The 68,528-nt window shown below is 35.4% G+C and overlaps 6 protein-coding genes across 10 annotated transcripts; 3 read left to right on the top strand and 3 right to left on the bottom strand.

The window, feature by feature from the left end:
• The first annotated feature begins 1,220 nt into the window (after positions 1-1,220).
• LOC109147707 (beta-galactosidase-like) lies at positions 1,221-5,603 on the top strand. Its single transcript, XM_019295348.1, has 18 exons — positions 1,221-1,408; positions 1,813-1,908; positions 2,287-2,399; positions 2,498-2,564; positions 2,661-2,753; positions 2,858-3,001; positions 3,090-3,178; positions 3,259-3,364; positions 3,444-3,531; positions 3,616-3,734; positions 3,807-3,971; positions 4,070-4,245; positions 4,339-4,448; positions 4,535-4,644; positions 4,726-4,836; positions 4,916-5,026; positions 5,110-5,318; positions 5,409-5,603. Exons 1-18 carry the CDS (start codon positions 1,235-1,237, stop codon positions 5,518-5,520), a joined length of 2,193 nt encoding a protein of 730 aa, XP_019150893.1. The 5' UTR covers positions 1,221-1,234; the 3' UTR covers positions 5,521-5,603.
• A 19,645-nt stretch (positions 5,604-25,248) lies between these two features.
• LOC109148083 (probable polyamine oxidase 5) lies at positions 25,249-27,291 on the top strand. The gene has a single exon (XM_019295853.1). The coding sequence runs from the start codon at positions 25,568-25,570 to the stop codon at positions 27,107-27,109; it is 1,542 nt and encodes a 513-aa protein (XP_019151398.1). The 5' UTR covers positions 25,249-25,567; the 3' UTR covers positions 27,110-27,291.
• Positions 27,292-36,855: 9,564 nt separating this feature from the next.
• LOC109147871 lies at positions 36,856-37,431 on the bottom strand. Its single transcript, XM_019295530.1, has one exon. It carries the CDS (start codon positions 37,429-37,431, stop codon positions 36,856-36,858), a length of 576 nt encoding a protein of 191 aa, XP_019151075.1.
• Positions 37,432-39,481: 2,050 nt separating this feature from the next.
• LOC109148084 (transmembrane protein 258-like) lies at positions 39,482-41,355 on the bottom strand. The gene is made up of 4 exons (XM_019295854.1): positions 41,224-41,355; positions 41,010-41,116; positions 40,002-40,080; positions 39,482-39,918 (listed from the first exon to the last, which is right to left on the bottom strand). The coding sequence occupies exons 1-4, from the start codon at positions 41,224-41,226 to the stop codon at positions 39,871-39,873; spliced, it is 237 nt and encodes a 78-aa protein (XP_019151399.1). The 5' UTR covers positions 41,227-41,355; the 3' UTR covers positions 39,482-39,870.
• Positions 41,356-45,274: 3,919 nt separating this feature from the next.
• Positions 45,275-51,523, bottom strand: LOC109148082 (receptor-like serine/threonine-protein kinase ALE2). 5 transcript variants are annotated; one of them, XM_019295848.1, is made up of 18 exons: positions 50,965-51,522; positions 50,083-50,349; positions 49,901-50,011; positions 49,658-49,792; positions 49,454-49,564; positions 49,232-49,354; positions 48,989-49,123; positions 48,821-48,910; positions 48,610-48,741; positions 48,348-48,497; positions 48,174-48,263; positions 48,006-48,071; positions 47,769-47,876; positions 47,317-47,688; positions 46,946-47,236; positions 46,416-46,796; positions 46,087-46,330; positions 45,275-46,009 (listed from the first exon to the last, which is right to left on the bottom strand). In XM_019295848.1, exons 1-18 carry the CDS (start codon positions 51,047-51,049, stop codon positions 45,322-45,324), a joined length of 3,579 nt encoding a protein of 1,192 aa, XP_019151393.1. In that variant the 5' UTR covers positions 51,050-51,522; the 3' UTR covers positions 45,275-45,321. The 5 variants fall into 5 exon arrangements, with proteins under 5 accessions (XP_019151393.1, XP_019151394.1, XP_019151395.1 ...); XM_019295849.1 differs by having other exon boundaries at positions 49,901-50,008; XM_019295850.1 differs by lacking the exon at positions 48,006-48,071.
• A 10,472-nt stretch (positions 51,524-61,995) lies between these two features.
• LOC109147870 (protein FAR1-RELATED SEQUENCE 5-like) lies at positions 61,996-65,743 on the top strand. Its single transcript, XM_019295529.1, has 3 exons — positions 61,996-62,014; positions 63,168-64,002; positions 64,348-65,743. Exons 1-3 carry the CDS (start codon positions 61,996-61,998, stop codon positions 65,741-65,743), a joined length of 2,250 nt encoding a protein of 749 aa, XP_019151074.1.
• Positions 65,744-68,528: the final 2,785 nt, after the last annotated feature.

Here is a 68,528-nt window from a genome sequence, read left to right as displayed (position 1 = left end):
CTAAATATATCTAACCTGCCACACCTTTGTAAACGAGAGATGATGTGGCTTGAATTGGTTGGTTAGTGGGCATGTTGTTATGCAAAATGTCACAGGTTTAACCCCTGGTTGCACCGGCCTCCTTATGACATTTTGGTTCTCCCTCCTTTCATGTGTACGGGTTTAGTCGGTTCGACGAGACTCTCGGTGGCCAATCATCTCTTTCTTGGGCCGATATGTCCTCCTTTTGTTCAAGACCTTGTCAATAAAAATAGGCCCTGAGCCCCATGGCCCCATTACTCTCTAATGTTCGGGTCAAAGACTCTAATAGGACAAAAATACGACACTTTTAAAAGTTGGACGAAAATAGGAAAAAGTACTTTGGCAAATGCGTTTCTTGTCAGATAATTTTATTTTTGTTTTTTTTTTTTTTTGTTGTCAAACAAACACGCACTTGCGTGTCTCGTATTGTATACGAGATACGCAAGTCCCACTTGCGTATCTCGTGTATATATATATATATATATATATATATATATTATTTTTTTTAACTTGGTCTACGACGACCAAACTGGTAAACTGGAGAAGGCGACCAGTTTGGTCGCCGACTTCTCCAACGAAGGAGAAGCCAGCAACCACAAAAATTTAAAAATACGAGATAGGTAAGTGGGACGTGCGTATCTTGTATACAATACGAGGCACGCAAATCCCACTTGCGTGTCTGTGGGAAAAAAAATAAAAACAAAATAAAATTATTTGACAAGAAAGGCATTTGTCAAAATACTTTTTTCTATTTTTGTCTAATTTTTAAAACTGTCATTTTTGTTTACTCTTGTTATTTTTGTCCTATTAGAGTCTTTGACCCCTGATATTTCTCCCTGGCTCCTCCCCACCTTTTTTTTTTAAAAAAAATTTATTTATTTAAGAAAATGATTTATAAAAGATTCACATGAATATGTGGGTGAGTGGAGTAGGCAAAATGCAAATCCTTTATAAAGCAGTTGAAGCTGAGTTCCTTTCCCTCCACCATAAGTTATATCAAGAACGCAAACCAAAACCTCAACTTTGATACTACTTCTACACCAACCAATATACTCCATACCCATTGACATGTGCATTCTTAGAAGAATAGATAAGAGAAGACGAAGAAGACAAGAAAACTTATTAAAAATTGCCATTTTTCCCCATAGAAAACATATTAAAGATACCTAGGAAACAAGAGTGGCACAAATTCCATTTTTGTTTGTTCATTTCAATGTATAGAATGAGGAATATGCTGGGGACCATGGGAACAATGGTGGTGCTGTTCTTATTTGTGTATTGTCCAGTGAGGGCAACAGTTACTTATGATGGCAAAGGTTTCATCATCAATGGGGTGAGGAGGATTCTCATCTCTGGCTCTATTCACTATCCAAGAAGCTCCCCGGAGGTACTTCATTTAATCATCCCCATTTTAGAGTCAGCTTAATCAAATTTGGATTTTTGAATTCCTCATAATTGATAAATGTCTATTTTAAATAAAGTTTCAAACTTTTCAAGAAATATCATTCGTTTTCCGGTAGAGTGCAAGAAGAGTGTAACTCTTGACTGAAATAATGAATTTCTGGGTAATACATTTTTCCCCATAGTCTCATGCATTTCTGGGGAATGGGTATTTCTTGGTTTACAGTAATTTTTGTTTAATGTACCTTTTTTTGTTCTTTTTCTTATAGTTATGTTTGTATACAAATTTATACATGGGTACTTTACATTATGTTGTATTTCTGTTTTCTAAACTTTTTTTTCACCATAAATACTTGTTCTTTTTGTTTTTTGGGTGTGTATTGGTTGCAGATGTGGCCTGATCTTTTACAGAAGGCTAAAGATGGAGGGTTGGATGTTATACAGACTTACGTTTTTTGGAATGGACATGAACCCTCTCCTGGAAAGGTAATTATTATTCTTGTTATTATTATTAATGTTTTTTTTTTCACTGCACACTCACGGGGTCACGGATGGATACTGTACACCATGTGTGTGTGTTTTTTTGGGGGTGATGAGGGAAACCGCTACCTGGTGTTTATTAGGTAAATCCTGTCTTGTGAGTAAAGGATCATAAAGAGGTAAACTAGTTTAGGTTGTCAAAATATCTTGACCGGCTCAAATCAAGAAATGCCAATAGACTGCCCATGTTGGAGTTGAACTTAATTGTAACCTCAAGTCAACAACCTGGCTAACTTGACTTTGGCTGTCTCCACCATGTGTTTTTATTATCGTGATTCATGGCATCCCTTTTTTAATACTAAAGAAAATTTGTGTATTTTTCAGTATAATTTTGAGGGGAGATATGATTTGGTAAAGTTCATTAAACTGGTGCAACAAGCAGGCCTCTTTGTTCATCTCCGGATTGGCCCCTACATTTGTGCAGAATGGAACTTTGGGTATTGATCAATATGAACATATTAACACAGTTTGTGATTTAATGATTGTTTTGTTTATAAAGTGGTGATCAATATGACTTGTTGCCTTTGTGGTGCAGGGGATTCCCTGTCTGGCTAAAATACATTCCAGGAATGGAATTTAGAACAGATAATCAACCTTTTAAGGTTGGCTTCTTTACATTTAATTTGTTCATCACCTATACCAAACTGTAACTGCTTGAGTGTGTTTCTTACATGTTTCTGTCTGGTTATGATATCAAGGTGGCTATGCAAGGCTTTGTTGAATTAATCGTGGATCTGCTGAAGTCAGAAAATCTGTTTGAGCCTCAGGGTGGACCAATTATCATGAGTCAGGTTGGAAGATATACTAGCTCATGGCCTAACACTTCTTTTTTTGCAAAAAAAAAAAAAAAAAAAAAAAAAAAAAGTAAATAAATGTTGTGGATTCTTTGATATAGATTGAAAATGAGTTTGGTCCTGTGGAGTGGGAAATTGGTGATCCTGGTAAAGCATATACGAAATGGGTGGCGCAAATGGCTATAGGACTAAACACCGGTGTTCCCTGGATCATGTGTAAACAAGACGATGCTCCTGATCCTATTGTGAGGATATATATCTCAGTTTACTGTCTTTATAATTTCTGCAAATTTTTTTGGAAAGAAGACTATAGTTTCCATATTAAAATTGCAGATAGATACTTGCAATGGATTCTACTGCGAGAATTTCCATCCAAACAAACCTTATAAGCCCAAAATGTTTACAGAAGTCTGGACTGGGTGGTGAAGTCTTGAGAACACTGTTTGGTTGGAACTTATTTCTCTTTCGTTCTCTCTTAGGCATTGGAGTTCTCCTTTTCCAGGTATACACAGTTCGGTGGACCAGTTCCTCGGAGGCCTGCAGAAGACTTGGCATTTGCAGTTACTCGGTTCGTTCAGAATAATGGCTCGTTTTTCAACTATTACATGGTTAGTCAAATCTTCGTTTTCTTAAAAGAGTTTTAGGTAATTTCTTCCATGGAAATCGTAATCGTTTATGTGGATCTAGTACCATGGCGGGACAAATTTTGGAAGGACAGGTGCCGGTCTTTTTGTTGCTACTAGCTATGACTATGATGCTCCACTAGATGAATATGGTATGAACTTTATTTGGCCACCAAAAACATATTATATGTCCATTCTTAGCTTGTTATGATGGTTTAATGAATACGGTGAACTAGGTCTAGTGAACGAACCAAAATACGGGCATTTAAGAGACCTGCATCGAGCAATAAAGCTAGCTGAACCAGCTTTAGTTTCATCGTATCCTATCGTTACCTGGTTTGGCAAAAACCAAGAGGTTGGTTTCATAGATCAAGTACTTCAATTATCTTCTTAATTACACTTGAGTTTTTCTGATTATGATTGCCAGGTTCATGTCTTTAGATCAGAAACCGGGGCTTGTGTTGCGTTTCTTTCCAATTATGACCCCCAATTTTCTGCAAAAGTAACGTTTTCGAATCTGCAATATGATCTGCCCCCTTGGTCAATTAGTATTTTACCTGACTGCAAGAATGTTGTTTACAACACAGCAACTGTAAGCCAAAAAAAGGACTAGCTATTTCGTGTTTATAATTCCAGTGTTTTTGAACTCGAAAGTTGGAATAATTTATTGCATTTGATACTCTACTGTAGGTTAGGTCTCCGAGCTTACAGACGAAGATGATACCAGTCGGGAATGGATTCTCGTGGCAATCATACACCGAAGAGATTGCATCTTCTGATGACGGGGACACAGTTGCAGCTGATGGAATGTGGGAGCAAATAAACGTCACTCGAGATTCATCAGACTATCTGTGGTACATGACAGAGTATGTTCAATTCGATCGTCTTCTAGACTTTTTTCCAAAGGAATTTTCAGCTATGCATACTAGATCACGGCTTTTCTCGATTGCTTGCTCCAGGGTGAACATTGCACCAGATGAAGAGTTCCTGAGGAACGGGAAGGACCCTGTCGTTACTGTCATGTCTGCTGGCCACGCTATGCACGTTTTCATCAACAGTGAATTATCAGGTACTCGGGCTACAACGCTTTTAAAAACACAATTCTCTTGTCTGCCATCGTGTTCGAAATTTAATTTTCAGCCCTTATTGTAATAGGAACTGTTTATGGTGGACTGGCATTTCCAAAGTTAACATACACTAACAGTGTAAAACTCAGAGCTGGAATTAACAAGATTTCTCTGCTTAGTGTTGCTGTTGGTCTCCCGGTTAGTCTTAAACTTTCTGCTAGTAAAGTTCCCCCGAGTTTTAGAGAATCAGTGATGTTATTATTATCTAAGCTGTTTCAGAATGTTGGCCTGCATTTCGAGAAGTGGAACGCTGGAGTTCTCGGGCCAGTCTCATTGAGCGGGCTCAACGAGGGCACGAGAGACTTGACAAACCAGACATGGTTTTATAAGGTTTAATTTGCTCAGATCAGTAGTCAGTACTGCATTCATTCTTTCTAGAATTGCTCCACGATTTCTTGCTTGTTCACAGCTTGGTATGAAAGGCGAATCGTTAAGTCTTAACACTGTAACTGGAAGCTCCTCGGTAGAATGGGAAGACGGTCCACTTCTGGCTTCCAACCAACCCTTAACCTGGTACAAGGTAACTTCAATTCAAGAACGAAGAAAAACGTACACGATCCAGTGCTTTTATGTACTGTTCCATTAGCTTTATCGTTCTTCTAGGCCACGTTTGATGCACCCGAAGGAAACGATCCCCTAGCGCTAGACATGAGCAGTATGGGGAAAGGCGAAATATGGGTAAATGGCGAAGGAGTGGGGCGCCACTGGCCTGGATACACAGCACAGGGCAGCTGCAGTTCTGAGTGTAACTATGCTGGTACTTACAACCAGAAGAAATGCCAGCTCAACTGTGGGCAACCTTCTCAGAGATGGTAAGCACTAAACACATTCTTGCTCTGATCTTATCCAGGAAGAAAAATTAGGCAATAATGTTTGATGAAACTGATTATATTGAATCCCAGGTATCATGTCCCGCGATCATGGCTGAAACCAAGTGGGAATTTCTTGGTTGTGTTTGAAGAATGGGGTGGTGATCCAGACAGGATTTCTATGGTTAGAAGAACTAACAACTAATTCATTTGCCTCTCTGCAATCTTGAATCTCAGAATGAGATCACACAAAGGCTGCTGAATCATATGAATATGTTGTGGCTCTAATGTGTACCATGTTATGTTTCATAAGTTGATACAATGTTTATTCTTTAAATATAAAATAACTAAATAAGTTGTGTCTACTTAAAAAAAAAAAAACAAAAGCTTGTATATACTTGTAATATTTATAAAAATGACCCCGCTCATTTTTTACTCCATTTCCCATCCATCAAAGATCTTACAGATGAATGGGTTGGATTAGTCAACAAGTTTTCACCTAGAAGTAGTTCATATGATTAGGACTCTCTCTCTCTCTCTCTCTCTCTCTCTATATATATATATATATATATATATATATATATATATAGAAGAGCGCTCATATGTGGTCATGTCATTAGGTGTGGTCGTGTGGTCGTATCTGTGTCGTTGAATCAGTTTAATCTAACGGCAGTGATAATTTTGAGGATTTTCGCGCGTTTTGGTAAGTGGGGGTGTTATGGTAATTACAGTGGCCATTTATAGCGGGCGGGTTCCAGAATACACCAACAGTGTTGACAACATACACCAATAGTGTAATAAAACACACCACAGTGAAGCACACCAATGGTGTATTCCCGTGTTATGGTAATTACAATGGCTATTTATAGCAGCCGAGTTCCAGAATACACCAACAGTGTTGACAACATGCACCAATAGTGTAATAAAACACACAACAAAATCTTGATTAATATTTCGGTGTTATATGACGAGTTTACCCTTGCAGTTCGCTGGGTAGGAGAATGTGCGCGAAAATACTAAAAAAATCTTAATTAATATGATTCATTGGATCTATCTAATCTAATGGCCTATAATTGACCATATGACCACACCTAACAACATGGCCACATGTGATCACTCCTATATATATATATATATATATATATATATATATAAGATTAAATGAGAACATGGCCTTCCTGTAAAAAAGTGATGATTGAATTCTGCCACATGCATCCGTGTTTATTAATGGCGGAGGGTTTTAGTAAAAAAAAAAAAAAAGGAGGGTCAATTTTATAATTATTAAAAATTTATAAGAGGATAATTTATTTTATAATTATTACAAATTTTTGAAAAAAAAATATCAAATAAACCTTTAATTTTATTTAAAAAGTCAATTAAACTTTTAAACTTTCAAAATTTTTGAGATCCTAGCTATACACACACATATAGTCACCTCTCAAATCCCATCATTTTCATTTCAAGAGTCATATTTAGTTGTCTAATCATACCATATTATATAGATAATTCATGTGTACCATCAATACAAGATGCATCATTGAGCATCAATAAAAAGTAATCAAATTAGGTCACTTTTAACCCCAATGGAAAGGAATTAGGATAAAATACAAAATAAAAATATTTAAAAAATTTAAAAAGAAAAAAAACTGTGAGTTGGTTGTAATTAACTGCCAACTTAATTGTTTTTTGACTCCGCATTTTACATGACAATATCATATCAATTCTAATATACAGTGTATCTATAAAACTTTAAAAATTATACGGAGTATTACTTGTTTATAAAGATTACTTGGTCCAATATTTATTTACATAGCATACAAAATTTAAATTAAAATTAAAATTTGTATGGTTAATATAGTTATAATTATATACATATTTAAATAAATTTAGAAGAAATTTACATAATTAAATTAGTTTATTCCTAATTATATTTCACAAATATTATAATTTCAATAATATGAATATATAATAACTAAGATAATCAAATTTAGAAATAAAAAAATATAAATTTTAAATTTTGTATGAGTAAATTTAAACTCAAATATGATGTATTTTCCTATATTATTGTATAGTACATTATATATGCACATAATATTTATTAATATGTATTTAAGCTAATTTTATAATATAATTTCTCTAATTATAATTTATATTGTTAGATTTATAATTAAGATAATTATATTTAAAAATTAAAAAAAATTAATATTTTAATTTTGTATAATTAATATAGTGCATAAGTATAGTATATAAATATATTTAAGTAAATTCTTAATATTTATAAATACACATTTAATTAATTTTATAATTTCATTTCCTTAATTATATTTAAGTAAAGATTATGCATTAACGCATAATGATTAGTATGGGGAAAGGGATAGGTTGCAAGTTGGAAGCTAGGGGGAATGGATAAGAAGCACAATTATATCTGGAGGCCACAAAACTTGAGTAATAATAATAATAGTGATTAGTGAAGTGTTAACTATTTGTTATTTAATTTAACAAAATTATTCACTTTATATCAACACCATCTCGAATAATGACTACATGTTTCTCTTGTCATATATAAAATAATAATAATAATAATAATTTATTAGCCTTGTTATTTGATCGATTTTGGCTTATTTGACCACTAGTTGTGTTTGACTTGGTTAAACAACGAATATAATTGTTTGGTTAATTATCTTTTTGTAATAGCTTATTGCTCCAAAACGCTAAAATTCTAAAAATTGCTCAAAGTAGTTTTTTCGATCAGCTTTTTGAGAAAGTCATTTTTCATGTAATCAGCTATCAACTAACAATCAATTTACCAAACATCTTTTTATAATCAGCTAATGTAATCAACTAGTCAAACACATTAACTCACAGGTAACAACTACTTACCAAACACCGCATTCACTTTAATTTACAATATAATGGGTTTTATTTTTTAAACACCCCATTCACTTTAATTTACAATATAATGGGTTTTATTTTTTTGTGGTGGGGATTTGATTAGTTATGAAATGCACGTGACTCATCCTTTGCCCTTTGAAGTTTTAATTTTTTAAAGGATTATTTTGTCTTATGTGCTAATAAAAAACCCCCTTAGATTATTATTATTATTATTATTATTATTATTATTATTATTATTATTATTATTATTATATGTGATTTAAATTTGAGATAATATGCCAACTACTATGTATTATTGACGTATTGTGATGATACATTTGATTTGTTGTCATTCTAAATAAGTGGTCATCACATGATTCAGAGTATAGAACATATATTATTTTGTACATAGAAATTTAATTTATGTAATTAATTTGTAATAGAGTAAGTTAATTTACGGATAATTAATAAATATAAAAGGTTATGTGAATTATAATAAGTTATTTTATACGTACATGCAATTTTTGTTTTGTTTTGTTTTTGTTTTTTTTTTTTTTTTGGTTACAACATTGACATTTGCTCAACTTTTAAATCATAGGTCAACCAGGCAGTAGCGTTATTAGCTTGTAGATTTACACTTTTGTTGATTAATTTTAGAGTCACATACGAGTCAGGTTGAGCTATAATAATACTAGTTTGGTATAAAATTCTGTTTGAGATTAACAAGAACAAGAAATAATAATAGTAATGATAGGGAAGTAAAATGCAAGATTTACATGGTTTGACAATGTGCTTACGTTTACGGTAGTGGAACTATTCTTTTATTAATAGTGATAGTGGTGGTTGTGGTGATTCCACACCTAGGAATACAATCAATCTATTTATAGACATATATCCCTATACCATAGGTCCGACCCAATTTGTTCCACTCTTATTGACAGATTTGTATTTCTAATCTCTATATGAGACAAATAAACAAACAATCTCTAAAATAATAATAATGACATAATGCATACGTGGTTCGACAATGTGTCTACGTCAACGGGAGTGAAACTATTCTTTTATTAATAGTGATGGTAATGGAGGGTGATTGTGGTGATACAACACCTAGAAATAGTGATGGTAATGGATGGTGATTGTGGTGATACAACACCTAAAAATACTACCAATGTATTTATAGACATCTGATACATGTACAATGAGCTTAACCCAATTCGCTCCACTCATATTTCGACAACGTTGTTTCCAGTCAAGCTCAACAACAATTTAATACAAGACTTGTCATCTTATCTGTTACTAATCCTAACACGACGTCTACTTTCATAAAGTGTGACTTTTTGCTCTAAAAAAAGATTTAATTGTTAATTAATTTAATTAATTTCACTATGAAAGTGCTGAACCCTTATATTATTTTCATCACTATGAATCCACTAATTAAAATGAAGATGTCTTTTCGCTCTAAGAAGGGAAAAAGTTGCAGGTTATGATTAAGGGGGTATAGTAATTAGGGTTTCTGAGAAAACAATATAAGCTAAGCCCTACCAAAAAGTGAATTAGTCATCACCTTCTATGTCACATCTAATCTTATTGTACTGTCTGTCCATGCCTTTAATTTTTTTTTTTCCTCATATCATATTAATATATTATATTTATTATATATAGATACACAAATATTTAAATTTGGGTTTACTTTAAATTTTTTTAAATGTTATTTTTTCCTTTTAATTGGCATGGATCACAAATATCCGTTACATTAAAAGTTTAACTTAAAAAAGAAAAATTTATAAATTTATATTTAATAACTTATATGCTTACCACTGAATTGATTGATCTCATAATTAAGTTAATTATATAAGAAAAAATATAGAAAGATAAGTATATGCAACAATTAAAGCCTAAAACAAATTGTGATAACACGTAAAGATGTGAAAATAAAGAAGTAACTTTGGAGAAGGATGCAACAAGGTTTTAAAAAAAAATCATGATTTACTATTTATTAGAGTATTAGTTTTTTACGCGCATTGCGCGATTGGGATAATGCCTAATATTTTTTTTAAATAAGTACTTTAAAGTATATCAAGGCAAGATTAAATTAGAATTGTTCATGCATAGATAATTGAATGTTGAATTTGCGTATTTAAATAGGTAATTCTAAGTTTACAAATGCAAGATAATATAGTCAAGATTGATTATAATTGTCAATAAAATAATTGTATATGTATGGTTGAAACCAAATACGGGGTATAAGGAAGAACAAAAAAAAATTAGGGCATAAAATATTAAATATATACTAATATTGAAGAGCTAACGACTGATTACCAAACAAGGACATTGCGATGTAGTTTCTCACTTCAATTTGTTGTGTGATTTGAATACTCTTTTTGTCAATAAATCCCCCAAATAGTTAATATGATTGGCTTAATTATATTTTTTATTTTTTATTTTTGTAAAACAATTATTATTATTAGTATTATTATTATTATTATTATTATTATTATTATTATTATTATTATTATTATTATTATTATTATTATTATTATTATTATTATTATTATTATTATTATTATATGTATACCCTTAGGTAATTTTACATGTTAATCTAAACAGCTAATTTTTTCAAATATCTTTTTACCAACCGTTGATATAATTCGCTGGTCAAATTCGCTAATCGCTAATCGCTAACTGCTAATTGTCAAACAAGGACATTGCGAGATAGTTCTCACTTTAATTTATTGTGTGATTTGAATACTCTCTTTGTCAACAAATCACGGCCTCAAGTAGTACAGTTAATATGATTGACTTTATTAATTATATTATTTTTTTCATGGTATTAATAAAATACTTGGTAAATAAATATATAGCATTATTTCGTATTATAATTTTGATATTTAATTTAAAAAATAGTGCACAAAAAAAAGATAATAGACAATGTAGTGAATATAATCAATTGATGAATTTGAATGTAAAGAATTTTTACATCGGAGAAAAATAAAGACAATATAACTAATAAAATTACTTCACTTAATTAATTTATTTATTGATAATGAATAATTTTTTTTAATAAAGACATTGTAGGGACAATATAGCGAATATAATCAATTGATGAATTTGAATGTAAAGAATTTTTATATTAGAGAAAAATAAAGATAATATATATAACTAATGAAATTATTTCTCTTATTTAATTTATTGATAATGAATAATTTTTTTTTTTTTTGAATAAAGACATTGTAGACACATAATAATTCTAAATTAAAGAAATGCATATGTATTATTTTTTGTTGTAGCTACTAAATTATTATTTAATTTAATAAGAGTAAAATAGAGTACTAATTATGCCAACTTTGATTGGTATGGGGTTCGAACCTAAGATTTTTTTTTATTGAAATCAATAAGTTAACGGTGAACTAACAGAAATTAACGGAAAAGATAATATTTAACGGAAAAGTTAACGGATAATCATATTCATTAAGGATAAATTAAGAAATCTTAAGGAAAAAATAAAATCTGATCAATCTGAGCCATTCATTAAAAAATTTGACCGCCATTTTTTCTACCCATTATAGGCCTAACTCTCTTGGGCTCTTATTAGTATAGTAGATATAGTAGAAATACCAGCCAAGGTCTCTCGAGTTTGGTGGTTTCACCACCTATAGTCCCTAACTTTCGTAATTATCATCTGTGGTCCTCCGAGTTGCGAAATCTGACATGTTGCCATCCTTCCGTTAGTTCCTTCCGTCTAAGTCGTCAAAAATAGGGGTAAATGTGTCATTTTTCGTACTGATCCCTTGTAGTGCCACAAGTGATGGTGCTCCGGCTGAGCTACACAATCGGAAGTGGAGGTTCCACCGTATAGGGAGAAATTAGCCGGAATCGTATATACCCACTTGAATGATTACTAAAACCATTGTTTTCAGCTGTGGCTTCAACCTTCAATTGCATCCCTGTCACGAATTACATCCTCCGATCGTCCATCGTCGGAATTGCACCCAGCAACAAGGACTGGACGCGATGCGAGAGTTTGCAGATGGACTCCGATCGCTAAATTGATGGTGGCGATCATCATGCTAGGACCAGGCGACTGCTCTAGAGGATCTCGATCGACCATAGGAGTTGTGACCGACTGACCGTAGGTGAAGTACAGCGCAGTCAAATTGACGAAAAGTCAAAATTGCAAGATTTCTCGCAAATCGCCAGAGCGTTCTCCTTGGGTGCGCGCAACGCTCTCGTCACCAGGTCCACTAACAATAATATGAGCACCATCTTCTGCAAGAATCTCTCCCACTTCACCGCCGTCTTGGACGGTTTCTTCACCAACTTGTTGTCGAAATTTCTTTCTTGATTTCCCAGAAGGCGGAGACAGAAGTGGGTGGGTGGGGGTTCTTGATTTCCCAGAAATGGAGCTAACGATTTTGTGATTTTTAATTTCTGAAACCCAACAATTCTAAGCCTTGATCTTGAAAACCCCAACAATTAATCAATTTTGAAAGCCATATGTGGAAAGATGCGTGTGTAGATTTTTATCATGATGAAATCGAAGAGAAGGGGGTAAAGGCTGACAATTGGAACAAGGAAGAGTTGTAACAGACATGCCAAGCAGACCTATTTTTCGTGAAATTGAGAATCATAGTTGAATCAATAAGTTGAATTTGGAGATGAGAGTTCGCCGGAAACACCCGCCACCACGCCGGCAGCCACTGCTCCGCCGCGACCATCGTCAACCGTCGCCGGATCTGCTCGCCTCGCGTCAACTTTTCGCCGGAAAGAAACAAAGGTCGTCGTTCGTCGTTGTTTTTTTGCCGCTGGGCCATCTTTTCCGTCGACTAAGAGAGAGAGAGAGAGATCAGTCGCCGAAAACAGAGGGTGTCGGTGTCGATCTGCTTGGTTGCTGTCGTGCCCTGCTCGCCGGGAAGAACAGAGGTCGCCGGAGAAGATGAGAGCGTCGCTAGATCCACTGGTTCTCGTCTTCTGCTTGCCGGCTGAGGGAGGAAAATGACAAGGAGATAATAAAATACGTAAAAAAGAAATATATATGCCAAATGACATTTTTACCCTTGCTTTTGACGGCTTAGATGGTAGGAAATAACGGTAGGATGATAGCAAGTCAGTTTTTGCAACTCGGAGGATCACGAATGGTAATTACGAAAGTTAGGGACTATAGGTGGTGAAACCACCAAACTCGATGGGACCTTAGCCGGTATTTACTCCTATTTATTACATAGCACTAATATTGTGTAAGATGTATAATACTTTTTAGTGAAAAGGTAATATATAGCTTTCTAAATACAACATAGAGTAATAAAAACTACTATACAAGAAGCGGCATGATAAAAGGCACCCCAATAATGTCCTCAAAATGGAAGTGTTTGACCTCCCTCAAAGGGGACTAAAAATAATGGAAGCTGAGATGTTGTGTTTCAAGCTGAGGCGCCATTCAACGTGCACATCTATTTTCCTCCAGATAAAAGTGTATATGTGCATAAGTCTTCGAATTATAGAGCAATTATATTTTTAAAATGAGGCGATCTTTTTTAACAAATAAAAGAATAAAGAATTAATCGTGAGACCTTAGCTTGTATTTTAACTTCAATTCAACAAATTACTTTATATTAGAAATAACTAATAATTCGATACGAAGTTATAACTTTTTATTTTTAAAAGGGATATATATATATATATATATATATATATATATATATATATATATATATATATATATATATATATATATATATGAATTTTTACCCGCTTCTCATAAGTTGTGTCATTTTTATTAAGGTATGTAGCTGTATTAGTGAATTGTATTACTATCATTTCCAACCCCCAAAAAGATATTAAAAATCTAGCCTGAAGATATTTATTAAAAATTAATTAAATTCTTTGCAAAAGACAAAATTATTTGTTGTTAAAAAAGAAGGAAATTAAAGAAAACGATTGGTGTTTATTGAATTATGAGATAGATTTTGGGTACGTACATATATGGTGTGCAAGATGTGGCTTATGGCTCAAATGATTATCTACTATCTACTATACTAATAAGAGCCCAAGAGAGTTAGGTTTATAATGGGTAGAAAAAATAGCGGTCAAATTTTTTAATCAAATGATGAATGGCTCAAATTAATCAGATTTTAATTTTTCCTTAAGATTTCTTAATTTATCCTTAATGAATATGATTATCCGTTAACTTTTTCGTTAAATATTATCTTTTTCGTTAATTTCTGTTAGTTCACAATTAACTTACTCATTGATTTCAATAAGAAAGGTCTTAGGTTCGAATCTCATCTCAATCAAAATTGACATAATTAATACTCTATTTTACTCTTATTAAATTAAATAATAATTTAGTAGCTACAACCAAAAAGCTTTTGCAAAATCACACCGTTTTGATTTGACAAATTAAATAGTTTACTCCATTATTATTATTTTTTTTCTCACTATTGAAGATTAGCATCTACCTAATAATGCTTTAAACCAATAATTTATAATTACTTGGTGACAAAAGTTTCCACTAAAATAATAGAATAAGAGATTTTTAAAATACTCTTCTAGTTTTTAATTCATCCATCAAATAGAGAATTGCGATATAAGCCTATGAAAGAACTCAATTGCAACATGTGCACGTTTGATTAAAAGTTCAAATTCAAGCATATATATATATATATATATATATATATATATATATATATATCAGTGTCTTTTTAAAAAGAAATTAATAAATAAGATTTGATCGGAGTTCAAATCCTATTTTATGAATGACAAAATATGGAGGAAAAATAAGTAAAGAAAAAACTCAATTGTGACACTTCCTATTTCAAAATCCACTGACCAATGGAGAGTCATGAAATAACTCAATTGTGACATTTATGATTATAATAATAATAACTATTGTTTGCATTATATAATCATAGGTAATAATTACTACATTTGATGATCATAAGCTTTAATAGTGGGGCCTCTATATTAAGGAAGAAACAAAGATTTTCATCATTACAATTTCACTTGCATTCATCAACAGTACACATTGGAATGGTGAAGATGAGTTTGTTTTCATAACAATAATTACACACTTACACCCCTTTTTATACCAGCTGATGTAACTTGTATTGATTGACTAAAAATAAATGCAAGATTTAAACTTTCTTTTTAATTTTTCTAAATGCTTGCTCCATCTCATTTTATATGTCTGGTTCGGTTAATGATACTTGACTGAAGTTATTTTTAATCAAAATTTTCATATATAATACTAAGTTTTGTATTAGTATACAAAATTTATATATTTAGAAACTACACTAAAAGTACTATTAAACACGAAAAATCAAATTCAAAATAAGTAAAAAATACTAAAGAAAATAAACAAAGAAGAAAGAGTTGATTTGACCAATGAATGATAAGTATGACAGATAAAATTGAACAAAGGGAGTAACATTTATCAAAATATGTAACAAAGAAATATTATATCAGAGAGTTGATAATAATTTTTTTGTTTTTAATTCGGTATATAAGGGAATGCAAATACAACAAATTACAAAATTTTGGGTATAGCCACATCCACAACATTACCAAAAAGAATATGGTCTAAACCTTTTACTTCTCAAAGATTTATAAGCTTGCAGGATTAATCTTGGTGTGTGGGGTCTTAGTATATCTTGATTGGGGAAACATGTAGTCCGACAAAAAAAAAAAAAGATTTATAAATTTACCCCAAAAGAAGTGATTGAGTTGATAAAACTTAATATAATTCTCGTATTTAGAGGTGATCATGAATTCAATTCTTGTTAATACTCTGATCTTTTAGTTAAATCTGTAACATATTGGGGCCGGGTGTTTGGTAAATAGTTGTTAGCTGATTGTGTTAGTAGGTTTGAATAGTTGATACCATTATCTTTATTGTAGAAGGATGTTTGGTAAATAGTTGTTAGCTGATTGTGTTAGTAGGTTTGAATAGTTGATAACATTATCTTTATTGTAGAAAGATGTTTGGTAAATTAGTTGTTAGCTGATAGCTGATTACAAGCTGTTTTGAATAGCTTTTTGAATTGTAATGTTTTGGAACAATAAGTTGTTAAACTTAATTAATTAAATACTCATATTAGTTATTTAACCAAGTTAAATACTGCTGATGGGGTGTGAACCCCATGGGCTCGGGGCCCAAGAAGAAAGTAGATAAAGCCCAGACGAAGAAGAGAAGCCCAAGAAGAAAATGGAGCAAACCCAAAAGATATATGGGTCAAACCGAGGAGTCGGCTAGACCCAGGAGTCGGGTCGACCCAGGAGTCGGGTCGACCCGGAGGTCGGCACGGGTAGGGGGTCGGTCTAACTAGCCGTTATTCCTACATTATCACCCATGAAACCTATTTACTACCCTATTATTACCTAATCATTACCCTACTTACTAACTAGCCGTTAGACACTTTATCAACCAACTTAATACCCATAACCCCCTAATTATCACCCATCAATACCCTACTAATGGTCCAACGGACACTTTTGGGGATGGGCTAGCTATAAAAAGAGGAAGAAGAACACAAGGGAGGATCCATTCATTCACCTACACACATGGGAGGACTCTCCCAAATATTATCCTCCCACTCACCATCCTTTCTCTCATAGAATACTACGCCACTCTCCCAAGAGAAGGCATTTCACATACACAACAAGAAGGTTATCAAGAAGACTCCATTCTACCAAAAGAAGCATACTCCATCTCTATATACAAAATAGCCATACAACATGTACAAAGACACCTACAAAATACATAGTGGAATTAGGCTTGGCACCGCCCAAAAAGGCCCGTGGTTTTCACCTTTCGGTTTCCACGTAAAAAATCATCGAGTCATATTTCTTCTATTTTAGTAGCCTTATTATGAAAGGTGAATCCACCAACCACAGGTTGTGTTGGACCTCCTTGGGCCCGAAAACCCAAAAACCAACACTGGCGCCGTCTGTTGGGATCGTGACAAAAGGTCACGTTTGCCTTATTATCTGAGCAATTTCGGAGAGCGTCCGGTCACTACGGACGGAAGATTGAGAAGGTTCACGGAGAGCCGTGAACCAAGAAGAGGACTAGAAGAGAAAAATCAAGCACAAATATTACACGTTGAGGTCAGCAGGAGGTAACCATTGTTATGTAAATTTTATGTAATATTTAAATTAAAGCTGTTTCCAAAGAGTAGTCGGTCTATCACACTGAGGGACTCGGCCGGGGGAATCAAGAGGTCGGGATGCCGAATAAATGATTCCTCCACTACGACCTTAACGGTAGACACCGTGGTCACAGTTATTTCCTCAGTTTCTCTCTTGATTATGTTGAGCTAGACAAGCAATATGTTGTTAAAATGGGGCTTGTGAAGGGACTCTCCAGTATAAATTCTAACTGGATGACTCCAGTATATATTCTAACGGGTTAACTCCAACTCCAAGAAATGGAATTTCTTAAACTAATATCAGCCTCCAAAGTTGTATGTTACGGCCAAGGAAAATCAAGCATGACAACTTGATACAAATTGGCTCCAAGCTGGCAGTTGATACACAGGGACGCAGAACAGACATGGCATATATGCCTACTGAGGGTGGCAATTAAGCATGTGTTATTAAAAAGCCGCATGCGGTGAGAGAGAATGGAAATAAAAGCATAGTAGCAAAAAAAAAAAAAAAGAAAAAAAAAAGGAAATTTTAAGAAAAAATGAAGGAAATTAGAGACTTGCAATCTCAAAGCAGTCTGGGGTCATCTAAAGGCATGTGAGGCTATTTGGGTGGCAACAAATAAGAGAACTCCGAGCACATGTCGAGAGGTGTGTGACACGTGAAAAGTCGGGATCGGCAGCCGAGTTCGTGAGCAGTGGGGTGAAAAATTCTGCAATCAACAAGAAGCACTCGGCATAACAATCTTACCAGCCGCCGACCGTTCATTCTGCACCAATGAACTCCTCGCCGACTCCTCTAGTCGACTGAAGCCTCAGTCGTTGTTAAACAGCGAGATAATCCGATAATAGGCTCGGACTCGGACGGTTTCCATTCTCGCTTCATAACAAGGAATTTTGGGAGAAACCTGTGGACGACTGGTCATTCATCGTTAACCGCCCACTTCCGGGCTGCCACCATCACCAGCGCCGGCAAAGATCGAAGAACACCGTCAACCACCGCCCCTCACGCCATTATACAGATACAGCCACCAAGCAAGCAGGATGTTGCTCTCCTCAAGGAGTCGGAGTTAGAGTCGAAGCTGATTAGGCGGCACGGCGCAGGAGGGCAGAGGTTCTGCACCCACTCGGCCATTGCAGCAGAGGTCGAAGCTGACGCTACGGCAGCTACACGGTGCTCAACTATGGCAGGCATCCACGAGGAACTACCCACCACGTATCTCACTCCGCCGCCGGTGGACTCGATGATGTCTTTCGCGTTTTGGAAAATGCGATCCAAACTAACGGGCTCCGTAGAAACGCCCAGTCAGTAGGAACCAGTCGGGTGTTCTCGCCTGTGAAGGATGGGGATGTTCGCCGAGTCCACGCGGCTTTCATCTCATTCGGTGATCACAAAGGACAAGGTCGAGATTTGTGGAGTCGGAGGTAGAAATCAACTAAATGCGAAAAAGCTCTACCAACTACAGTGATCTGTTGGAAAGGCGGACGATTAAAAATGGGGACAGTCGGCTAACTATGTTCCAAGGAGTCGGAGTCGACATCAGTGGCAATTAAATTCAGAGTAAAGCAATGGTGGCCGAACCCCTCTGGACTCCAAGTCTGAGTCGTTGGTCGTCCGAATCCACCGTCCCCGACTCCCAATGAGAAGATCGGGTCTGCCGACTCCATCTTCCCTCTAGGCGTAATAGAAACTCTCTCCCACTGCAAAAATGGTGGACTCGGCACAAGCAATCTGATCGGAGAATCGGCGACTGCATGTCCTACGATAGCAGCTATCAGCTTCCGACTCCTTGGGGATTGTTGTTAGCAACCATCGACAACCCAACTCCTCTGGTGTTCGCCGAGCGACCGCCGGCCATGGACAGCCCTGTCACAACCGATGAACTCCTCTGGTGTTCATTTTGAAATCAGTAACAACAGGCTCCAGAACCTGTTAAAGAAAGAATGCCTACATGGCGATCAAGGGAAATCGGAAAATTATGCTTCTAACGTCGAAGTCAGCCGCTCTTTTGCGATCAAAAATCATACAGAGAGAGTTTGAAGTTAACTTGTCTAATGAAGAAAAGTATACGGAAGGAGGAGTAACGTGCGGCATACTTGCAAAAAAAAGAAGAATAACGTACATAGCATATTTAAAGAAAGGGAGAAGAATGAGCAATTTCGTCAACTTACCATTCCCATACACAGTCGTATATGGAATAATTTCCTACTTGCATGCTGTACTGAAAATGATGAAAGGACATATGGCGGAAGGAAGGCAACTTACCATGTCAAGACAGATTGGCGGACTCCGTAGTCGAGGACTCGGCCATCGTACGGCACTGCCGCCACATGCAACCAGACCGCGAGCTAAAGTCGCCACGGAGCTAAAATCCGTCGGGTCTACCCATGTTGTTGTTGCATACTTCCAGGACTGACACCAAGCGCCATAAAGCTCCTTTCAACGGTAGGCTCCCCAACAGGGCATAAATCGCTCCTGTTTATGTTGTATTCGCGCAAACAGAGGAACGAAGAAAATGGGCAGGCCAGTCCCGCCGTCGACTGCATGCGATCGACCATCCCCGTCACCATCTGCATTCAGTCGACTATGCCAGGCTTCAATCTCTGCTCTCAAATCTCACTCTCCTCTGTTACGGCATTCGCGCTTGCTCCCTAAAATTGGGCTCGGTGCTCTCTACTGCTTTGACCTTTCATCTCTGCTTGGAGTGACTTGAGTATGGCAGATACGGGTGATAATACGCTCGATAGTGCAAAAACTGAGATCCACTCTGACGACTCGACTCGGACTGGGATGATGAGAATAAAGCTTCAAAGATTCAAAATGACCCTACGCACAGGCCGCTGTCGCCATTACTGCCGGACGCGCTCCGCTGCAGGAGGGACCATGGTCACTGGTCGAGATGCTCTATCTCCACCAGCAAAACTCTCATTCTTCAGAAACTACCCGGAAGTCCACGGGAAGTCGGCGGATGGATGCAGTCGGTAAGCAACAAAGGCGCAGTTAGCAAAAAAGGAGCATGCAGACTTCCGCTCCTTTTTCATCGTGATACTCGACTCGTTTAGAGAGCTTGGTGCAGACAGAAATCAAGATAAGTGTTTCTCATATTTTTCTTTCCGGTGAGAAATGGGGATGGGAAGAAGCAAATTGAGAGAGAAGAAGCTGTTGGAGAAGCTCTTGTGCAAGGTCTCGCCAAATGCCCCTGTACCGTTTCAAGGCGTATTCTCAGAATAGGGCATGCATGCTAACTGATGATGAGGATCTCGAAGCTGGAATTATTTAGTGGGCAAATCCAAAAGTGTGACACATCTTGAAACATGCCCCCGGCTGTCCCAACGCACCATCTTGAAATATGTTATGTTCAATGCCGTGAAAATGCAACAAATTCAATTGCGTAGGATTGGTGAAAGCCATGGAAGGAAATAAGGAGGTCAGGGCTCGACTCCTCTTGTCCCAACATTAGTATTTTTTCTCATGAAAACATGGCTATGAAATTCTTGCAGCTCGGTGGGGCATACTAAGGCGCTTCAAAAGCACATGTGCCGCACAACCCAAGGAAAACTTTTCCAAAATTTACTTGCTCATAAAATTCCTCATCTACAAAGGGCTATATGAAAGGGAAGAAAAAGTAAAGCTACTACCGAGAGTCACTCGAGTTAGTAAAAAAAAAAAAAAAAAAAAAAAACTAAGAAGTCCAAGAGGTTTACTCAGAGAAGAAGAATCATAGCAAGGAGTCGCCTCGAGCAGGGACTCGGCGAGAGAAAAAGAAAGGAAACAAGGGCACTGACCCTTAGACGTTTCCGAGAAAAAGCCCACAGGAGTCGCCTCGACTGAGGGACTCGGCGAGTATTGAGAGAAACGACGGGGCACTGACCCTAAACTGTTTCTGAGATAGAAAAAGCCTAATGGGTCGCCTCGACCGAGGGACTCGGCAAGAAAAGATAGGAAACAAGGGCCCAGACCCTTAGACGTTTCCGAGAAAAAGCCTACAGGAGTCTCCTCGACTGAGGGACTCGGCAAGTATTGAGAGAAACGACGGGGCACTGACCCTAAACTGTTTCTGAGATAGAAAAAGCCTAATGGGTCGCCTCGACCGAGGGACTCGGCAAGGAAAGATAGGAAACAAGGGCCCAGACCCTTAGTCGTTTCCGAGAAAAAGCCAAAAGGAGTCACCTCGACTGAGGGACTCGGCGAGTATATAAAGAAACAAAGGGGCACTGACCCTAAACTGTTTCTGAGATAGAAAAAGCCTAATGGGTCACCTCGACCGAGGGACTCGGCAAGAAAAGATAGGAAACAAGGGCACTGACCCTTAGACGTTTCCGAGAAAAAGCCTACAGGGGTCGCCTCGACTGAGGGACTCGGCGAGTATTGAGAGAAACGACGGGGCACTGACCCTAAACTGTTTCTAAGATAGAAAAAGCCTAATGGGTCGCCTCGACCGAGGGACTCGGCAAGGAAAGATAGGAAACAAGGGCCCAGACCCTTAGTCGTTTCCGAGAAAAAGCCAAAAGGAGTCACCTCGACTGAGGGACTCGGCGAGTATATAAAGAAACAAAGGGGCACTGACCCTAAACTGTTTCTGAGATAGAAAAAGCCTAATGGGTCGCCTCGACCGAGGGACTCGGCAAGAAAAGATAGGAAACAAGGGCACTGACCCTTAGACGTTTCCGAGAAAAAGCCTACAGGGGTCGCCTCGACTGAGGGACTCGGCGAGTATTGAGAGAAACGACGGGGCACTGACTCTAAACTGTTTCTGAGATAGAAAAAGCCTAATGGGTCGCCTCGACCGAGGGACTCGGCAAGAAAAGATAGGAAACAAGGGCACTAACCCTTAGACGTTTCCGAGAAAAAGCCTACAGGGGTCGCCTCGACTGAGGGACTCGGCGAGTATTGAGAGAAACGACGGGGCACTGACCCTAAACTGTTTCTGAGATAGAAAAATCCTAAAGAGTCGCCTCGACTGAGGGACTCGGCGAGAAAAGATAGGAAACAAGGGCACCGACCCTTAGACGTTTCCGAGAAAAGCCTACAGGAGTCGCCTCGACTGAGGGACTCGGCGAGAAAAGGAGAAAAGAAACAAGGGTTCCGACCCTAGTCATTTTATTAAAAGGAAAAGAAGATATCACCGAAGAGTCGCCTCAACTGAGGGACTCGGCGAATAAAGAAGGAATCGAGGGTCCAAACCCTTAGAAGTTTATTAGAGAAAGAAAAAGTTACAGCCAAGATTCACTTCGACGGCTAAAGAAAAAAGGGGCTCAAAGTCAGAGGGTCACATCTACTGAAGCAGTCGGTCATATGGCAAACAGAGAGAAGTCATGAGGATGGAGTCGTTTGGAATCTTGAATAAGGAGTCGGCAAAAATCGAGGCGGCTAATAAAAGGGAAATTTTGAGGCAAGACAATATACTTTTCCATGCCCTGCTGAGTACGAGACATAGAAAAGTGAGGGACTAGTTGATGGGGTGTGAACCCCATGGGCTCGGGGCCCAAGAAGAAAGTAGATAAAGCCCAGACGAAGAAGAGAAGCCCAAGAAGAAAATGGAGCAAACCCAAAAGATATATGGGTCAAACCGAGGAGTCGGCTAGACCCAGGAGTCGGGTCGACCCAGGAGTCGGGTCGACCCGGAGGTCGGCACGGGTAGGGGGTCGGTCTAACTAGCCGTTATTCCTACATTATCACCCATGAAACCTATTTACTACCCTATTATTACCTAATCATTACCCTACTTACTAACTAGCCGTTAGACACTTTATCAACCAACTTAATACCCATAACCCCCTAATTATCACCCATCAATACCCTACTAATGGTCCAACGGACACTTTTGGGGATGGGCTAGCTATAAAAAGAGGAAGAAGAACACAAGGGAGGATCCATTCATTCACCTACACACATGGGAGGACTCTCCCAAATATTATCCTCCCACTCACCATCCTTTCTCTCATAGAATACTACGCCACTCTCCCAAGAGAAGGCATTTCACATACACAACAAGAAGGTTATCAAGAAGACTCCATTCTACCAAAAGAAGCATACTCCATCTCTATATACAAAATAGCCATACAACATGTACAAAGACACCTACAAAATACATAGTGGAATTAGGCTTGGCACCGCCCAAAAAGGCCCGTGGTTTTCACCTTTCGGTTTCCACGTAAAAAATCATCGAGTCATATTTCTTCTATTTTAGTAGCCTTATTATGAAAGGTGAATCCACCAACCACAGGTTGTGTTGGACCTCCTTGGGCCCGAAAACCCAAAAACCAACAACTGCAATTAATAATAGTCAAACAAGTCAAAATTAAGTGATAGGTTAACTATTTTACCAAAGCGAGCCAATATGTTGCAAATACAATATTAACCATTTTCCATTTTGATAATGGTGTTGAAACATTTTGGGGAAGGGGAAATGGATTGACTAATGAGGACCATTGAAAGTGTTTGAGTTGGTGGGGCAAAGGTCTCTTGATTCACATGTGAAGGTTGGTGAAAGGCATCATCAACATATTATTGTTGCCATTATTCCTACCTCTCTCTCTCCCTACGTTAATTCATAGCTAGCTTCCCGGCCTCACTTTTCCCATATTCAGCCCCATACAAACATGTGTATACCCACGTAAGTGTATCATTTTGTCACTGAACCAAAAAAGGACAATTATTATTAATTTATTACACACACACTCACTCACTCACTCTTCCCTTTTAATTTCTAACATTATATTTCAGGTTTTAACTATCGGCCGACATTTTAAATTAACTAAATTCATTCTATAAGATATGGATCATCAAAATTAGTGTACAAAAAATTGTGAGATTTGGTAAAAGTATTATTGTTATTTGTTGCGGACCTTCTTGTCAACATTGTCCTCCATGCACGTTCACAGTACAGTTGTTAGAACGAGTTGGATGACCACCCTATGATGCGGACTACAAAGTGCAATGAGGCCTAGGAGATAAAGATATCTTGTGAAAAGATTTTGGGGTGTTTAGTAAATAGTTGTTAGTTGATTGGGTTAATGAGTTTGACTTATTGATAGCATTAGTTGATTGTAGAAAGATATTTGGTAAATTAATTGTTAGCTGAGTTGATTATATACAAAATGATTTTTTCAAAAAATAAATCGAAAAAACTGCTTTGAGCATCTTTTTGAATTTTAGCGTTTAGGAGTAATAAGTTGTTGCAAAAACTAATCAATCAGAAAATTATATTGGTTGCTTTCAAAAAAAAAAAAAAGACAATTATATTGATTATTTAACCAAGTCAAACAGTTAATAGTGATCAAATAAACTAAAATTGACTAATAAGCTACTATGTTACCAAACTGGGCGTTTGAGTTGTTGTCCTCATGATCCCCTCCCTTTGATCCAACAAACCAAAAAAAAAAAAATAAATAAATAAATAAATTAATCAAAGTGATAGTTGAAGGCTACAAGTAAAAGAATCAATATAATAGGTGGATAAAAATAACATTATCATGATTTTATTTTTAATTTTAGCTATGTAGTGTGCCATTACAAATAGCAAATGAACAATTGAGATCATTTGTATGGGCAAGAGTGGATTGAAAATTTATTTATAAGTTAAAATGAGCGAAAAGTACATTGAATTACATATCATTTGTGGGAGGACAATTATATATGATATACATGCCATGAATTTATAATAAACAAATATTGCCCGTATGGATAGTTCAACTAGTCATAGAGGTGAAAGTTCAGAAAAATGACCAGGGATTAGTCTCACCAACAAAAATGAAGGGGGCTCCTTGAGCAAAGATCTATTGAGTCACCAATTTTTATACCTACTTTATTCTATCTTATTCTTTTTTCACTGAATTACAATTTTTTTTTTCTCCTAATTCCTTCATTCCAATCAAACATTTGTCGGCTGAGGCAATTAACCTTCACCAAGTCTTTAGAATAGGAGTAGGAAATTTCAAGATTAGAGTGCAATGTTTTGAATAGAGAAATACAAGTTGGGGAAGGGATCAAGAAAAGTATAGGCATGTCTTTATTAGAGTGATAAACAATGTAGAATAAGATGGGGAAAAAATTGAATTCGTTTAAGGCAAAGGCAGGATGTTACTCCTTATATATTTGAAAACTTGTTGAGTAAATCAAACTCACCTCACCTCTCCTCATAAATTTGTTTCTCTTTTTTCTGTCTTGTACGTGTTCTGTCATTTGTCTGAGTGAAACTCACAAGAGAGCCAAAAAGAAAGAAAAGAGGAAAGAAGAAGATGGTGAGCAAGAAACCAAAAGTTGTGATAATTGGAGCAGGAATGGCTGGGCTCACAGCAGCAAACAAGCTCTACACAGCTGCAGGCTCAAAAGAGGTGTTTGAGGTGTGTGTGTTGGAGGCAGGGAACAGGATTGGTGGGAGGATTAACACCTCAGAGTTTGGTGGTGATAGGATTGAGATGGGTGCTACTTGGATCCATGGAATTGGGGGCAGCCCAGTTTACAGGATTGCTCAAGAAATCAATTCTCTCAAGTCTGAACAGCCATGGGAGTGTATGGATGGGTCTTCAGAGGAGGCAGTGACCATTGCAGAAGGTGGATATGAGCTTAGCTCATCTATGGTTGAGCCCATATACACCCTTTTCACAAAGCTCATGAATTTTGCTCAGGGTAAAGCCATGGAAGCTGAAAAGTCTTCAAATGGGTGGTGTATAAAGAATGGTGGCTGCCATGAAAGTGTGAGTGTTGGTTCTTTTCTTAGAAAAGGGCTTGCTGCATATTGGGAATCAAGGAAAGAGGAAGATATGGTGAGGCTGGGGTTTGGAGGGTGGACCAGAAAATCACTAGAAGAAGCCATTTTTGCAATGTTTGAGAACACCCAAAGGACTTACACCTCAGCTGATGATTTGCAGAATCTTGATTTCAATGCAGAGAGTGAGTACAGGATGTTCCCAGGGGAAGAAATCACCATTGCCAAAGGCTACTTGAGCATAATTGAGTCCTTGGCATCTGTATTGCCATCTGGTTTGATCCAATTAGGCAGGAAAGTTGCCAGAATTGGATGGAGCCCTGATGGTGGTAGGCCAGTGAAGCTGCATTTTGTGGATGGATCAATCATGTATGCTGATCATGTGATTATCACAGTCTCATTGGGAGTTCTGAAACAAGGAATTCGCGAAGACCCCGGTTTGTTTGATCCTCCACTTCCCAGCTTCAAAGCTGAAGCAATTTCAAGACTTGGTTTTGGGGTTGTGAACAAGCTGTTCTTGCAACTTGGGCAAAACCCCACAAACTTCCCAAACCTGCAAATGGCATTCCACCAATCAGACCCCCCAAAGTTAAGGCAGCCATGGTGGATGAGGAGAATAGCCACTCTGCGCCCAATTTACACCAATTCAAGTGTCATCTTGTTGTGGTTTGCTGGCAAAGAAGCCCTGCAACTTGAATCTCTCAGTGATGAAGACATCATTGATGGGGTCTCAACCACAATCTCAAACTTCTTACCAGATTCCTTCATGACTGGACACACAGATTCCTCTGCAGAAACCTCAAATTGTTTCAAGTTTGTCAAGGTTTTGAAGACCAAATGGGGGAGTGATCCACTCTTCTTGGGATCATATAGCTATGTAGCTGTTGGGTCAAGTGGAGATGATTTGGACACCATGGCTGAGCCATTGCCAGCCAAAGGTAACAATCCTCTTCAAATTCTATTTGCAGGGGAAGCAACACACAGAACCCATTATTCAACAACCCATGGTGCTTATTTTAGTGGCATTAGGGAAGCCAATAGGCTTCTCCAACACTACTGCATTGGTGTATGAAACTAAAACAAAAAAAAAAAAAAAAAAAAAAAAGTTTGCTTAATGCTTATGTTATTGCACTATATAAGATAATAATTAGGTTATTTTTTCCATATTTAATTTTCTACAATTCATTTAGAAAGATGGTCCTTTTCCCATTCCCTAATGTACTGATGAATGAATTAAACAAGTTTCTTCCAATTCCTGTATTGCTCTTGCCTTTGTCCTCGCCACAATCTATCACACAGGAACCAACTGATCTGCCAATTTTTGTTTATTGCATCTCCTTTGCTAGTATATTCAATATTGTGGAAGTGCAGACATAAATCAGCATATTTTATACACCAATAATCAATATTTGAATAAATCATGGGGTATTTAGCATGCATAAATCTTGTTCTTTTGTGAGGTGAGACAAAGGGGGCTTTTGGCTTTTCAAGGCTATGGTGATATGGACTATGGATGGGTGGCTGGCTATATAATTCATGGTTTTCTGTATTTTTCATTATCTGATACAGTGGGGGGATCTTGGGCTTTTCAAGGATGTCACAATCTGCAGATATATATATATGCATTTATATTTTCTTTTGAAATTGATTTTGGACTGTGAACTATTCATTGAAAATTGAGTGGTCAAATCAGTAAAGCTGTTCATTCAGGACTCCATTTGCAAATTGCCAAGGTTCTTCCCCAGAAAAGCTGGAATGGACATCTGATGTGTCTTTTTACCACTCTTCTGGGGTTTCAATAATCTCCCATTAATCAATCTGAATTTCACACTAATCACACCTCTTCAAGTCTCTAATACCCCCTTTCAAAGCGAGTTGGATTGCATATTTATGTTTATACATTATATGTTTGTACGATCCGGTTACTTTTGATGAGTTTCAAGCAACACATTGATCATAGTCTCCTTTTGTTATAAGATTGACTTTTATATCAAATTTGAAGCATGTGCTTCAGTTGAATTGTACATTTATATTTATATATTATATGTTGAGCAGTGAGATTCAAACATTTTACCCAAATTATCATCATAATCATCTCAATTAATAGCAGTGCTAGCTTCTTTTCTGGGATTAACTCTCCACTACTTATTACTCTCTGGTACTGAGCCATAATTAATAGGTTTATAACTGTCCTATTACGGTGGTCAGCCGCCAGATTTGACAATAATCATTATGTTAATTGTTTGGCAGAAAAAAATAAATAAATAAATAAATAAATTATGAGTATATCCAAGCATAAAATGGGTTGTTGGAGAATGGAACAAGAACAACCCGCAAGAAGAGATAATAAAGAAAGTAGAAACTTGACAATAACAATATTACTAAACTTCATCAAGTTTCATACCAATGTACAAAAGATACAGGAAATATAAATTGCATTAAAAAGATTTTGTATAACAGACTCGACTAAAAGGTATTTAATTAACTTAGTGTTACACTATACTTACTTCCTAGGAGGTCTCTCATCCTGTAAATGCTAGTTATTTGGCTATTTGGTTGTCATATCATACTTAAAACCAGTGTGATAAGGTAGGTGGACATTAACCATTAACCATATCCCTCTATGGTAAACCACAGCGCTACGTCTCGAATCGAGCAAGAACTGAACACCGTCGACACCTAACAATATATATTGACGAGTTTTAATTTTTTCGACAAGTGAATGATACTTTACTCACTCGGCATAAGTCTGTTATTCCTTGTTCATGAACAGTTGTGTCAAAGCTGCAACCCCATTAAAATAAGCCATAATTTTAATTACTTGAAGTGGTGTCCTACCTTTTTATTTATTTATTGTTACCAAATCATAATAACTTTTCCATTTTGGACCAATTGGCAATCAAAATTGAGGAGAATATTTGAACAAGTAATTAACTATATTATCTCATTGGTATCAAACCTTACTTTATGTTAAAGCAGTCCATTATAAAAGGTATCCCTCCAACTAATTAAACTGGAAAATAAAGAAACTTATAGGTTAAGGTAATCTAGTGAATAGGATCTTTTCATTATTTTAAAAGTATCTAATAATTATATTGAATTTTTGTTCATTTGAAATTGAATTATTACTGAAATCTCGTTTAGGAGAACTCTAAGAATAAACGTTTTATTTACAATATTTGAATTTAAAATTTTAATATGATATTTAGATGGAAAAGATTATTGTTCACTAATTTTTTTTAAAAGAAAATTTATGATTTGCCCTCATAATAGGGCTCTGTGTGTTTCAGTTCATCATGCACTGTCATCTGCTGATCATACCCATTCTGTCTTCTGCCTGTACGAGACTGCTACTCAATTATTTTACTTTTATGTTATTTTATTTTAGTTTTCTTGAATCAAATAATAAATAAATTTATTTTGAAAAGAAAAAGTTTAAATTAAAAAATACTGGGTGTCGGGCATCAGTCGGGTTGGCCGAGTTCAGTCTTTACTCGATTCAAGATGTGGCACTGTGGCTTACTATAGGGGATGTTGTTAAATGGTTAATGTCAACGTACATATCACCAATGTGTTTTAAGTAAGATATGACAACTAGATAGTCAAAGAAATTTGTAGTTAAGCATGCTTGACTTACAACAATTATTGATCCAGTAGGAAGTAAGCATAGTGCAATGTTAAGATCCAACAATGGGTATCAGAGTCTAGGTCACGGGCTCGAATCGATAGCGAGGGAAAAGTCGAGTCCAGTCCTAGATGAGATATGGGCGCAGGTTGGGCAAAGTCCAATCCCAGGGTGGGGATGACGGGTGCAAAGGCTAAAGACCGAGTCAGCATGCTGCGCACTTGGGCTTGGTGTTCAAAGGTTGCGACAGGTGCTGAGAGGGAATTGTTGGGCGTCGGTCGGGTTGGATGTGTTCAGTCCCTGCTCGATTCGAGACGTGGTGTGGAGGAATGTGGTTAAATGGTTAATGTCCACCTACTTATCACCAATTAGTTTTAAGTAAGATATAATTCAACTCTGTGGTTAAACGTGTTTAACTTACAACAGGAGTGAATAAGCATAGTGCAATGTACATCACATGCTTGTCCATACACATTTATATATAACCATTTTCAACACCGTGACAAGATATGAAAGGAAAGGCCTAGATGATGAAATAGGTGGTAAAAGATTTTATTCCAAAGAAAATGAATTTTAACCTTTGTGTGAATAAAGGAAGCTTGGGAAAACAATAAGTGTTGGCTGTGAGGTCATTATCAGTAAATCCATAATTGAAAGTATTTGGACATCCCAAATCTTGTGTGTTTGTAATTGTTAGAATGGAGGTTGGACACCAGACCCCACTGTTACCAATCTTTATACTCTTGTTTTGGCATCAATCCCAGACCACACAGTACAACACTTTGTGTTTCATATCATCCAGGGAATCCTTTTCTCTCTCACTTTTTTTTTTTTATAACAAAAAAAAAAAAAGGAAAATAATTGACTAAAAATATTTACATATTATTGGCTTTTTAATTTTTTTTTTTTTTTATGATTTTACTTTTAAAATAATTTTACATACTCCGCAATATTTTGTTGTCAAGAAAGAGTGAAATGGGCCAAATTCCAATACTTCACTCATTTTAGAGTTTTTGATCCATATGGATCAATCCCAAAAGTATGTCCACATAAAAATGAAATTGGGCTATTCTTATTGGGTTGGGCTTCATGAAACTGGATTGTGATTTGTGAATTAGAATTAATGGATCTGTGGGATTCCGTGCTCGGTCAATGTCGTCAATTTATATCCTACACCACGGCACGTGTTGCATGCAAAACGACGTCGTTTCAATTTTATTTTTTTAAAAAAAAAAATTCGCTACCCAGTGTTTGACAATTAATTTTCCTTTAAAAAAATCGCATGTACATAATGTTATACTAGAATACACATAATTGTATACATGAATGTACATAATTATATAACAAAATACACATACTCTTTTTTAAAAAATAATACACATAATCTAACATAATACATAATAAACATAAATTTTAACATAATACACATCAACTCTTAACATAATACACAAAAATTTCCTGATACGGATGTACATAATTGTATAAAAAAATGTACATAATTGTATAAAAAATGTACATAATAAAAAATATACATAATTGTATAAACAAATATACATAATCATGTCAACTTCCTACCCCCGCGCCTCCCAAAACGACGTCGTTTTGGGAGGCGCGGGGCGCACAGTGTGGTGCAGGGTATAACGATTTGTCAATGTCATGTCAAGTTGAATGTTGGAATGAAGTAAGAAATGTTATTCACTCCGTCCCATTTTATGTGTCTGATTCAATTAACAAGGTTTGACTGAAGTTATTTTTAATTCAATTTTTCATAATATTAAGTTTAGTATTAGTATATGAAATTTATATATTTAAAAATTACACTAAAAGTATTATTAAATACAAAAAATTAAATTTAAAAATAAGTAAAAATACTAAAGAAAATAAACAAATAAAAAAGAATTGGTTTGACCAATAAATAGTAAGTATGATAGATAAAATGGGACAGAGTGAGTATAAGGAACGAATTTCCCTCGAAATAATGTTATCTTATAAGGGAAAATGTAATACTTTTGATAAAAAAAAAAAATACTTTTACAATTTTACATCAAAATATAAAAGTATTACATTTGCCCTCAAAAGTATTATGTTTTCTTTTATAAGTAACAAACATTTTATTCATAATTTAATATTATATTTTCTAGTATTATATTTGCATATTGACTCGACCCAAGCGACACTTTATCCCTGAGACGGCCTTCCACAAGTGTGCTACGTTTTAATAGTGTTTGACCAAGATTTATGTCACTATTTTCACAAAACACGTTATCTTTTTTTTTTTTTAGTACATCATCTTAATTCTTAAAACAAACTTCCTTAATTTCAACTACGAAAAAATAAACATGTGTGGTCTCTTAATTTTGTATGATTAAACATATGATTAAAAGTTATAAAATATACATTGAACTTTGTAACATTGTAGCAATTTTGATTATTCACGAAATAAATAATGTAAGATGGTGTTAGAATTCATATACTTCCATTCATACACTTAAATTTTCGTTCACCACTGAATTTATTGATAATGTTGAAAATATGTTTTATAAATTTTGATGATAAAATATCAAAAGCATGAATAGCAAGTCTTAGACTATCGTGGTTGACGGAGTCACCCACTTTAGGTTCCATTTACTTGAATAGGTCTACTCCTTAGTGGTATTCAAACATGTTAGCTGTATATAATTTGTCCTGCGTGCTATTATTATCTCTGCATTATCTGTTGTATGGCATGTTCTACAGGGCAGTCAATAGCGCTCCGGGAGGTGTTACAATTGTGGTGCAGCCCGGCTAGGCGGCATTATGGTGTGTAGCCGCTGTAGTGCAACTGGCTGGGAGGGGCCACGTGTGTAACACGCGAGGCATCTATCCTTGCTACTTGAGCCTTCGGAGTACATGATTGGAGCAGCACCTCAGTCTACTTGAGTTGGGTTATATTCGCATTCCTATTTCATCGGGCGTTTATTTTGTGACTTTCCTTTCATCATAGTCTTTGGTCTAGTGTTAGTCATCTAGCATGGGACCTGGGGCATGTATGGTATAGCCCCGGGGGCCTCGTTATGTAATCTCGTTTTTATTTTCTAGCTTAGTGTTAGTTAGTGGGTTTTGGTCGTCTGTGGCCTAACCCCTTGGACTTTGTATTGGCTTCGGCCTTTTATTAATAAAGCATGATTTACTTAAAAAAAAATAAAAAAATAAAAAAAAAAACAAAAAAAAAAACAAAAAAAAAACATGTTCATATATATCACAATTTATTATGCAATTAATCGTATAATTAAGTGATATATGTGTCGGTACAGGCTTAGTTCATTGGTTCAATAGTTAGTATTTAGGAGAAGAGATTAATGTTCAAACCTCGATAGCAACAGTGTGTGAATTATGTCTAATTCTCATATCAAAAGATCATGAATTTAATTTTTTTATCTTAACATTCTCTTAGACAAACTCGAACGTATAAAGTCTTTCTAGTCGATTCACATATCCTATATAATTTACTGTTGAAAAAAATAGCTTAAAATGACATAAAATGGCATGTTAAGTGGCTATTTTGTGGTACAATTATCAGTGGGGTCCACTTCCGATTTGGGTCGGGTCAAAGTGGATTCGGATTCTTCGTAGTGAGACGAAGAGATTGATATATTGTACGCTCAAAACGGATAATGGGTGAATGAGATATTGATTCTCAAAGTAGACCCATTGAGTTCAAAAAATGAAGGGAAAAAGTGAGTTTTTGTCCCACATTGGCTTGAAAAGAGGATTTGCCCCCCTATTTATACAAGAGCTTTTTTAAAGCTTATAAAATTGTATAGCATAGAGGCACTCATGGGGGGTGGGGGCTCTTTGCTTCTACCCCTTTCTTAAGCCTACTGTGTTCATAATCTTGTAATCCCTTGTTTGGGTGTAAACATTGAATCACAGCAAGTTTTATCTCGCTCCTAGCACTTTTGGGAGGTAGGAAAGAGTGATCGTTCTTTTCCAGAAAAAATAATAATCTTATTTTATTGGATTATTATTTATTTTTCACCAACGGATTACATTGTAGTATCTGTTCATATACTTTCTCAACCTACTGAAACACAAAGAACCAATAACGCCTCCACTAAGGCTCAAACACATAATCTTCCAAATGAAAGTTCAACCCGGGTACCATTAGACCACATAGTCCTGGTAGTGAAATTTATTTAGTACACCAAAAATAAATAAATAAAATTTTGACCAATCTTGGCCGTATTGAACGTATTGTCCACAAAATGCACATAAGCACCTACCATTGAAAATTATTCAAGATTGGCTAGAACGCCTAGAAGGCTTTAAACATAGCTTTCAACAATTTATATTTATTGCAACTATCATCCACTTATTTATTGAATGGCTTTTGCATTCCAAATTTCCAATTTGTATGATATATGACAAAGAGAAAATTACAATGTTGGTCCTTTGAATTTGATGAAGGATCACAATAGCACTTCTGATAAGTTGAAAGGGTAACACTGTAATTTCATTTATAATTTCGTTGTAATCGCTTGTCAACCGCTTCTCCCTCCATAATATAAGAGGGAGTTGCGCTCTGCTTGTTCGAGTTCATTCATTCTGTACTTCTAACGTCTTCCATCCATCAATGCAAAGCTTACGTTTCTCTCTTCATCAGAATTATAGAGTAATAGTATATTTAACCTTTATATTATAGACATCATGAAACACTCTTGGTCTTTCTCTAAATAATTATCTTAAAATTTTTCATTACATTTTAAAAATTTTAGTTGATAGAGGTTAATAATGAATTTTTCATTTTCTTCCATCGAGCCACTCTTTAACTCCACAATTTAGTGACAAAAACACATAAACATAGATTACTTATATCCATTTTATTGATAAACAATGAAAGCAAAATTCATAAAAGTTGTTTGTTAGCCGCCGCGTACAAGATTTAAATACAACCAATGAACAAAAACAAAAGGGAAATATGAGTTTAGTTTTGTTGTGGATGCCAGTAAACGTTCATTTGGAGGACTGTCAGCTAGTTGAAGCACATTATGCGATTCCCTTCATCTATCAGTCTCCTAGGATAAGAGTAGTACCTTTAAGTTTGAAGTTTTTTTTTTTTTTTTTTGAATGCTACTAGCTCTATTACATTGTAGTATCTGTTCATATACTTTCTCAACCTACTAAAACACAAAGAGCTAATAACGCATCCACTGAGGCTCGAACTCACAACCTTCCAAATGAAAAAAAAAAAATGGTAAATTAAACCTGAATTTTAAATAAAAAATTACTTAATACAATAAATGGTAAATTTTAACAAACTCGTTAAACGATAAGTCAAAAGCACACTTTACTCATTGATAATTCAAGGAATAAAAGCTGTTATGCTTAAGCATAGGGATTAGTTTTTGTTGAAGATAACCCTAATCAATTTGGTTTGATAGTTGACTTAGTAAGTACAAGTTTGACTCCTTGTAGGAGATTGTGTTTGGTTTTAATTTGTGCAATTTACCTGATAAACACTTTTTTTTTTTTTTGCCATTGAAGTGTAGTTAAAATTTCAAAATTATTTTGGTTTCTAAGTTTACTAAATACTGCTAGTTGAAATAAATATTACAAATTTAAGTACGTTGTTGTTTTTATATATGTCAATAAATTTGATTGAGTCTTCAATATATAAGCACTTTCAATTCATATGTCATTTCCATTTTCAAAATATAAATAAATAAAGAGAGCAATGGTTATACTAATATCATATTTTTAATTTTTCATTTACAACAAGACATCACAAAAGACAAGCATATTAAATCATTGACAGATATTAACAAAATTTTATGAAATAGTTTGCTCAAATAAAGAAATGTTAATATGAAAAACTAATATGAATATACATATACAAATCAATAAGTGTTATTTGAACATCCATTTTGCTTAAATGCTCTTCAAGAATATATGTAAGAAACAAAAACATAATAAATAAAATATATTAGCAATATATTACGCACATATAAATATGAAACAATGCATATAAATATCACCTTTATTATTTAGAAAAAGATAAATTTATTTTTTGACTAGTAAATTGACATTTAGCTTTGAAACTAAAGATAAGTATATACATGTTTATAAATTTTTAAAATGTAGCAATTCTTCATTACAAATGAAGAAAATCGGTATATATAAAGATTTAGTTAAAGAAATTTGAGAAAAATCTATAAAATGATTAATATGTCCTTCAATAATTTGAGAATTTGAAGTGCAATGTTGTTATTATTATTATTATTATTATTATTATTATTATTATTATTATTATTTGAAAGCTACTAACTCAATTACATCCCATATGAAAGAGGTCACTACATGCCATCTGAGCACAAGGTGCTTGGCAAGTGCATTGATAATTTTAATAGAATTTGTTAGTAATGGATTAAAACTGTCACTTTACACATTAATCAAAGGTGAAAATATGCATATAATAATAAATCGTGAATTGAGTCTACAATATAGGTATAATTAAGTAATAGTAAATATACTTCTCACTTTCTACTGAATTGTCATCCTTTGATTGATTTAAACAACAAAGTGAGCCACTATTTTTATTCATTCACTTTTATTAATCCAATAAAATAAAATTTGTACACACGACGAGAATTATACTCCATGAAAATACATATATCATTTTCTGGTATCACAATTTTCCATATTTCTTTTCTTTTACTATTTTTAAATGCATTATTTAATTTCTTTTTTTTTTAATATACATTTTTCGATTAATAAACACATTCATACATTCTTCAATCAAGCATGAAATTTACCACTAAAAATGTTGGAAGAGTGAAAGACAAAGCACAAATCTTGAATGACATTTATATGTCCATTGAAACTTCTGTTTACTAGGCTTGTCATTCATCATTTCACCTTTTCTTTTTGTAAAGAAAAAGGGGGAAAAACGAACCAAAATATTAGAAGAAGAAAAAAAGAATTCTTATGAAAATGCCAAAAGGACAAAACGAGTAATCTTCACTTCATTCACTTTGCCTCTCTAGTCCCTAATCTACAACTTTTTTTTTTCTTCAATTTCAAGATCACTGGTTCTAGAACAGTAGAACCCCCGCAAAATCCACAAAATCCCCGAGGAGGGTTTCCGATTTGGTCCTTATACTTTCAGATAATTACAGATGACCCCACGCTGTGTAAAAAGAAATACGGAGCACTTTTCACATGTCACCCAGAAAGTTAGTCCAAATAGAATCGTCAGTATGATCGCCATCGTCGATCCAACGGTTAGACCAATCACAGCCGTACGTGTCGTTGACAAGAAGTCTTTCCGTTTCCAAAGCATCGTTCTCGACCATCCACCCACGCGCCTCGTCAGCGTCGGGCCCCCACGCGCAGCCTTTCTCCTTCTTAGACCACCCTCCGAGCACCCCCGTGACGCCGCCCATGTCGATGCTGGCCATCATGGAGGAATCCAAGTCGGAAAACGACGAACCGCAGGACTCCTCGTTGCCGTTGATGGTAATGTAAGCCGCCGAGGACTGGAAAATCACCGGCGGCGAATACGGGTCCTCGATGAACCTCACTCTGCAACCCTGCTGCTGCGACGACGTCTCCGAGTCCAAAAGCTCAGATAACTCCGTCATTGCCTCGTCGTCCAGCGTTAACCACGCCATCATATCTTCCCCGTCCTCCGCCGCCTCACCGACGTCACAAATCGCCGCCATTTTCGGCCGCTTGACGGCGTCGCCGGCCTCACTCCCTTGCCTCTTCACATTCACCTCCTTCTTCTCCATTCCTCCAGAGAGATAACTTTTAGAATTCCTATGAAATCGAGAGCTCAGTGCAATGACTGAGAAATCTCCGACACATTATAGAGAGAGAAAGAGAGATTTACACGAGGCCGTTTTAGAGAGAGAAACTTCGCGGCAAGCAACTGACAGCGGAGTAGAGAGTAGAGAGTAGAGAAGGTCCATTATGCGTGTAACCACTCCACACGTTATATTTATAGTGCGTTTACGGGCCACGTGTAAGGGATTTGACTGGGTAGATGACGTGGTGGTAGATGAGGCGATTGCTGCTTATTAAAACACGATTAATTCTATTTCCTTTTTTTAATTAATCTCATTATTCAAATGAAACGTGAGGTGAATCATCTCTAACAGGGCGTTTGGTTGGAGGGATTTTAAATTCTCTGCCCACTTAATTCCCACCTAATTCCAAAGGCCATTAAATTTCGTAGTTTGGTTGGAGGAAGGAATTGCAATTCCCCCATTTTCATGGAATTAAAATCCCATGTCCCCCCTGGTATTTTAATTCCTGGGAAAAAAAGATAGTGATGAGTCAAAATTATCCCTTACTTTTTTAACCTAAAATTAATGTCTAACAACAATAATGGACATTTTTTACTTTATACTACTTATTCCCTTTCAATTCCCATGCATACCAAACATTGGAATTGAAATTCCCAGTAATTCTATTCCTATCAACCAAACACTGGAATTTAAATTCTCACTTTATTCCCAGTAATTCAACTCCCATGGAATTACAATTCTTTTCTCACATAATTCCCCCCCTCCAACCAAACGCCCTGTAAATTCGGACCCATTTGAAACTTAATTTGATTAGTTTTATGTATTTATTTATGGAAATGATTAACAACGAAGGCTAAAACCAAATCTTTTCAATTCACAAAATTATTTCCAAATTTAAAATAAAAAAACATTATTTTTCAATTTAATACACAAAAATAATTGCACATATTACTATCATCGCCATACTTGTATGCTTTTACTATATACGGAGTATATTTTTATTTACGAGAAAATCTGCCGACCAATTTGATTGATTGCGGTTGCCTATCACCTATGTAATCCTACACCATGCTTACCTACCTTGTTTGTCACTAGATATTTACCATCCTATTTCATAAGAGAGGTAAATTATATCGCACTAAGAATACTCAAATTTGATGTAATAGATTTGATGATTAAAGTGTTAGCAAGAATCGAATACTAGAATCATGTTTCATAGGACATAATGTATGCTCTTACAAATGCAAATAGTATTTCCATCATATTATAAACATCACATTCTAACTATGTGTCCATGTCAATGGAGGGAATAATTTTGTGGCCCGCGTAAATGCATAGCTTTAAATTCGGATATTCATTATTTTCAAAAGGTTGAATCTTCAATTTCAAAAGTCTTCACCTCCCGACCTGACAGAGAATTTCAAGAATCTTCACGTCCCGATCAGATAGAGCATCTGGAGAATGTTCTAAGCATTGTTCATAGTTGTAACCCAACATACAGAGTAAGCTGTAAGGCTGTAAGCGCAGATGAGGGGGAAAATAGGTAAAATAATAAGAATGGGGAAATGGGCATGGAGACACGGGGGGAAGGAAGGCGGTGACGTGGTGGAAAAGGTGGCGGTGCTGTCAGCCTTAATGGGACGACAAAAAGTGTGTTTGTTTGGTAGTGCCACCTTTTTCTCCTGGAAAACATACACACATCACACATACATCTGCCACCCATGACATCATTCCCATGTTTTTATTTCTTCTTTTCTGGTGTTATGTTTTAAATAATTATTTGAGTATGTGGAAAATTGGGAAGAAATAATAATTAAACAATGGAAAATGGATAACAGTTTCTAATTTTTCTTTCAACTATGTAAAGCTGGTCAATATTTTGAAAAAAAATCACACTCTAACAATGAAAAACGTGGATGAACAGTATTGCTTTTTTCAGTATAATCTGTTTTTCCCCTCCGATCCATGTTTTCTGCATAATGAAAATGGAAATTGGAAAATATAATAAAATTTTGAGACATAGCTTTTCATGTTGGAAAATATAATAAAAAATTGAGATGCTTCCCATTTCCTAGAATGGTATTATGGTTCAAGTCAGGTAGGAACGGTCTATTAACTATGACAACCTAGGCTGTCTTACCTCCTAGTGATATTTTTCAACTAGGATCACAAGGCAAGCTTTACCCAGAATGCACATACGGGTTACAATTGTGACTTTCTCCTAAATAAAAAATATAGAATTGTATTATGGGATCAATGTCTGACCCTAAGTTCATATTAAGTCCATATACTAGGGAAAGTATGTAACAGAGATGGAATTCTATAGAGGCTATCCTCAAACTCTATCATATCAAATGAAGTTCTAAAGAAAATTTTTAGAAACTCGAAAAACAAGACTCTGCCCAGCTCCATTCCAAGCTATCAAACAAAAACTCCCGAGGCAAGTAGTAAGAACAACGATCCAAAACCCTACACGGAGAAAAAAGAAAGTTGAGGATGAGCAGGCGATAGAAAATGAAGCCTCGTACTAGTATCAATTATTGATGAGATACCAAGAATACAGATGCCACAGCCGCTGTGGTAAGCTCCTTTGCGAGGCTGCGGTTCTTCCTAGAAGAAGTAGTTTCATAGCTGCATAGCAAAATGCATTATTATAATTACTAGATTACACGAGGTATAGGGTTCATAAGAATATGTAGAAAACTATTAGTCCTAGACTTGAGAAGGAATTCTCTATTACACATTTCATTATTAGCCCAAGCAGAGTATAATGCAACATTTTCCTTTCTTTGGTATGTAATGAAAATCACAAAGCATAATGTTCTCATATAGACTTGATCACACTAATACGAACTTACATTCACTTACTAGGATCACTAGTAAGTAGAAAAATGAATATATTTTTTTCCTTCATATAGCTTAAAACTACCTTTCAATTTCAAGATTTAACAGTCTAGGCATATATGCTCTTACAGAATTTTACTTGGTAATCAAATATTTCATCCATGTTTCCATGTACCTCCCCTATGCTTCCTATTGGTGAATTCTTACAGTCTTGGCTGTTATATCCACCAGTAACTTGAGTTCGATCAATTGAAAGAAAACATTTACACAATTGGAATCTCCAGCCATCTTATTATAAGATTAGATTAGAATAGAATAGCAAGACATCATCCCTGTTAAATTTATTTACCATTCGAATTGTATTTATAATTTTATATAGGGCTCTTGTAGCTATTGAGTTCTAATTTATAAGTAACTGTGATCTGCGAACCTTTCTGAAGTTTCATCAAACATGAGTTCTACTTCCAACACGAAACAATCGATGCTATGATGTAGGCTGATTTGCTAGTCTACTACTTAGACTTTCACTCTACGGAACAAATACCAAGAAAACAAGTACTTTTTTCAGAAACCGAGATTCAATTCTCAAGGTTTTCAGTCAATCTGGATATATAGCATTTTGATGCAACCAAACGTGTGAAAACAGGCACAGAAACCATTAAAAATGAACGCAGAAATCATAAATTGAAAACAAACAAGTAGATCGAAGGGCTAACATGAAGAAGGAAGCAGTGACGGCGAGGCCAACGGCAAGCATGAAGAAGGCTAGGGTTGGATACATCGATTCCGGAACCGGGCCGGAGATCGGTTTCGCTGATTGACCCTAAATTACACCACAATCACCCATTCATTCATTAAAACTTAAAAGAGAAATCAAAATTAATTTTGAGAAATAAACAAACAAATTAAAAGCTATAAACTTTTTGATACCATTTCTTTCGACAGATCTCCTCTCTTGTCAGACGACTGGCTTGCTAAGTCATTTCGAAGACTCTGTAGCTTTTACTGAGAGACAGACTGGGAGCTGCAATCTAGTGCTTCTCTTTACACCAATCTCCGACCAACCCGTGTTTTAAGCCGTTGATCTCTCAACTTTTTTTTTTTTTTGAGTTAATTTCATTTTTGTCCTACATTTATAGGTGATAGTCCACTTTAAGTCATTTTTTATCAGAATATCCACTTTTGATCCTACTATTATTGTGACATGATTATTTTTTATCTTTTACAACAAAACAAGTTTAAATATCGTTAAATAGTAAATACAAGAGCATCTACATCTTCAATTATGAATTTTTTTTCGAAAAAAATATATATAAATATAGCGGGTCAACTTACTTTGTATAAAAAAGATCAAATTGTCTATGTATTTAACGACATTTCCATGATTTTGTTGACGAAGGACTAAAAATGATTAGGCCACAATAATACTATGACCAAATGAAAATCTACTACACTAATAAGAGCCCAAGAGAGTTAGGCCTATAATGGGTAAAAAAAATGGCGGTCACAGATTTTAATCAAATGAATGGCTCAGATTGATTGAAAGATTGATCAGATTTAAATTTTACACTAAAATTTCTTAAAATACCCACACATTGTTACTAATTCCGTTAAAATTTTAAGAATTGCCGTTAGTTCACCGTTAACTTACTCATTGATTTCAATAGAAAAAGGTCTTAGGTTCAAACCTCATCCCAATCAAAGTTGGCATAATTAGTACTTTATTTTACTCTTATTAAATTATATAAATAATAATTTAGTAGTTACAACAAAAAATAATACATATGCATTTCTTTAATTTATAATTATGTGTCCACAATGCCTTTATTCAAAAAAAAAAAAAAATATTCATTATCAATAAATTAAATAAGAGAAATAATTTTATTAGTTATATTGTCTTTATTTTTCTTCAATATAAAAATTCTTTATATTCAAATTTATTAATTGATTATATTCGCTACATTATCCTTACAATATCTTTATTCAGTGAAAAAAAATTATTAATTATCAATAAATTAATTAAAAGAAATATTTTCAATAGTTATATTGTCTTTATTTTTCTCAAATGTAAAGTTTTTACATTCAAATTCATCAATTGATTATATTCACTACATTATCTATTATCTTTTTTGTTCACTTTTTTTCTAATTAAATATCAAAGTTATAATACAAAATAATGCTATATATTTATTTACCAAGTATTTTATTAATACCATGAAAAAATTTAAAAAATATAATTAATAAAGCCAACCATATTAACTGCTTGAGAGATTTTGTGACAAAGAGTATTCAAATCACACAACAAATTGAAGTGAGAACTACCTCGCAATGTCCTTGTTTGACAGTTAGCGGTTAGCGTTAACGGATTATACTAGCGGATTTGACCAGCGAATTTAAATCAAATGGATGGTTCATATTGTTCAGGTTTTAATTTTTTTTCTTTTAAGATTTTCTAATTTATCCTTAATTATATGATTATCCATTTAATTTTTCCGTTAATTCACCCTTAGTCTAATTCTAATATTAAAGTCTAATATAGAATTATAACTACACCATTAATCTAATTCTAATATTAAAGTCTTAATAAAACTTAACCACAAATCCTAATGTCGGAATCTTCTCAAACAATATTAGTATATATTTAATATTTTATGCCCTAATTTTTATTTGTTCTCCCTTATGTCCCGTATTTGGTTTCAACCATACCTATACAATTATTTTATTGACAATTATAATCAATCTTGACTATATTATCTTGCATTTGTAAACTTAGAATTACCTATTTAACCCGCACAGGCATAGTTCAAAGGTTTAGTGGGTAGTATTTAGGAGAAGAGGCCAAGGTTTGAACCTCGGCGGCGGCAGTGCGGGAATTATGTCCAAAGTGGGCAGATTCCTTGTGCGTATCAGCATTTGACCCTGTCTGCTGAACCATTGAGTCACCGTGATTTACAACTTCCCACAATGTTCTGTCGGGCCGGAGTGTGGGGGGCTCTTGGGGTTGGGACTCAACCTTTGGGAGAAGAATTACCTATTTAAATACGCAAATTCAACCTTCAATTATCTATGCATGAACAATTTCAATATAATCCTGTCTTCATATACTTTAAAGTACTTATTTAAAAAAAAAGTATTGGGCACTATCCCAATCGCGCAATGCGCGTAAAAAAACTAGTTTTTTAATAAAAAGTGACTAAAAGCAGATTGTCACCTATAAATCTATGATTAAAAATAAAATTAACTCTTTTTTTAGGGGAATAAAAGATAAACCTACGTTAGAAAAATAAGACTCAGTTAGCGGATGACAAAAGTACATGATCACTCACACCAACCAATATTGGTTAACAACCAAACACATTTTTAGGGGGCGTTTGGTTCAGGTTATATTTGTTTGGTAATATAAGATTCTCATATTTGGTTCAGGTTATGTAATTTTCCCAGGGAATGTCAGATAACCTCCGTATTAAGTTTTTAGGTATTGGAAAGGAATGTGAGACCCTCCAATTTCTTAGGTAATCTCGCATTCCCTTTTCTTATTATTAATGTTGGGCTTTGGACGTTTTAATCAATTTATCATATTACCATTGTCTTATTTACATATCTTAGTTTAAAACCAAACACGTCAATCTAACATTCCCAACAATCTAACAATCCATAAGATAATCTAACATTCCGTGAACCAAATGCCCCCTTAGTGTTTTGACTAAGGTCGAAACACTAAAGTGGCAGATCCACCATTTACCAAACATGCCCTATATGTCTCTATGTGATGAATTTGATTGGAAGGATATTGACAAAAATTGAACTCTTAACAATGAAAGCATATGCTCCATCTCAACTGATAGTACACCTCACCTCCTCACGTGTGAGGTGGGCGGTAAACCATAGTCGCTAACCTTTGACTCTGATACCAAAATGAAGCATTTGCTCCATTTCAACTAAAAGTCTAAGCTGATAGTTGGATTGCACATTAATAGCTATATGCTCACATTAACAAACTGAAATAGGAAATAAATAAATAAATAAATAAAATAGGATAATTGGTAATTAGATTGTTAATGCAAGCCTTAAATAAGAAATTGAATCAAGCCTTAAATAAGAAATTCTGTAGGTATAACTTGAATCGAATCTAAATTATTCTTACAAGGACACCACTTGCTAAATACACACCCAAAAACAAAAATGCAACATAGTGTAAAAATCTATAAAATACACTACATTATACAATTTTTTTTTTTTGACAACAAACAACGATACAAATTCATTAATGAGAAATAAAAAGAGGGGAAGAAAACCACTCCTTACAATCAGCAAAGAACACGGCCTCTCGAACTAACAAGTGAGTCGTCGAGTTCGCGTTTGACAAATACAAAGTTAATAGAAGAAAAACTATTAACTAGTTCCCTAACATCTTCAAAGATCAAATCAAAGGAGGATACACCACAACCGTTTTGTAACCCCTAAACCACAAGCAGTGCATCCGATTCTACAAGAACAGAGTCAACTCCCAGCTTCTTCAACCACTATATAAATTCAAATTCTTTTTTAAATGTGACAATTTACCGGAAAGGTATTAACTCAAGTGAGAGGAATTTGAATGTTTAAATCTTCATTCGAACAGTTTTTCCAATGTACACTTTTGGTGTATACACAAATGTAAGAAGTGTTAATAATGTACATATACAGAGCAACAAAGGCTCACCTCTATAGGAAAATCTGAAGCGGAACACAAAATGCAACAATTTCTGATCAACTCAAAACTACTATATATTCTGTTAATTTACAAAAAGGCTCCCATTCTCATTTCTCACTCACTTCATTTACAGATTGCCTTCCAAATCTGCTTCTGCAACTGCAAGCTTCTTCCAATCCTCCCTATACACCCGAATCTCAATTTCAGTTGCCCGTCTCACTGCATCCTCGTTTCTGTTACATCTTGCAGTAACGGCCTAACGGGCGCTGGTATGGCAGTTCAAGAACACTTTTTTTTAATCAAGAAAGTAAGTTCCAATTGTGTGGAAAACTTTATCAGTTAGATCCAGGCCATAGCCTGAATAGAACCCCGTGTTCACTAACACTGCCACCAGACAATTGTGTCATTTTGCGCCATAGTCTTCTGGCCTTTCCTGTTCTCAAAGTGCCCGATCTGGAGTGAATCCCGAGGGAGCCAGACTCACGCATTCCATATCTCATCGATGAGCTTAACAAATCCGACATTGAATGGCCTCGCTCAAGATCAAGCTCACAGTCAGTGTTGGAGAGAGGGGAGCGGGCGTGTAAAGGATCCCCTGAAGCTGTACTAAACCTTGCATCCATGTCACTCGACAACGAATCTTCTTGGTTACAGCTCTGAGACTCCTCCAAGTCTTTCGTTTCGTCACATTCGTTGCAGACTAGTTTCAAGGCCTGAACAACCTCCCCCATGAAGGGTCGGTGGGATACCTCTGGTTGCACGCACATTGAAGCGATAGCAGCCACTTTCGTGATGCTATCAACGGGGAAATCAGGGCCCAAAGACGGGTCTACAATGAATTCTAGCCCTTCCTTAGTCGTGAGGAATGGACGTGCCCAAGAAACTAAATTCTCTTGACCAGGTGGGAGTGACATGTCCACTGGCTTTCTTCCAGTTAGGAGCTCGAGAAGGACAACACCATAGCTGTATACATCGCTCTTCACTAAAAGATGTCCCGTCATTGCATACTCGGGGGCTACATACCTGCAAGATTGGTAACGCTAAGACAAGAAGTTTATACATATTTGAAAGAGTAGATTATCTGCACAAATGTGTCATACCCGAAGGTTCCCATGACACGAGTCGAAATGTGCCTGTTTTCTTCATCAAATGCAGTTCGAGCCAGACCAAAATCCGATACTTTTGGAGTAAAATCATCTTCTAGTAGGATGTTGCTAGACTTGAAGTCCCGGTGTATGACCCGAGGGCTGGAATCTTCATGCAAATATGCCAACCCTCGAGCAGCACCGAGTGCTATCTTCACCCGAGCATTCCAATCGAGTGGACCATTTTCTTTATCAACTCCTGAGAGAAAACCAAAAAATCGAAGCCATTTACAACCCTAAAGTATTAACCGCACACAATGTCTAAAGATGCTACAATATAATACCATGAAGGTGAGATTCGACACTGCCATTTGGAATGAGTTCATAAACTAAGCAGCGGGAACGCTCCTCTAGACAGATTCCTATCAACTTAACCAAGTTTCTATGATGCAGGCGGCTAAGCATCTCAACTTCAGCCAAGAACTCCCGACCACCTTGATGGTCATCCCTCTTAAGAATTTTCACAGCAACTTCGGTCCCATCACCAACCACACCACTGTAAACACGCCCAAAGCCACCTTCCCCAAGGATTCTCGACTCATTGAAGTTATCAGTTGCTCTCTCTATATCAGTCGAACTAAACGTTTTTGCTGAACCAGTATAAGCCGCAAAGCTAGAACTAAAGGATAAGGAAGGAGAGTTGGGGACACTGCCAATAATAGAGGCTGCAATCCCAAAAGAACATGTTAAAGTTAAAGTTATTCCAACATAAAACAATACCATGAGTCTTAGCAATGCAAAAAACTGAGATGATAAATGTCACATAAAAAGTGACCAAAAAGAAACCAAAGAAGAAGACATAATAACATAATACCTGGCGATTTTGCAAGGGAAGGCATTGTAGTTGGCGGGGTAGGCTCTAATTGGCACGCCCTGTCTCTATGTTTGAACAGTAGCACCCATCCAATGGCACAGCACAATATAACTGCAACCGAGGCTGACAACACTACCACCGCAACAACACTTCGATTAGGCCCATCTTTGTGTTTTTCTCGAGTCACGTCAACTCCAAGAGGGTGTATAGTCCTCCCATTATCTCCAGAGTAAGGGTCACTACCAATAATGCCACCACGTGACGTTGCAGAAGGTGGAGAAGGAGGAAGACCTATGCACGTAAGAGTTTCTAAGTAAGAATGTTGGTTCTAATGAACTCGAGGATAATAAGGATCAAAGTTATGCAAATACCTGGATACTGAACATATAATACATCATAATCACCAAAATATGAAGATTTTATAACCACATCTTTATGCCAGAATCTCCGAAACGTCAAGAAAGCTGTGGTATTATCAAAGCGGCCTCCAAGGGGTACCAAATCAATAAGGACAATTGTCTTTTCTGGATACTGACTGCCTGCATTTGCCCCCATGATGCGAACTTGACTGGTATCCATAAATACTCCAGCAGCAATTTCATTAGCCAACTCCGAAACTAAAGGGAAGAAAGTGTACAGTGCTACACTAAGCCTTAGCCCAATTCGCATCGGCAGGACACAATTACAAGGAGATTTAGGAGGTGGACTAGCCAATGGTTCCATGCATTTTAATGATGAACAATCTACAAAATCAAAATGTGCTTTGAAAATTGGTAGTGAACCATAAAATAATTGAAAATCACAGAAGTGGATATATAAATACCTTGATTAGGAGGTGGGGGCGGTAGGGCATGGAATGGTGGTGGGAGCAGCTTCTTTGGATTCCTTGCTGGAGACCCGGCAGGGGAAATTTTATTGGAAGGGAAAGGCACTTGCAATTGCAAAGATGATAGAAAGATAAGCATCAACACTCAACTAAGAAATAAATGAAAAGTTAATTTGAATAAAGGCTATCCTTTCACACAGGACAAACGAAACGAAAAAGATTTAAATATCCTACCTTTAGCTTGTTCAGGTGGAGAAGTTGGTGAAGCAAATGGCGAAAGATTTGGGGAGACCGATGAGCCTATGAAGCAGTAACAGTTAACAAAAGGGAAAAAAAAAAAAAAAAAAAAAAAAAGGAACAAAAAAAGGAGGTTATTGAGTACAACAGGAATGGAAATAATACCAGAACTTAATGGTGGTTGAGCACGCTGTCTATGGGTAGACTTTGGATCTGATTTTGAGTGAAACGAAGGCACTGGAGCAAATAAAGGACCTAGAAAGATCATCAATAAAATGCCGGTTAGTTTGATGTATCATTGAACATACTAAAGAAACCTCTTTCATATAATATAAGAACCTTGTGTAGTTGAAGCAGGAGGAATTGCATGTGATAATGCGGATGGTGGGTATGAGGGAGCGTGAGAGCCTTTCTTAGGAGGAAAGTTGGGAGAATGACGAGGAGAAGCAGCATTACTAGAGTGCCTCGTGGTTTTGTGTGTAGACGGAGCTAGGACAGGGTTAAAAATACTCCAGTCAATAACATTGGTGAATATAGTTTATCACCATTCATGAATATATATATATATATATATATATATATGCACACGTATGTGACTCACCTTGTGCTGGGGATGTATGTACACTGAAATCATGATCGGTCATTCTGTTAGGAGCTGCAGCTACAGGCGTGGCTACTCTTTCCCTGTTGATGCTCGGTAGAGGAGTTGATACAGGAGATATGTCATGCTTAACTGCATAACAATAGGCACAGTTTGACATTGACATATACGTATCAATATGAGAAACATTAACGGTAAACACTAGGCATACCAGCTGGAGTAGATGGTGATACTGCAGGATTTGCTGAGTGATTAGATGGCGTATTTTTTGGATTTCTGTGTTGTTCAGTAGCACTTGGGACTGCAACATAAACAAGAGAACATCAAAAAGCTTTAGGAACTATTCCTCTTAGAAATATGATTTAAATCTTTCAATTACCTGGAGAAATTGGCAAAGGGAGGGGAGTGTCTGCTGGTCCATTCTCATGAGGACTTGGTGGTCTGGACCCTACCACAACTGGTTGCATAGCAGGTGGATTTTGTGGAGGTTTCCTTAAAGGTGCCCCATCAGGTACTGCAGCTCATAAAAAAAACCATTTCAACTGGCTTCCTAGTTCAATTTTGTGGCGATTTTATTAAGGTGACTCAACTGGTACTGCAGCTTGTAACAAAAACCAATTACCTGGAGCAATTGACACGGGAAGGGGGATGTTTCGATGAGGACTTGGTGGCACGGATCCTGTCACAACTGGTTGCCTAGTTGGTGGATTTTGTGGTAATTCCCTTAAAGGCGGCTCAGCAGTTGCTGGAAGTCATAACAAATACAAAATCAATCTGGTGTATTTCGTAAGGTTTCCTTAAAGGTGACATCTTCTCGATGCAACTAATAACAAAACCCACTCACCTGGAGAAATTGGCACATTCTCATGAGGAGTTGGTGGTGAGGATCCTGGCACTACCGGTTGCCTAATTGGTGGAATTTCTGGAGATTTCTTTAAAGGTGGCTCAACTGGTGCTGCACCTCATAACAAAATGCCATTTCAACTGGTTTAGCTGTTCTGTTGAGTAAAATTTTCAACAGGTAGCACAACTCATAAATATGAATTACCGGGAGGGAGTGGCATAGGAAGTGCAGTGTCTGGTGGCCCGTTTTGATGAGGTCTTGGTGGCATGGATCCTGTCACAACTGGTTGCATAGTTGGTGGATTTTCTGGCAACTTCCTTAGAGGTGGCTCAAACGGTGCTGCAACTCATACAATAACCAAATTCATTAGTTGGGTAAAGTTCATTTTGTTGTCACTTCCTTAAAGCCGGTTCAACTGGTAGTACAACTCATAAACGAACCAATTACCTGGAGCAATTGGTATGGGGAGAGGGGTTGGTGGCACAGATCCTGTTACAACCGGTTGCATGGCTGGTGGATTTGGTGGCGATTTCCTTAAAGGTGATTCATCTTTTACTGCAACTCAAATGATAACCAATTCAAAAAGATGTCTATTAATGTCCCAGAAAAACCCCGTTTTTAGTTCATACCTGGAGATTCCGGTGCCAAGACAGGAGGTTCAACGCTTGAAGGCTTACTCTGAGGACCACTAAGCGGTGAGATTTGAACATGACCTTCATTTATTGGAGGAGGAGATGAGATAGTGTCTTGACGAATCATTGGTAGAGGACTCAAATCATTTGATGGGACTATTGTAGGAGCATTTGGTAGCACAGTTGGAGTAGGTGCAGTGTTTGCAGAAGCTGTTCCATTCGAGATAGGAGGAATTGCAGATGAAGCGGGGGATAAACTGTAACCTGAATAGAGTTCAGGAAAGCAAACAGATAAACCCCACTATACATTCAACTTTAATTTCATGAATAAACCATTCCATTGAATCGCAGATGTTTAAGGTCGATAACATTTGAAGAAATTTCTGAATTTATTTGACGAATAACTAGATCCAGGGCAAGTGAGAGTGCTACTTATCCAAAATTATCTTACTGTAATTGCCAAATAAAAGAACTTCTTGAAGAAAAGTATTCAAACAATAAGATCCAATCAAGAAGGAATACCAGTTCTCCAGTAATACTACACGAAATGCATTACTTAGATGAAACCTAAAACATTAATCCTACTTACAAATAGTGGACAACAAAATATTAAAACCAAAATGTTACAGCCTTTGATGTGTCAATGGAGAGGATTGGTTCTACATGGGCAACACAAATGCCAATTCAGAAAGATGAACACCAAAACATCTCTTATCCAAATGAACAGTGTTAAATCAGATAAAAATTACTCCATCCTACCATGAATGAAACTTCATCAAATACCCAGATTGCCAGATTAATTTCTGAACTCAAAAACTAATCAGAGTACTAGATATTATCAAGAACAGCAATGAAAATCAGTACAAGAAAAGGAAATACCTGAAGAAGGCAGAAGCAGCCAAGAACAAGCAATGGCACAGATTTTGAGCAACAAGGAAAGCAGTTGCAGCATCCCCATACCCATCCCATACGAACCCAATCCACTAAATCCACCTCAAATCATACTAATGACAAGAATCAAACCAGAGAATTTTTTTTTGAAAGAAATCCCAAATTCAATTATTTCCTGAATAACTTAATGAAAAGCTGATTACTTTGAAGCAATCAAGAAAAGCAGAGGAGAGGTGAGATTAAAGGTGATAAATATTGAGAGGCAAGCAATGAAGAGAGTTGCTAGGAAATCCCAAACCCAACAAGAGGGTTTGGTGACATTAGATGAATCAAAGCAAAGCAAACAGTGGGTTCTGCAACAGTGAACCTGAAAACCAAGACAGCAAGATGTGTTTTTTGCAGACCAAATTTTTGGTTTTTTCACAGATTGGCATATTACAGAGAGCAGGCGTTTCTACTGGCATGTGGGCAATTAAAGATTTCTCTCTCCCTCTCTCTCTCTCTCTCTCTCTCTATCTATTAAAAAAACTGATACAGCTTAGCTAACCACTACTGCTAAGTACAAGACAACAAACGAGGCTTTAAGCTGCGGTCTAAGTAACAGCCACCTTTTAACTGAAAGAAATAGAACGGGGACGGGACCCGCATAACTAGTTCACTTGATTTCTGCGTGGTAGATTATATGTAATGACGTAAAATCGAGTTTTATTAATCTCAATATGAGAATTTGACTCAATAGTTCAGTAAACAGGAATAAATATCCATGTCCATAAAGAATTTGTTCACTTTAAACATAATACTTTACATTATTGTTGTCGAAATTCAGACATTGATCTATTCTCTCAAATATTGTCAATTAATTGAATCTTTAAGACAAGAAATTACGTTTTTTTGTGGACAAGAAATTGAGCTGTGAGTCTGTGACTGACATTCTTAATATAATATGTTATATGCATTAATTTAATAGTTAATATTCGTTGTCTGTGGTTAATACAGTCTTGAATGGAGAATATAAGGAAATCGTCCCAATAAAGATCTGATTTTTTAATTTTTCTAATCGTCACAAAAAGAATAACTGAGTTGTAAAATCGCGTGCATGTATCTTATTCCAGATTTATATGGTTGATAGGCTGAGAGAATAACAAAATCTTAAATTTTGTATGTGTATGTAATGGATTTTCTTTTGAAAGGGTATTTAATGGATATTTATAAAGAGAATAATCAAATGTGGACTATTAATTTAATTTGTTATATTTTTTTATTATTATGTTGTTAGGTATTTTGTACCATAATTTTTAGATGCCATTTGATAATTATATTAGTTTTTAATTAATTTAAAGTTTAAGTTTTTGAGAATTCAATTATAATTTTTTTTTATTTTTAATTCTACAAATTTTATAGTGACAATTCACTTTTTTTTTTTTTTTTTTTTTAACATTATCTTTGTTCCTAGTATTGTTGTGGCATGACCATTTTTTATCATTTATCAACAAAATCGTTTAAATTTCGTAAAATACAATGGCATTTGTCTTAATTATGATTTAAATATATATATATATATATATATATATATATATATATATATAGTGGGTCAACCTACTTTGTATAAATTTTTTTTTAAAATGTTCTTGTATTTAACGACATTTCAACAATTTTGTTGACGGATGACTAAAAATGATTATGCCACAATAATACTATGACCAAAATGGTATGTTCTGAAAATAATGACGACAAGTGAATTGCCACCTATAAATCTATGACTAAAAATGAAATTAACTCAACAGTATAGCATGGTAAAAACTCTTGTTTTAAAAAAAAAAATAATGCAAAATTTATGAATTTGTTTTAATGGTGATGCTTTTTGGGTGAATATGGTGAAATGGGAATAAAAATCTTATTGCATGATATATTATATGTTTAACATGCAATGTATGATGCATCTAGTCTAGACTTGACTAAGAGAGTGGTGGAGAATTGGAGATTCCCCAACAAATTTATCTAATCTATCCACAAAACCTATAAGTTAAATTCCAAATTTGTGAAAAACTAAATAAAGATGAACAGATACTACAATGTAATAGAGCCAGTAACTTTCAAAAAAAAAAAAAAAAAACAAAATAAAGACTATACTGCACATCCCTATATTTTATTACTACTAATAATTAAGCAACTATTTTTTGACATTTCAATTTCATATTTAAGTAGTTACGACATGTTTCTGATGTGGCATTTTGTCATAACAAATAGTAATTATTCGTGATTGAAAATTGTATGGGTATTTAGTATTTCTTAAAAAGTTAATGGAAAAAGAACCAACTATTTAAGTTGTCATGCCTTTTGAGGATGAAAAAAATGAGATTAAAATAGTATCGTTTAATAAAATGCATAGAGATAGTTGTACTTTTCGTCATTAAATTATAGATTAAGTGTAAGTTTAGTCTATAGTTATTATTAGTTGCAATTTTGATCCTTAATTAGCCACAAATATGCTATTATGGTCATTCCAATTATCAAAATATCCACTTATAAAAGTTACAATTTTGATACTTAATATATTTATGAAAGATATATAATAATATCAGTAATTAAATGTCAAAATTGCATCTCACATATACTATGTTACAAGATTTTAAACAACATCATTCTGAAAGGGATGGGCGCGTGGATGAGAGTATGATTATTGAACTAAAAGATTGTGAGTTTGATTTTTGTCAACACTCTTAGTCAAATTTATTATATGTAATTTACATATTATCAGATAGTAATTGTTAGTTTCTTTTTGTAAGAAAAAAAAAAAGGAAAAAAGAGAGAGATATTCGTCAGTTTTTATTGGGATTGCTTAATACAGAGAGTAGTGTTCTCTTCCTGGTTTTAAGTAGTTGATGTTTGGAAAATGGGTGTGAGACTGAGGTGGGGAATGGCATTGGATGCCTCACCATTTCTCTACTTTTTTCACAATCAATTAATTTAAGAAGCTAAGGGACCATACTATAAACTACACCTATCTATATAGGTTAAACAAGTTTTAAGCCCCTACCTAACAAGTTTTTATTTTAATTTAATTGAAGATGTTTTTTTTGACAGTGGGCTATGGTATTGTGCCTTACTAGTAAAGTCAAATATATACTCTATTCTATTTCGTCTGTCATATTTACTATTTATTGGTTAAACTTACTCTTTCTTCATTGGTTGTTTTCTTTAATTATTTTTATTTATTTGTAAATTTGATTTTTTTTTTGTTTAACTGTACTTTTAATGTAGTTTTTGAATATATAAATTTTGTATACCAATACTAAACATTTTTTGAGTACATATATCAATACTGAACATAATATTATGAAAAATTGAATTAAAATAACTTTAATCAAACCTTGTTAACCGAATCAGACAAACAAAATAGAACAGGTTTATATACAAATGTTTCTTATGTTATTAATACAAGACAATTTTATAAATGGATTCAATTACCATATTTTAATCTAAATGGATCTAAAATTATGCAAAACTAAATATATATAGGAAAGTGCATGAACACTCGGGAAATAATAAATAATAAATTTTTTTAATGTCATTGTCTCTGATATTTCTTACTAAAAATGGAAAGCACAAAGATATTTTACTTATATCAAATAGTTTTTTTAAAAAGAAGAAGAAGAAGAAGATGCAATTTATTACAAAAGTACCACATATTTCCTGTTTAGATATGGCATCATAAGGGTAGCGGCACCAATTTCTTTACTTATATATATTATTTACTATGTCTAAAAAGCATTGTGTCTATTATTAATTTATTATACATATAAAATGATAGTAGTTTCTTCTTCTTTTTTTTTTTTTTTTTTTTTTTTTAATTTTTTATATAACATATTATATTTTACTACTATAAAATTAGTCTGAATTCGATTTGAGTCAGACAATAATTTACTTACCAACTGTTATAAGTTATTGAGTTGATAATAACAATTCTTTTAATAACTATATCATAATATTTACAAAATTATTACTATTTATTTTTATTTATAGTAATATATATACTTGAACCCCGAGGTCTAAACATGGTTATCTTAAAAGTTAAAACTAACGAGATAACGTTTTATCACTCTTAAAATTTTATTTGACACGAATAAAATTAGACACGTTGTGTGGAGTCTTAGTGTACTCAAACAAATCGTAGAATTGTAAATTTTTCTTATGAGTAAATATTACACATTTCAGTGAGACTCTCATGAGATTTACACTATCTTAATTAAATGAAATTTGGCGCTAGTAATTTTTGTTTCAACAAAAGAGCCCATGAAAATAAATTGGAAGGAAGACGGAAGTGCATGGGGTAGTTTTAAAAGGGGGCTAGTGAAGAATGGGCAAGTGACCCATTTTCAAACATGCAATGTGGTCAACTAATACATTCCATTCTATGTCGATTAATTTTATTTTAGATTGTACCTTAGAGTTCCAGAAAATTCAATTCAATGCCAACTAGTCCAGTTTGTAGTTGGTTTGGACCGTGACGAAAATGACCTAATATAACTCTCTAGTTTGCAAATTAATTAGCATTGAAGCAAGGGCATTATCATCTTCTTCTTTTTTTTTTCTTTTTTTTTTCATATTTAATGCCACTCAATTATGTTTAATTTGTGGCCAAAATGAATACTTCTCTTACAATGGATGAAAATATTTTTCAAAAGGACAAAGGGGAGGGGAGGGGGGTGTGTGTACGTTCCATCCTTGTTAGGAAGTTAATTGGGCAAGTAAAAAATGAAAGTAAAAAATAAATTCAGGGCGGGGATGAGGGTTATATATACTCTATGACTCACCCTGTTGTCAAGTCTAATTTAAGCTATATTTATATTAATTCTATAGTTTTTCTTTTCCACATTTTTTATTCTCCATTTTATGTTTTCAAATTCAAAAAATAATGTACGAGTAAATATATTGTCTGTTTTTTATTTTCTAGTCAGTAAATACACCTCTTGAAAATGATTATTTATTAAAATTTATAAATAAAAATATTTGTATGTATTTGATACAAATACTTATAATGATATATATGAGTATAGGTCCATAATCAGGTGAGAATTTGTGAACAAATCCAAATCATTGATCTAGTAGATCTAACTGTTTGAAAATAAACAAAAGTTTATAATATTTATGAAAATCACCCGTTCATTTTAAAATTTTATAATATTTATGAAAATGACCCAGGTCATTTTTAACTTGATTTCTCATACTTTAGATTTTGCATATTAATGGTTTGGATATTTATCCACAAATTCTAGCCCGGGGAGTATAATCACTAATATAACACACTTTGCATGGTCCCAGAAACGATAAATAATGCAGGATAAGGCCAATTATATGAAAGTAAAATGGATATTTTCCAGCAGCAAAAGAACATGCTTAGCTTTATAAAAACTTTTAATCTTTAATGAAGTGCTTAAAGTGATATTGACTTTGATAAATCCCTGAAAAATTGTGGGTCTTAAGCATAATTACCAAGGAAAAAGTTGCATAGGATTACCCAAAACGTAAGCATGAAAAAGTATATATGATAATTCACAATATTCTCATAAGCTTTATAATTAGTCATCTGGATTTGCACCCTTTTACTTCTTTATGAAAAGCATAAAATAATCTTGGAATTTTAATTTTAATTTTTATTAAAGTAATCCATGTGGAATATAACATATGTAAAATATCAAGTGTGTAATATTGTTGTTAATTTAAAAGTTTAATTAAATTAAGATGAAATATATATCATCGAACTTGATTTTTAGGATAGATAGAAAGATTTTGAGTTTGTATTTCAGGTGTTGTTTGGACCACCAACAAGTACTCGTACATGTGAGGGCCATGTGTGTTGAGCACAATATAATACATAATAAAGATTAAACAAAATTGCATGATCATAACTTAGGGATGACTCGAGTTTATATATCACCTTAATTAGAACATCTCCATTATCGGTTTGGAGATTTTCTTGAATTTTTGTCAAATTTAGGGTCCATGGCTGAAGAAAAAAAGTAGGGTGGTTGTCAACTGACGACCGGGGGTGTGAAAGGCACATATTGACCCGACACAAGTCATACTTATTACCCCTTTGTGGATGTTCTTACAAATTATGTGTTTGATTATTGTTGGTCTTTTTTTATATAGGTTTTGATTAAAAATTCATAAATTAGATCAAAACTCAAATTACTTTCAATTGAATTGTAAGTATATCAATATATAATATTTTTCTACTTAACAATTATGTGATGATATATTGATTGACTAAAATCTTTTACTCAGTAAATGTGTTGGATAAAGATTGTTTTTAATGATTTGTATTTAAAAAGAAAAGGAAGAGAAAACATTGGTTATTGAAAGATCATCGAACAAATATAAAAAAGAGTTTTTTTTTTTTTTTTTTTGGAAGTATAAAGAAGAGATATGTATTAGGTTTTGTCAATAATATTTAAGAAACTATGCAACTGGCAACATGACTAGTGGTACTAGGATGATGTGTTCCCCATGTGAATTTGTACTTCTTGATTTAATTATGAGTTGAAATTTTATACTAGCAAGTAAAAGTTATGCTATAAATCATCATATAATTTAGTAAAATATTTATTTTGGTTACTCTAGCAAAATTAGTTGAACTGTTAATTTGACAATATAACTACAAAATTTTAAATTTAATTTTTGTGAAATTGGCCTATTAGTCTAAATTTTTGACGTTTTAAATTTAATTTTTGTGCAATTGACTTATTAATCCAAATTTTCAACACGCATATTTAGATAATGATCGCAAAGTGTGTCATAAATCAAAGTAAAACTAGTTATTCATACAATGTAAAGGGTAATCTCTTTGATCTCATTCCCAAGAAACTATCACCATCATCCATGATCCATATTATTATTCATTGTTATAATATTTTTGAGACGACCAAACAGTGAGTATCCACGTGTGCAAACTCCTTAGTTGATGAAATAATGGAAAACATACATACCCATTTGTTTAAGGGAATCTAATGGACATGCCGTAGATGTCATGTAACAAAATCCCAAATGGACCAAACCATAGATGGATGGAGACATATATACCAAATCATAATATTTTTGTTTTGTTGTTTTTAATTTTAAATATTTTGAAAAGAAATCTGTGGTGGGTCGGGCATGATGAGTACAAATGTCCGATCCAGAGACCCAAATTTTCTCATCCATCCAGCATCTGATGCTCATGTTTTCTTGGCTTCATTTGCACTTCTCTCACACCCTTTTCCCCTTTTAGCCTCAAGACTCAAGAATATCCCGTGCAATTCTACCCCGGCCTGCTTTCATCATGGGATAATGAAAGAAAAACATAAAATAATATCATCCATCGAATCGAAAATTTGCATCCACTCATATATGATTTTGTTACTTCGTTCGTTGTTCTTCAGCGTACATGTTAATTAATTACATATTTACATACATGTACTTTTAATGTTAAATTGATTGACTTAATAATTAGAATAACTAATAAGGTCATATCATGGTATGGAGACAATGTTGCATAAGGCGCTAGGCGTTAGTCGGTTGTCCGGGGTGCCTAGCACCTAAGCCTATAGTGCCTGGTGGTGCTTAGGCGCCTCCTAGTAATCCAAGTATATTATCTTCATTTTTTCTACTAGGGCTAGGAGTTGTTAGATTGTTATAATCCCTCAAACTAGTCAAGTGCATTTGTTAGATGGTTAATTGAGTACATAACTGAAGAAATATAGAAGATGAGTAACTTGAGTAGGCAAAAAAATTCACTCAACCGAGTTGAGCGGCAACTCGACCGACTTAGGCACCAACTTAGTCGAGTTAGGTGCCCGACTCAGTTGTGTTAGATGCTCAACTCGGCCGAGTTAGTGCCTAATCGGCTGGTTAGTTGGTCAGCTAACTAAAAATTATCTAGGGCTAAAATCTCCTCAACCTAGGAGTGTGTAGCCGCTAGGCAGCCGATTTTTACAACATTGTATGGAGGTCACTATCTCGAAAGCACTTTCACAAATCAAATATTACAATTTGCCAAATACTGCTAAAAGATCCATAAACAACACTATGCCAGGCCAGTAATCTTTAATCTTTAATCATTATACAATAAGAAGAAACACAACTAACTAACATAGGGAGTCGGTGCTAGCTAGCTTAGCTTGATGAGATGAAATTGATACATATCATGGAGATGAGATGAAGCCTCCCTCCATTGGAGTGAAAAGAAAGAAAAAGAAAGGAGAAACTTAATTGTTGCCAGACCAGAAAGCATAGAAGGGCCATGATTTGATTCCAATTCGAGAGCTTTATCTTCTACATTTTTCTTTAGGGCATAGCTTTAATTTGCATCAAACATATATCACCTAACCATGTGCACAAATGCATGGAAACAGCTTTAGTTTCATCTCCATATGTGAGGCAGGGGATTACTTCATTTCACTATCCCCTTTTCTTAAAGCTGCAAATTAAACTAAAGTAGTGTTCTCCAGACTCCAGTATTTACATATATACTGATCATCATGTCTGCTTTGCATATATTATATTGCTTGACCAAGACTCCATGTACCTAGCTAGGGAACCTTCTATGATACATACATCTCAGCTTCGTTGAATTAATCCTAACTCTACAAAACCCCACCGCTAAAGTTGCTGTAGAGATAAATCATGAGTCACGCAATCAGCCTATCAGTTAAACCTAGTCTTTATGCGTGTACAAGGAATCTGTCTACATCTTTTATCATCCTGTACATTTTTTTCATTCATATTTTCAATGAGATTCAAACACTTGAAAAGCGGCATTTAATTTGGAGCATTTTATTTGATCAAAGAGATGATGATGATGATGATAGTTCTGCCTTCTGTACGCCCCGTGATGAAGTAATCCATCACCTTTGTCATCATTATTTCATTATGCTCTTTTGGTATACTCTCAGTATCTATTCTTGCTTTTCATCATCCAAATTGCAAATTATTAATTCTACTTTTCAGATTGTATTTTAAAGTAACGCTACCCTCTCATATGAGATAAATATATAACTCGCACTAGAAAAATCTTATTGGACAGACTCAACCGAGAAGATCTTAACAAAAAGTGAACTCGTAACTTTCAAATACTAGAATTACGCTCATCTACTCAGATCAATCACCCATTTCAAGACAGTACATTTCTTTTTTAACTTATCTCATGGTAGGTAAATGCACTGCAATTTAATTTCAACACAACTACAGTATCATTTTGATACAACTACTGTTTCGCTGGATAATATACACTTAAATATGTGAAATTATTATTCACTTTCGTTTTTATACACTTTACAGTTTGATTTCAATTCAGTTACAGTTTCATTTAATAATATAATAAAAATAATACGTAAGACAGTGTCAGTTTAAATACATTATGGTGTCTGCCGTTTTGGACCATGGTCCACAAAGCTTTGTGACCGCAGTCAACCGTATAATAGCTGGCTCACAAAAAGGCAGGCCAACATATGAGATGAACGCAAATTATGCCCTGGACCCGTGTCCACAATGCATTGTGGACACGAGTCCAAAACGACGTCGTTTTTAGGGAAAACGCGTCATTCCAGTTAAAAAAAAAAATAATTTGATTTTGTCTCGTCGTTAACGGCGTTATTCGTTTGTGCCATTATGAATGTACAGTTATTGGATTATGAATGTACAGTTATGGAATTATGAATGTACAGTTATGGAATTATGAATGTAAGTTATAAAATTATGAACACAGAACTCTGACATTATGAACTTACAATTATGAATATATAGTGATAAAATTATGAACATAGAGCTCTAAAATTGTGAACATGGAGTTTCGAAAATTATGATTTTACAATTATTGAATTATGAATGTACAGTCACGGAATTATGAATGTACAGTTATGGAAGTATGAATGTACAGTTATTGAATTATGAACATAGAGCTCTGACATTATGAATTTACAATTATGAACATATAGTAATAAAATTATGAACATATACTCCTATAACGATACGATCTGAAATTATTAAAAGAAATAAAATAAATAACTGTGCCACTAACGACACTGTTTCCCGTGTCCAGCATGCATGCTGGACACGGTCCATAGCATAACGATTGTGAGATGAAATCAAGGATAAATGGGCCACAACCCACCAATGTTGGGTAATTAGAAGACTTAAGTAGCCCATTGGAAAGTTAATGCAATTATTCTGTGGATAACGATCTGAAAGTTTAAAATGATGTCATTTTGATGTTTAAAAAGTTCTTTGTTTTGTACGATTGTTAGAATAATGAATATTTTAGGATAAAATAATGTATTTTATGTGTTAAAGTAATGTATTTTATGAGTTAGAATAATGTATAATTTATTTTATGTATTAGAATAAAATATTTTTTGAGATAAAATAATGTATTCTATGAGTTAGAATATATAATATATTTTATATGTTAGAATAATGTATTTTATAAGTTAGAATAATGTAATTTATGTGTTTTGAACAATTGTGTGGACCACGATTCAGACAATAATGATTGAAAGTTTAAACATTAGGTTTTTGTCTAAAAACCATAACGAGTATATATGAAGCATGAGTTTAATATCTATTTTTCATAAGCTACAAATATATATATATATATATATATATATATATATATATATATATATATATATATATATATATATATATAGGCTCCGGATCCCATGAGGTCACATTGTTAGATGGGTGTATGAGATCTAATCATATCCTTTAGATCAATGAATATTTAAGGGTGAGATTGAAATAGAATCTTTATGGATTTTAGGAGGTAATATAATCATAAGGGTGAATAAGTAATTGTAATATAATAAGTATTTATGGTTGCAAATAAAATGGAATATATTCCATGATTATCATCCGATTTTTGGGATTGTAATATATATTTACGGTAATGCAATAGTCTTGATATTGTGATGATCCCTTCACGCATGCTATCAGTATACAGTGTAACGGAGCAGCAGTTGTTTCACTAGAACAAGCTCGAAGATGGTGCAGCCGGACATAGGTATGTGCATTTTTATTTTTATTTTTTTTGTATTCTTGTCTACTGTAAACTGGTATGTGCATCATGTATTGAAGTGGTATTGGTTTTTAGTAGGGTGTGCTTATGTGAATATCAGACTTTGCGCCGAGACCCCCAATGTTGTTCAGGCGTGTTTGTTTATTTTTTTTTTATCCTTCATTGTCGTTTATTTTTTTAAAATTTATTGCTGAGTATCCACGTAGTGTAGAGTGAAAATTGGTTGTGCAATGTGAAATGTAGGGGTTTGCAAATGACATGCAGTTATTTTTAATAAGATGGTGAGTTAAGAAGTTAGTTCTGATGTGTTTTTTGTTTTTTAGCGTTGTTTGAGTGGAGTAAGTACACATATTATTTGGAGATATGAAGTGGAACACACTTACGAATTAGAACACATATGGTATGAGTTGAGATTGGGATAGTTGATTTGTTTGTGCAATGATGTTATTATTCACCTGTATAGCAAAAAGTCATCATCACTGATGGTGCGGTGGCGGTAGATTATTCAAGTATTTGTGTGGTTTTTAAAAATGTTTCACGGGTATTATGATTTATATGTTTGAGGGTATGTGCATTATAGGGGTTAAGCATGTGCTAGGTGTGCGTTGGTGTTGTGGACATCAATATAATGTGTTTTTTTTTTTGTTTGTGCATAGGTATGTGCATCTTTATTTTTTTATTCCAGTTTTCCATAACCATGTATGTGCATCATGTATTGAAGTGTTACTGGTGTATATTAGGGTGTGCTTATGTCAATATCCGTCTGTGCGTCGAGACACCTATTGTGGTTCAGATGTGTTGTTTTTTAGTTTTTTCCTGTTTTGGCGTGTTTTTTGTTAAATTTTATGTTGAGTATCCAAGCAGTGTAGTGTGTGAGGTGGTATGTGCGACATGAAACGAAGGTGTGTGGAATTAACGCACCATTAATTTCAAAAAGGTTGTATGGACAGAAGTTATGTCTGATGTGTTTTGGTTTGTTAGCGTTGTTTGGGTTGAGTAAGTACATATATTATTGGAGTAAGTACATAAGGTGAATGTGCAACAAAAATAAGATCCCATACCCAGAATAACTATTTTGATGATAAAAATATTACTCGTGGTTTACTGAGAATACGTTGTTGTCCAAACTATGTTACAGGTGTGTGCAATGTTGATGCCCCCGATGCAAACGAAAGAGAAAGGGATTGCAGAATGGATATTAGTCCGGAAGGTACTAAATATTGGTATACGGAATGTGACCGTAGCCTCAAACCATATCAAGGTCAGATGTTTAATACGTTAGAAGATGGCGTCCAATTTTATACAAAGTATGCCGCATGTACTGAATTTGATGTGCGTCGAAGTTCGGATAAAAAGAACAATTACGGGATTGTTCTGAAAAAGGATGTAGTGCGTTCGAGGCAAGGGTTTAAAGAGAATAGGGGGAAAGAAACTTTGGGTGAAGGAGCGTGTACGGAGAAGAAGCGACGACGGACCACAAATAGGGTTGGTTGCGGAGCTAGAATTGTAATGAAGATAGTTTGCGACGGGAGATATACGGTTCACAAATTTGAAGAAAGACATACACACTGTCTGTGCGAGGAAAGACACAAACCATTTATGAAAGTCAACCGCAAATTGGAGATTGCACACCAAGAATTCATTACTAATTGTGAAAAAGCAAACGTTGGTGCTAGCAAAAGTTTCGACATATATGCTGAAATAGTAGGTGGGCCGGAGAACGTGGGTGCGACACAACAAGACTTTAAGAATTACAGGAGGGAGCTATTAGCGTACATGAAGTGGGGAGATGTGCAAATGGTTATATCAAACTATCTTGAGCAGAAAACTGATTGTGCTGATATGTACTTCGAATACGAGGTGAACGCAAATGATCAATTAGCTCGTGTTTTCTGGGCGGATGGTATGGCACGGAAAAACTACGGTGCGTTTGGCGACGCGGTTTCGTTTGATGCAACGTACAAAACAAATAGGTATGATAGAGATAAGTAAAAAAGATTGCTGTGTTGATTCAAATTTATGGGGAAGGGATGATGTTATCTTTGGGTAACAGTGTATACAGGAAATATAGAGTATGATGTGCATGATAAGTTAGTCTATGCAGGTGTCAAAGTTAGTCCTTGAATCGCGCGATGTGTGTATGTTTGCGTAACTATGTATAATGTAATTAAAGGGCAGTGTTTGAGTATGTGGGAGGTATGTGCGTGTGTTTATGTCAGGTACCTGTGGATGAAGTCTGCGCGTGTGTTAAAGTTTTTGGTCATGATTTATTTTATCCAATACGTGACAGGCTATTGATGGCTATGTATTGTGTCCAGGTACCACCTTGTGTTTGTCCCATTCACAGGAGTAGACAACCACAAGAGATGTGTGACGTTTGCAGCGGCCCTGATCGATAAGGAAGATGTGGAATCGTACAGTTGGGTATTAAAACACTTCAAGAACGCAATGGGGACTGCACCACCTTTAATAATAACCGATCAAGACCCAGCCATGAAAGTTGCAATCGCAAATGTGTTTGGAGGTAGTAGACACCGTTACTGTATGTGGCACATAATGACCAAGGTCAGGGAGAAAGTGGGGGCTGAGATGTCAAACAATAATGAGTTCCGGCAGGCATTGAACAGTGTCGTGTGGAATGAGGAATCAACGAGATCAGAATTCGAGATTGGGTGGGAAACAGTAATTGCCAAATACAACCTACATGGGAACCGATGGCTAACCCGTATGTACGAAGATCGTGCGGCATGGGTTCCCGCATTTTTCGAGGATGTGTTCATGGGTGGGCTACTACGTACCACTTCCCGTTCCGAGGCAGAGAATAGGATTTTCCAAGGAAACATGAACAAGCACTTATGCCTCGTTGAATTTTTCATCCGGTTCGAGCGTGCAGTGAGAAAACAGCGAAAGAACAACCTAGAACTAAGCGCAAATTGCATCGGACATACACCAGATTATAAGACACCATTACGCATTGAGCGATCAGCATCAACAGTGTACACGCTGACAATTTTTTATGAGGTCCAAAAGGAAATAAGTGCAGGGTGTTTTAAATGTCGAGTACGAGCATTCACTGAGGCAGAGGGGTTAAAGACGTATGTGGTGGAGGATGAAAACGAGCATCGATACACAGTTATAGTGCAAGATGGGAGCAACATAGCGTGCACGTGCAGAATGTACCAACGAGTTGGTCTCCTTTGTAGCCATGTTTTTGTCGTACTCAAAGATGAACGCATCGATCACATTCCCCCGCAACATATCACACCCCGATGGACACGAGAAGCTGTGAAGCACTCCCCCACTGATCGGGACGCAGATAAACAGAATGGAAACCAGAGATTGGGGAATAGCAACAATGAGGAAGGACAACTACTGAATATATTTCATAAATGTTTGCGCAAGGCTAAAGGGAGACCCCAAAAATTGAAGGAGATGAGACTGTGCATGGAAGAGTTTGATGCAACATTGGGGGATGACGACGAACCTGAGGTGATTGCAAGTGGGAAGCGTGCAATAATGGAGTCGTACTGCGGTGTCGTAACCCCAAAGACTATTGAAGTTCATCCACCCCCCGTTGCGAAAACCAAAGGGTCTGGAAAGCGAATGAAATCAGCAAGGGAGGCGGCAATGACGGAGCATCATAAGAAAAAACGCACGTGCAAGACATGCGGAGTAGCCGATGGCCATAATAGCCGAACCTGCCCACGGAAGTAGCCAACCCATAATTATAGTGAAGCAAATTTGTGTTTAATTTTGTGCGTTATATTTTGTGCGTTAAACTGAATAGTTTGTGCGTATTAATACGACGGCGTATGCAATACATGGTTTTAAATTCCACAGTATAAGTACAAACTGCTGAATAATTTGTGGTTTTTTTTTTTTTATTTTCTAATGGTATTCAATGATTTGGGCGCTGATGTGCTAATATACTGGTACGTTTGTGCATTCTGAGGTTAGAGTTAGGAATTTCACTCGGTATATATATGATTTGGTTAAAGTTGTAACGAATCCCGAGAACCCATTAGGGCGTTTAAAAATAAAACTAATTCGCCACGTGAATTCGACAAAATTGGGAACCGAAATGTGGGAATAGATTAGGAAAATAACGAGGAGCTAAACTATTAATGATTTGCCAGGAAAAAAAAGGATGAAAACTAGAGAGGTGGAAAACATTGTTAGTGTTAGATAGCATGTGCAAGTGATTGGTTGTTCCGTAGAAAACATGGGGACCAATGTTGAATTTAAAATATAACACGCACTTGTAAACGTTTGAATGGACAGTGTATAAATCCATACGATGTGCCTAATCAAGCGCGATAACCGTTATAGTTGTAGCCTGAGCACCGATACGGACACGCACCAGCAGTGTTTTAAAATGCAATATTAAAAAATTAAAAATATCATACGACGTGGTACCGACAAAATAAGACAACAGAACATGTGATTAGATAAGGATAATACGTACATGTTACCGTCTGAATGTCTAGCATACACAAAAAAGTGTTAGTATAGGGGAATGAATTGTAATGGGGTATTTAATGCGTGTGCAAGTTAATATTAAAGTCTGAGCAGTAGCTTGTGCACAAGACGTACTAGCAGTAATACAAAATGCTTTACTGAAAATGTAATTAATAAAGAAGACGATAACAACTGTGTAGATGGACTCGTTGAATTGATTTAAAAGTAACGTGGATGTGTTAACGAACATGCAATGAAATTTGTAAGTGTAAATTGGCCAGTGTGTGCGAGTTAAGGTTATATACGTAGCAATCGTTGTGATAGAGCATAAACACGTACCTAGGTTCTAAGTTTCATTTTTTTTAGTGCAACTTCGAATGCTGATCCGTGCAGACATGTAAGAGGTGTTAGGGATTAATTTTTATTGCAATTCGTGGTGTGATTTGGTAAAAAGCGGCAGATGCAGTACGAAAGAAAACAGAATCAAGCATGAAGAGTATATAGCACGCACACCATATACACTGGAATATCGTAGTAAACAAAATAGATAGCTAATTATTGAAAAACGGTTGAGTAATGTTAGGGCACGGAGCAAAATATCCACCTATTTAAGAGATCCCAAAACATAAAAGGAGGAAAAAACGTAGATGCGGTAAACAACTGCCAGTGACACGTTTTCAATCCACCACTTTTAAGTCACTGAGCACCACGAACACTGTTGACAATCATTTTGCGACGCGTATTTCTATGAAACATAAGAATTTCATAGACATACCGCACACGGAGCGATAGCAACCCTCGTGCGTCACCCCGGCTAAGACCGCAATCCCAGGAAGCAATAGGCTGACCAATGTACGTCTCCATATGACGCATGACAAAAACACCACAATCCACCTTATTCTTTGTATCACGCCACGACATTCGGACTCTCCTTGGGATTAGTTGCACCACCTGTACGTAAAGTTCCTGGTAACTAGCATCCTCAAAGAAAACCGATAGAACATCTCTCTGTAAAAAGGTAGAAAAATGTTCAAAACCAGAAATGAATACAAGGATGGCTATAATATTAATATGCGCCATTTGTTTACAAGTAACACACCACCAAAGAATAAGGACAAAAAAATACCAACACAGACGGGGTATCCCCGTACTTGTCCAGAGATACACCATCAGCAGACGAGTTATCGAGGAAATCAAATTTCTGGCGTCGGACGTCAACAGCAACGACGTAATAATGCGACTTATCTAATATCGGAAAGATCAACTGCAAAAAAAACGTGTAGTGTATGCACACAAGATAAAAAAAAGAATCCACAGAGCAGGAGACAAATGGGCACGCATAGAGAAGGTCTGAAATGCATAATACAGAATGGATTAATCCGTGCACTAACCATGTCAATGTCCGACCAAAACTCATATGGTGACAACTGCAAATCGGCCTCTAACGCAGCAGAAAACAAACGCAACCGGTTAGACCATGTAGCCGTACTTTGAACCACCGAGAACAACTGCATTACGAAAAAATATTAGTAACAAACTGAAACGGTTTCTCCAAGGAAAAGAGTGGAGCAGTAAGGAGGTGATGGGCTAACCGTTGTGGTTGGGGATGCAAATAACCGCTTTGGTGAACCAACCGGTTTGGAACTCTCACGGGCGTTCAGAATGCATGACCAAGCACTCAACACACCCACTTGCACTTGGTTCCCTCCCAACAATGACACAAAGTCGAACCGGAGAGCAGAACGGCCACAGTAGTTAAATAATTCTGCCGTCCTGAAAAATTAAGAGCAGTAAATTGAAAAACAGAGTACATCGAAATCTCGAAGGACCAATTATAATAAACCAAAAATTCTTACAAGTCAATATTAGCAGTACGAGCAACCCAATCATAGACTGCTTGAGGATCAACATTATTTGCAACTTGCAAACTGGCAGCGCGAGTACGCGTGAGTGGCGCATAAGAATTGAAATTGATGGTGCGCAACGCATTGACCTCCTGTACTGCAGGTCGTGAAGCCTTCATTGGTGCTGCACGCATTGA

The sequence above is a fragment of the Ipomoea nil genome, unplaced genomic scaffold (genome assembly GCF_001879475.1).
Source record: "Ipomoea nil cultivar Tokyo-kokei standard unplaced genomic scaffold, Asagao_1.1 scaffold2036, whole genome shotgun sequence".
Taxonomy (NCBI): domain Eukaryota; kingdom Viridiplantae; phylum Streptophyta; class Magnoliopsida; order Solanales; family Convolvulaceae; genus Ipomoea; species Ipomoea nil.
This window is presented reverse-complemented; position numbering and strand designations above follow the sequence as displayed.

Coding starts and splice junctions, on each gene's coding strand:
- LOC109148082 (XM_019295848.1), bottom strand. CDS start 51,049: ATGGGTATGGGGATGCTGCAACTGCTTTCCTTGTTGCTCAAAATCTGT. Junction 49,565..49,657: donor TCCTATGCCACTCCCTCCCG/GTAATTCATATT, acceptor TATGAGGTGCAG/CACCAGTTGAGCCACCTTTA. Junction 47,877..48,005: donor TCCACCTGAACAAGCTAAAG/GTAGGATATTTA, acceptor TGCAATTGCAAG/TGCCTTTCCCTTCCAATAAA.
- LOC109147871 (XM_019295530.1), bottom strand. CDS start 37,431: ATGGAGAAGAAGGAGGTGAATGTGAAGAGGCAAGGGAGTGAGGCCGGC.
- LOC109147870 (XM_019295529.1), top strand. Junction 64,003..64,347: donor GCAACGTACAAAACAAATAG/GTATGATAGAGA, acceptor TATTGTGTCCAG/GTACCACCTTGTGTTTGTCC.
- LOC109148084 (XM_019295854.1), bottom strand. Junction 40,081..41,009: donor GTCACTGCTTCCTTCTTCAT/GTTAGCCCTTCG, acceptor TTTGCTATGCAG/CTATGAAACTACTTCTTCTA. Junction 39,919..40,001: donor CTGTGGCATCTGTATTCTTG/GTATCTCATCAA, acceptor TTCTCCGTGTAG/GGTTTTGGATCGTTGTTCTT.
- LOC109148083 (XM_019295853.1), top strand. CDS start 25,568: ATGGTGAGCAAGAAACCAAAAGTTGTGATAATTGGAGCAGGAATGGCT.
- LOC109147707 (XM_019295348.1), top strand. CDS start 1,235: ATGTATAGAATGAGGAATATGCTGGGGACCATGGGAACAATGGTGGTG. Junction 2,754..2,857: donor GACCAATTATCATGAGTCAG/GTTGGAAGATAT, acceptor TCTTTGATATAG/ATTGAAAATGAGTTTGGTCC. Junction 5,027..5,109: donor AACCCTTAACCTGGTACAAG/GTAACTTCAATT, acceptor TCGTTCTTCTAG/GCCACGTTTGATGCACCCGA.